This window comes from Vigna unguiculata, chromosome 5, assembly GCF_037176805.1.
Source record: "Vigna unguiculata cultivar grain cowpea cultivar isolate G323 ecotype 2 chromosome 5, ASM3717680v1, whole genome shotgun sequence".
In the NCBI taxonomy this organism is placed as follows: Eukaryota; Viridiplantae; Streptophyta; class Magnoliopsida; order Fabales; family Fabaceae; genus Vigna; species Vigna unguiculata.
In genome coordinates, this window is record NC_140796.1 from 11,673,756 (window position 1) to 11,745,844 (window position 72,089).

General features: G+C 28.7%; 5 protein-coding genes and 1 long non-coding RNA gene across 7 annotated transcripts; 2 read left to right on the forward strand and 4 right to left on the reverse strand.

The window, feature by feature from the left end:
* Positions 1–27,830: 27,830 nt before the first annotated feature.
* On the forward strand, positions 27,831–29,174 carry LOC114183828 (universal stress protein PHOS32-like). Its single transcript, XM_028070981.2, has 4 exons — positions 27,831–28,179; positions 28,294–28,403; positions 28,486–28,604; positions 28,897–29,174. Exons 1-4 carry the CDS (start codon positions 28,008–28,010, stop codon positions 28,967–28,969), a joined length of 474 nt encoding a protein of 157 aa, XP_027926782.1. The 5' UTR covers positions 27,831–28,007; the 3' UTR covers positions 28,970–29,174.
* Positions 29,175–30,242: 1,068 nt separating this feature from the next.
* Positions 30,243–33,246, forward strand: LOC146886077 (uncharacterized). Of its 2 annotated transcripts, XR_014995025.1 has the most exons (5): positions 30,243–30,621; positions 30,769–31,246; positions 31,350–31,452; positions 31,574–31,647; positions 33,109–33,246. It is a non-coding gene; the product is annotated as an uncharacterized LOC146886077 (long non-coding RNA). The 2 variants fall into 2 exon arrangements; XR_014995024.1 differs by having other exon boundaries at positions 30,243–31,246.
* LOC114186065 (putative glutathione S-transferase) lies at positions 33,231–34,194 on the reverse strand. The gene is made up of 2 exons (XM_028074068.2): positions 33,675–34,194; positions 33,231–33,587 (listed from the first exon to the last, which is right to left on the reverse strand). Exons 1-2 carry the CDS (start codon positions 33,993–33,995, stop codon positions 33,231–33,233), a joined length of 678 nt encoding a protein of 225 aa, XP_027929869.1. The 5' UTR covers positions 33,996–34,194.
* Positions 34,195–40,150: 5,956 nt separating this feature from the next.
* Positions 40,151–41,263, reverse strand: LOC114183990 (putative glutathione S-transferase). Its single transcript, XM_028071214.2, has 2 exons — positions 40,860–41,263; positions 40,151–40,706 (listed from the first exon to the last, which is right to left on the reverse strand). The coding sequence occupies exons 1-2, from the start codon at positions 41,178–41,180 to the stop codon at positions 40,350–40,352; spliced, it is 678 nt and encodes a 225-aa protein (XP_027927015.1). The 5' UTR covers positions 41,181–41,263; the 3' UTR covers positions 40,151–40,349.
* A 12,129-nt stretch (positions 41,264–53,392) lies between these two features.
* On the reverse strand, positions 53,393–54,593 carry LOC114183979 (putative glutathione S-transferase). Its single transcript, XM_085673001.1, has 2 exons — positions 54,149–54,593; positions 53,393–53,961 (listed from the first exon to the last, which is right to left on the reverse strand). Exons 1-2 carry the CDS (start codon positions 54,467–54,469, stop codon positions 53,605–53,607), a joined length of 678 nt encoding a protein of 225 aa, XP_085529127.1. The 5' UTR covers positions 54,470–54,593; the 3' UTR covers positions 53,393–53,604.
* A 10,148-nt stretch (positions 54,594–64,741) lies between these two features.
* LOC114183781 (putative glutathione S-transferase) lies at positions 64,742–65,841 on the reverse strand. Its single transcript, XM_028070914.2, has 2 exons — positions 65,451–65,841; positions 64,742–65,297 (listed from the first exon to the last, which is right to left on the reverse strand). The coding sequence occupies exons 1-2, from the start codon at positions 65,769–65,771 to the stop codon at positions 64,941–64,943; spliced, it is 678 nt and encodes a 225-aa protein (XP_027926715.1). The 5' UTR covers positions 65,772–65,841; the 3' UTR covers positions 64,742–64,940.
* Positions 65,842–72,089: the final 6,248 nt, after the last annotated feature.

The window sequence follows — 72,089 nt, forward strand, 5'->3', positions numbered from 1 at the left end:
TCTTTTTCTTTTCTCATTGTCAAAATGTGCTATAGCTATCAGACAGCATCTACCATATCCTTTTTATAACTATTCACAAAATCGTAAGAACAATTATCAACATTTTGGTTATAAATCATTCAACATAAAATGAATTATTTTTATTAAAATAAAAATACAATAAAAATCTTCATTGATTCATTGTAAGTAGCTTTCTACACGCGTACAAAATACCTTACTTCCTAGAGAGTTAATATTTGACCTTTAAACAGTAAATGGTTTTTAATTTTGACCAAAAGTTGAAAAAGATAATGACATTTTGTAGCCTTTATCCATTTAACAACTATCTTTAATATATTTCACACTGATTGTGTTGTCTTCTACACGTGGGTCGTGTTTTTACTGCTTTTAAATTACCTTGCTTATGTTATTTGTTGATGTTTAAAATAATGTGTAACTGAAGTTTTAGTAGTAGAACTTTTTTAGAAAACAAAAAATCTTAAGCAAATTTATAAACAAAGTATTGAAGATTTTAACACTAATTTTTTATATAATTATTGTTCAACGTGTGTTGTTCTCAATACTAATTTTGGACATTGGTTCTTATTTAATTATTAACTATTAATGATTTCTATCAACTTTTTCTAGGATGTCTTAGTTATATATATATATATATATATATATATATATGTATATATATATATGTATATATATATATATGTATATATATATATATATGTATATATATATGTATATATATATATATATACATATATATATATATATATATATATACATATATATATATACATATATATATATATATATATATATGTATATATATATATATATAACATAATCGTAGGGGTGTTACTTTGTGAGGAATGATTTGAGGGAAAGGGAGATAATTGATTTGGATTGATTTGATGATGAAATTTATATTGTTCTTTTGAAGGGATTTGAGGTGATAATGAAGTGAATTTGAGAGTAACTTCTCTCAAAACTTTTGAACAATTTGACTGATGTGATTAATAAAAAATTAAATTTAATAAATTAAAAGGTTAAATTAACTAATTGTCTTTGGTATTAAAAGTAATATAAAATGATATTTAGATAATTTGTAATTAATTTTTTTATATTTTTTTCATCATGAATAAATTTATTAATAATATTTATTAATTGAATAAAATAACTATTATGGTATATTTGATTTGAAAAGGTAACAAGGTCAAAGAAACCATGCATCAAAACGGAACAGGATACAAGTGAAACGAATTCGGGTCCACGACTTTTGCACCAAAAACATAATAGATTTCATTTGAAATGGAACTGGTCTCATTCACCTGGTTCACTAAACTCTTTATTCAAATGAGAGAAATGAGAGAGTTCCATTGGTTTATTCAAATAAATGGATGAAGGTATTGGGTGACCAATCTCTCAAATCAATACAAAAGAACTCAATAAATCTCTTAATCTAGTGTTCTCAATCTCCTTTAAACATGAACTATTCTCAAAAAAACATGACCTTAATCTATGAATGAAAGATTTAAAATCTATAACTGTTAATATTTTATTTTAAATTCTTAAAAAGAATTTTCATACTTAATTATTTTCAAAAAATAAAGACTCTTAAATTAGTTAAAATATAAGAGTTAAAAAAAGTATAGCTATTCGAATTCTTATACACACAAAGACCAATTTATTTTTTTTGTTTTTTGTTTTATTTACAAAATGAAACATAACAAATGAAGAATGAGTAGAAATAATGAATTGTGTTTTACATCTCTTCTTTCCTCATAAATGAAATAGAATACGGGAGAAAAAAATGAAAATAAACAATAAATTTGTATCTTTAATAAAGAGAATCAATTGAACATGTAAAGAGAGAATATCAAATATATCTTAATTTTCTTCTCCTAAACCTTTCAAAAGTTTTTTTATTCTTCATTATATTTTAATATCTATTAAAATTTGAAAATATACATTATACAATAAATAAAAAATCATTCCAATTTAATTCTAGTTTTATATATAAAATTGTAAAGAATTAAGTTGGGTAACAGGCTGACATTCTCCTCCCTTATACCCCTTCATCATTGAATATAAGTGACCATAATGATTAAAACAATTAAAGGTATGTTGCTTGACTAACTTGTTTTGATTGAATAGAAAAGTGCTAATCGCTCGAATTATGAAATTATTGCTTAAGAATAGGGATGACAATAGGTCGAGTTAAGTGCGGATAGTGTTTACTCGTCACTCGTCCTGTTAGAAAAAACATTGCCTCGTCATTCGTCTTGTTGCATGTTAGGTATTCAAGAAAAAATACTTGCGATTTTTTTTTATACATGAAGGTACCCATGAATATTTGTGAATATATATATATATATATATATATATATTCATGAAAATGTTTGACTTTTAATTTGTAGCTTTTATTTTTATTAATGATGATACCAATGAATTTCTAGAGTTTATGGCAAAAAAGAAAAAAAATCTAGAACTACAATTATGAAAACAGAGTTGGAATATTACTTGGAAGAAGAGAATTTGCTAGTTACACAAGAATTTGATATCCTATCATGGTGGAAAACAAATGGGTTAAAGTTTCCAACCCTCCAAGCAATTGCAAGGGATATTTTAGCTATTCCAATAACAAATGTAGCTTCTGAATATGCTTTTAGTACTAGTGGTCAGATATTAACTTCTCACTGTAGTCGACTTCATCATATTACTATAGAGTCTTTGATGTGTACAAGAAGCTGGATATGGAACTCAAACCATCTAGGTAAGTTACTCAAATTTATTAATATTAGTATTTTTTTTTTATGAATTCTCCTTTAATATTCTACATTTGGTGTTTGTAGGTGTTAAAAAGTTAAAAGAAAAAGATGTTTTCATGAGTGAAAATAAATATGATGAAGAAGGTACATTATATTCTAGTAATTTAACTTTTCAATTTCAATTATTATATCATATATAATTTTTCATTTTTTTCTGTGTGTAGGTGAATCAAATGCAAATGAAACCACTGATCGTTTGTAAAATTAATAAATACTTTGGTTATATAAAATTTTAGTAATGTGTAATGGTTTAGTTTTTATATAATTATTTAAATTTTATCTAGTTGTTATTTGATACTTTAATTTGAGATTTATACTACTATAATATTTTTCTTAATATTTGACACCATGAAAAGAAAAAGAGTATGTTATTTTAATATTGAATATTTTGATAATATCATGTTTTCTTTGGTGTAATTTTTAAAATTTTTTATAAACATTATTTAATTAATATTTAGAACAATAAAAAAATAGGTATGAGAATGGGTATAAGAATATACCCGTTACCTGGTGGGATAGGAATTAGTCAAAAGTTGTATACCCGCTAGGTTTAGGGATGGGTATAGGGATGAATTTTTGTTATGGTGATAAAGATGAGATTATGATACCCGTATCCATCCTGTTCCGTTGTCATCCTAATCTCCATTTCTTTATATTACTGATACATTCCTCTTCCTCAATTGATTAAGATAAGTGGAGTATATACTTCTCTACACCTGAAAACAAAAGAAAAGGGATTTGATTAATCAAAGACAATAAAAACTTACCCTAATCAAAAGTCTTACCTTTCCTCTTAAGACTCAAAGATATATTATATTGGTGAAAGAAATACAAGATCAATTATAAATCTTAGAAAGAAGATAAAGTAATTATAAATTTAAAGAGATGATTTAGAATAAAAAAATAATAAATTATTTTAAATTTATTTATGATCATTTTTCAAAGATATTTTTAGTCTCTATTTACATTAAAATCACATGTTTTAACTTAAATAGATTCCACATTATATTAAATAGTTAAATTTAAATTTATTAGTGCTTATATTCAAGAATATATAATTAAGAACCTAACATAAGCAAGCTATACATCATTAAGAAACAACTTCAATCTAAGAACTAGGTCACTGCATCATCACTGTTCTGAGGCTGATCAATTTCTACTTCTTCATTTGCTCACATCAATTAAGGTGAACATTGTAAAAGAATAAAACAAACATAGGACAGAACAACACATAAAAGGTTAAGCTAATTTGCAAAAAGAGTTTTCATAACAGAAAACAAGCTAAAATCACATACAAATCATTCATAAAGACAAACATGTCTCAAGTAAAGACCTAACAAGACTCAATTATCCAGATACATGCATTGATATTATACTCTGACAAGTTTTGCACTTGTGGTAACCTTCATTGCTCTACAGAATCATTGTCAATTGGTTTCACCTTACCACACACCAGGTTAGTCTCTTCTCGCCTTAAGCCAAGTAAAGCCCCAAGACTAGGACCATTTGTTACTCTTACCATATAACCCATCATTCCCTACACGAATCTGAAAGGTTATTAGAGTGTCATGATAACCTCCAATACTGAATCCTAATACGAATGAATACATTATAAAACACATGCCTAATGCACTCTGGATCAAAGCACACCATCCTCAAACAATTTATATACTCATAGAATTACAGTGCTGAGACCTAATTATCATCAAAATATCCTAAACACTTATAAATTCCATAAAATTTAAAATGTTGAGATATCTGCTAGTCTCACCTAAAAAAATAGTTTCTAGAGAAATTATATGCTTTTAAATAATAAAATCTTTTATAAACTTTTCTATTATACTAAAATATTTTAATATTTAAATAATCGTGTGTCAATATTTTAAAATCATCATTAATTCTTTCTAAGTCTTTATATTTTTTATAAATTTTGAAATTTAAAATATTTTTAATTAATTATGTAAAAATAATATATTTCCTTCAAATTCTAAACCTTTTATATCAGCTATAAATGTTTTGTCAAATTGGGAATGTGTAGAATTTATAAGTAGACAAACATTTATAACACCAGAAAGAAAAACACAACATAACTAATGTACATGGGAAATGAATTAATTATTCAAGCAACATAGCACCTTAGCGCTATGGTATTCTTTTACACAGACCATAAAGATATATAGTATAAATGATTTTCTAACAAGGTTTTTTTTTTTTTTTTAACAGGAAATAACCCAGATTTTGGGTTTTTACTTTGAAAATTAAAAAGTACTGCTCAATTTCTGTATGTTTCAGTTTTGAGTACTGTAGTCTCTAACCCGTAACAAGATAAATATAAGAATATGCTAATTAACTTTATTGCTATTCTTTTTCCCATTAGAAATAGTACAGAGTTAAGAAAGATAATTGACACATTTATAATGATTTATTTCTGTTGAAACTTCAACGTTTAACATTAGTCATTAGTTATAAAAAAACAAAAACTTCAACTTTCTTCTCCTATGTATTTGAAACCTTTGGCATCAAATTGGAGTGAGTAAAACGTTGTTTTCGGTCTTCCTTGACCATTGCACTATCATTTTCTCCTATTTTTCCATAATCTTCCAAAATGAACCGAACCTATATTCCTTTTATATATATATATATATATATATATATATATCTTTTTGTAAATTAAAGGATTTTATTTCTTTGCGACTCCTAAAAATATTATGATTAGTTATCTACTTTACGAGAGAGACAATTGTTAAAGGGCCCATGAATTATATATAATAAGTGGATTTTTGTTAGTTCTCTTATGAAATAGTTCACTTCTTGCTTCCAATTTAGGCAAATAATTATTGACAATGAACCGTTTGTTATTTTGGACACTAATATATGGTCTCTCTCTATGCACTTGGGACACACTAGTGACCCCAAAAGCATAAAAGGTTACTCATGTGTATGTGAATACTTGCCAAAACTTCAAGAGTAAGCATGCTATCTTTTTCAATCTAATAAAACGAAACAAAAGAAATAAAGTGGATTAAAAAGGGAATTGTTTGACACCCAACCTAAAATATCTAGTAGTTATGTAAAATTATAGCGTAGAATAGACCATGATTTTTCAATTTATAGTTCATTATTTAATGAGCTATAGTAGGAAAACCGATTAGCTCATCTTAACAAAATATATAAATCATATTTTAAAGTGTAATTGAGTTAATAAGAGAGCTTTTTAAGATAAAAATGGTTTTGTAGTCGTGTCTATCTTATAGAAGTATAAGCGGTTGTATCGGAAGTAATTGTTTAAGCCTCACATAAGTTGAAGTGTCATGAAAGAAATTACCTAACTCATGACTTTGAGTTTGTAAGAATTGTCTTTGCAATTAAAAATATTGATACACTCTTTATAACACTTATTTTAATGTGTTTAGTGATTATAAAGACTTTAAATATTTATTGATTAAAATGGTAGAGAAAGTGAATGAACTTCTTAAAAGATTGTCATTTTTAGTTGATGAAATGTTTGAGAGAAAGTAAAATTCAAACTTTTGGATTGATGGTTTGAGTTAGAGTTGCTTAATGACTTTAATAATATGAATTGATGATTTTAGTATCTTCTGATCACATTAGTCATAACATGTTTTATTCTAAATATTGTGCTGCTAGATAGGATAAAGGAGAAACAATTAATAAGTTCCAACTTGAAATGAATCTTGTACCTTTTAGGTATTAATCAAACTATTTCAAGGTATTCTAATGTTTAGAAACAATATAAATGCATAATAAGACAGTGAACTAAAGGCGATGATGTTATGAGAGAGTTATAAAAGTAGACTTAGCTTATATCATGATCAAGATCTAAGAAAGTCTTATTAGTGGTATAATATTAAAAGGGGTGTCACTAAGTGTGGTGATACTTGTTTAACTTGTCAAAAGTCTAAGACTGAGCATCAACAATATTGAGGAATGTTGAGTGAGGAGGACATCCCTACGTGCATGTGGGACAATATCTCAAAAGATTTTGTCACCCATTTGCCACATATAATGAGGAAGCATGATATGATATTAGGTATAGTAGACTACGTGACAAAGTCAACACATTTTATGACTATCGATTTTATAATTTCTTTGTCAAAGTTGACAAATCTATATAAGTGAAATCGTGAAATTACATAAGGTACCTTCAAACATAATATTTGTTGAAGATCTCTACTTCACTTTTAAGATGCTTTGGGAAGAATTAAAAACTATACTCTGACTTAGTTCAACATACCATTTGCAGACTGACGAACAATCATAAACAACGATCCAATCGTCAAAAGATTTTTTTAGAACTTATGTATTAAATCTTTTAGGGAGTTGGGATGAGAATTTTTCATTACTAGAATTCACCTACGAAAAGAATTATAAACAAGTATTGGTATGTTCTCATTGTGAAACTTTGTATGGAAGGAAATGTTGATTGACCATGGTTGGTTTTAGTGAAACTTTGTGCATGTTGGAAGAGAAAGTCACTTGTTATTGAGTTTTGAAACTTGGTAGAGTGCTTATATTTTGTATTCTTTGTTTGAGATGTGTTTTGAATTGAGGATACAATGTCACTGAATGTTATATTGAGTTTTGATTGACCTTTTTGAGTTAAATTCTTGGAAGATGATTTGTACTTAGGTATTTTGCACTTGTTAAGAATGTTTAAGCAAATAAAATATGTTGTTGGTGGGTTTTTCTAATGTTTTAAGTTATTCTATAAAGTTCTATGTACGTTTTCATTTAAATAACATATTCCTGCATAGGAAAAAATGAGACAAAGATATAGGTCTTTGTCTCTGCTATTTGCTCGCTCAAATAACAAATTGTTGTTCAAATGATGGTGTTCTCACTCAAGCAAGTTGTTTCTCCTTAAAACAAAAAAAGAAAACATTTTGTTTAAATATGAATCTAGATCTAACAATATTTTTAAATCCTAATTGATATTTTAGATTAACTATTAAGTGATGTGATGTTATAGATATGAATGATGTTATATTAATTTAAATGTTATTGGAATGATTACAAATGGTGCTTATATGATATGAAATCAGTTAAGGTCACAAAGTTGGATGATATGTGAACCTTTATTTGAATGTAAGTATCAAGTAAATGCTTTAATCAATGTGTTGAAGCTTTCTAATTTTTTTCCCACTTTGATGCTATATTAGATTAGTTGTTGAAACATATGTTGTAAAAAATATTAAACTTATTACAACGATAGTATCTACATCGAGTGCAAAATCAATGTAATTAGTCCTATATAATCCATACAAAATATAATTTTTACAATTAGTGTAAAAATGTAATACACTAGTTGGAGGGGGCGTGTACGCTAGGAGGAGGTTTGTTATGATTTTAACGTACAAAAAATTAGAAGGGGTGGAGGGGATGGGGAGAGAGGAGAGAATGAAAAAATGAAATATAGTAGCCTCAGTTCATGATTGTGTAACAACTAATATTACATTGATTAAGACTAACTACCGATGTAATATTGTTTTAATTATATTGTTTCTTCAGTAACCGATCTAATATCATGTTGTTATATCTTTATCTTGCACTAATGAATTATTTAGTCAATCTAATTAAATTAAATTTTATTGAGTTAAAATAAATTAAATCAAATTCAAATCGATTTGGATTAACTATGTTTTTACTATTTTAATTATTGTCTTTATTTTAAATTATTATTAATATTATTATTGATGAAAATACATGTTTTATGTATATATGTGTCATTTTTTGATAAAAAAAGAGTTAATAACATTATTACCATCATAATTATAAAAATAGATATAAATAATTTTTACAATTTTATTTTATATATTTATTTTAATTTAAAAAAATAATTAAGTTATAGAATTGGTCAAACAAAAAATAATTAAATTTAAAAAACAAGTTGTAGATATAATATATCAACTTTAGATAAAATTGACACCACGAGATGTAGATGTAACTTGTGATAGGAAATCTATATATTTTGTACTGAAAGGAAATCCTTATAGAATTGGCGTTGTAAAGTTTCACTGATTTCCTATCCCAATCAATCTCATTGATTTGAAACTGCTTTCTTGTCTTTATTGCAGTTTGCTATTCCATTAAGAGATTACGAAAATTCCCCTCACATCAAAACAATATTCAAGTTTTTTACTCCGGAAATCCCGTACATTGTAAATGTTTGTTTGAATATTTAGAATGGAATGAAATTAATTTTTTGGCTTGGTCAAGAAACTGTTACTGTAATAGCATCCGTGGGATAGCATAACATGGTTCACGATTCATGAATTTGGGAGGGTTCATTATTTGGGGTCAACATTTTGAGAGGGTTGAACCAGGGGCATGCATGTGGGTGGCGTTACAAAGCTGACCCACTAACATGCTGCCACGTACTCATCTACTATAGCGGGACCCATTACGTGTCGAGGAACAAATCACTCAACGTCCTCCATCACTTCACAGTTAACACCTGGCTACAGATGATCATGCCTTTTGCATGTTACTCACGTGACTTTCTCCACCTCATATTTCCCTTCCCCCACTCCCTCTCAAGGCGCGTGCTCCACACACCAGCCTCTTCCACTAACTTCTTTATGCCGGTAAATTCCATCGGATAAATCGTAACAGAATATCGGTCCTAACAAATCGAAAAAGAAGTTTAATAATTTGAGAGACAAAAAAAAAAGAAATTATTAAAAATGAAAAATGAAGGCGTGAGTGGTGGTGGTGGTGAGTGGGATCCAGGTGGAGAGTGAGTTGTTATTTTAAGAAACGAAATGACACATCTTCCCTCTCTGCATGTGTGTACATGAATCATGTCTTTGCTTTGTTTTTGCTTTGCAGTTAAATTAATAATAATAATAATAATAATATTTTCCAATTCACATTTGATTGAGTGATTGTTAAGCCTGCTGAAATTATTCCTTGTTTCCCCACTTGTGTCCCCTATTTTTTGAACACTCTCTGTTGCTTTTTCCACCTATGGCTGTGGGCTTTTCCGTCAAAAAACACAAAAAGTAGTCTTCTTCACCTTGCTTAACCAACCTTTTCATTGCAACAATATCTTCTTTTCTTTTCTTTATTCCCTCATTGCGTCAATGTCTGTAGGACCCTTGCCGTTAATCACAGATTGCGCCAACAACGCAACAACACTAATCGCTATATCAAATATATTCCGATATTTCATCTAATACTATATTTAATATTTAATTTTAAAACCTTAACAAATTATATTTTTAATCAAATTCCAAATTCTATCCATACACATACACATGAATATCCCTGTGGCCCCACCACCACTTTGTGACATGGTATCACATAGGTTGGTGCTGTTTTTCTCTACCCGCACATTGCCACAAGTCATATAAAGCTGCTGCAGGTTGCATATATAAGCAAAGTATAGTGTGTAAATCTTACTCAAACACTCTCATGCTTCACAACTTGCCTTATCATCGTTTAATCTCTTTTTTTTTTTTTAAATTTATAAATATAATTTGCTTTACTGATTGATGTAAAATAGTTTTAATTAAACTAGAAAAGGGAAGTTAAAAAAAAATGAATACATGCAGTGGATCAAAATGATGGTGGAAGAGTTCAAATCCTTTAAGCAAATACTCAAAAGTCCCATCACAATTTTTGACATAACAAAAATATGTATCCTGCCTTTAGTGCCTGCATGGATTTTGACCGATTAATCTCCAATTAGTCAAATGATAACTCTCAAATGTCCCTCAATATATATATATATATATATATATATATATATATATATATATATATATATATATATATATATATATATATATATATATATATATATATATATATATAAATATAACGGATAAGAGTGTAGTAAATGTGTTAAATAACTTAATTCTATGAAATAATCAGTCTAAGCACTTGTCTAGAGAGATTTTGATAATCTTTCAGGGTTATAAGAAAGTTAAGCCAAGTATATACTAAATCGGTGAAAATTTTGAATTGGAAAGTCAATTATTCTGCACTAATGTCACTAAACAACGATTTTTTTTAGATAGTTTTGTTCGGACATGTATATAAATTCGTTAACCTAATTGAAAGAAACAAAAAGTTGATAACAGGATGCTTGTTCTTCTCATAATTTGGAGTGTTTCGCTCTTGACAGATGACAAAATCTTAGTGTCTTCTAATATGTAATAAGATTTAAATAACTCAAACAAGTAAGCGAATTTAAATTTATATAAATGTAAATTAATATATAAATGCAATATATATGTATTTATTAATTATAAAATAAAAATTAATAAAAACTTAATATATATATATATATATATATATAATAAATCAATATGTATAATAATATATAAAGAAATATTTTTTTATGTTCATATTTTATTATTTTTATAATTATTATTTAAAAATTAATTATTTTATAAATAATTTATCTTTAATCGTTATTTTAAAAGAAAATTCTGTTTTTAATCATTATTTTAAAAATTTCTTATATATATTATTTTTTTATTTAATAACTATTTTAAAAATTAATTAATACTTTTTATTCATTTTAATTTAAATTTTTATGAAAATTAAAAAAATACAAACACACGCAACATCGTGTTTTCACTATAATAATAATAAAAATAATATATTATTTAACCTAATCATATATTATATTGTATTGATGTATGATATAAAATATATTTGTGATATAATCAAACTATTTGTGATATATATATATATATATATATATATATATATATATATATATATATATATATATATATATAATTTAATATTTGAGGTTAATAATATGAGCTTTGTTGAACCGTGTTTTTTAAAATATCTGTTGAACTGGTTATTTACACATTGTATATAATTTAATATTAACAAAATTGAGAAATATTGATCATTAATTCTCTTTTAATCAAGTAGTAAAATATAGGAAAAACATTAGCTAGTTCAATTTTTCTTTTATGGAGATTGTTTGTTATTAGAAATGGTGATGTTGCTTTTTCATAAAGAATGTATGAGTAGTGGGGGACGAAGGTGCAACTTGCAACTCGCAAATGTGAAAGTACACTGAAGAGGATAATTATCTGTAAAAATTTAAATAACAAAAAAAAAAACTATTGAACAGTAAAAATAGTACACTGCACGTGCCCTACATTGCTCGCGTCAAAACCTCGTACGCAAAATAAAAATATACGTACACAAAATTTCATTCTTAATTCGATTTATTTTAAGTGGTAACAGTGGTTTATATTTATCATAGTAATCTATCTTAATTAATCTTGTATTAACTAGCTTTCTTTGATCTACACTATTGACAAAAAAATGAAAAAAGAAAAATACAAGAAATCAGATAAATAAGAATGAAATGAGAAAATTTATTGGAATTTGGAAATTGGAAGATTGAAAATTGTAGATTATTAATACAGAGTGAAAAATGTATTAGGTAGATTATTTATTATAATTGAGTTGGAATTTAGAATTATTGTTGGTTTGATAATGCATCCCACAATAAGGTTTGTGAGAGTATAATTGTTGTGCATATGGAGAAGGTGTGGTGTGGGGGCATACATATAACTAGAAATTATTCTCTCCAATGATTAGGGCGTGAAGAGCAAGTTTTTGCCACTAATTGTAACATAACTTTAAACTAATTAATATTGGCACCATGTTCATTACCATGTGATATCATTTACTTATAGGGATTGGAATCAAATCATCGACAAATCAACTTGTGTAAGCATGCAAACAATCCCACTCCTTATCTCTTTTATGATTTTTTTTCTTATTACAAGACAAAGTAACTTAAACATATAGGAATTTCTTAATTGGTATATGAACAACTTTTTCATACGTAAGTTGTTGAGGTAGGAAAATTAGTAATAATTCATTAATTTAAATATAAGTTTAAATTCTACGTAAAAATAACATAAAAATAATAAAGTTGAACATTTTATGAATAAGAAAATTCATGAATCAATAATATATTAAAGTTTCGGTATCAATTTCATATATCAACTGCACTCAAATTTCATTAATATATAGTGTGTCTTTTAAATGAATCATTCTATGATTTATTACTTCTTTTAGCGTTGACAAATTTAACAAAAGTTAGCAATAATTAAATTGATATTTTCTCAATTTAAAAAAAATACACATATATCTCTTATATGTTTCTTGTTTCAATGTATTTGTCCATTCTAATGTACTCCTCTTCTTGTATTTTACATGTGACCTATAAAAGGCTAGGTCAATATATAGCTTTTCAGGAAGATTACAGCTAAACTTCTATAGAACTCTAATTAAAAATGCCAACATTATTCAAGAAGCCTTTGCCACTTCGCAACATATTAAATTATTTAAATATTGTCTTAGTATTATTGTCATATTACTTTTTTTTTTCTGGTTAAATATGTTCGTGGTTTTATAAATTTTAGAAAAAATTAGAATTAATTTCTCTTAAAAAATTTAGACTAATTTAATTTTATATCTTCACAAAAGTATGAATTTAATTATTTTAATTAAAATTTAATAAGTTGATTAGATGTTTCAAACATATTTCTCTGCTAATAATGTAAATAATTCAAATGTTATATAAAACGTTTTTAAAGAGTAAATAAATTTTATAAAATTGGTTTAAAATGACTAAATTCAAATGTAAGTTAAAAAATTAAATTTGGTCAAAATTAAAAAAAAAAGACTAATTCCAATTCATTAAAAATTAAGAAATCAAAACATATTTAATGTGCTTTTTTATGATTTATAAAGTGTATATGTACTTATCTTTCTTAATTATTAAAATGTTAACTCACGTAAAAACAAAGTCAAACTTATAAGATTACTCAAAAAAAAGTTTATATTTTGTTTAATAATCTCGTTACAAGCCAGGCTTTGGAATAAGCAATTTATTATCTAATATTATATGTACAATTCATATATTACACAAATAATTACGAACATTATAATCTTAACCAACCTATTTAGGCCAAATAATAGGATAAGCCTACTAACCTTTTAAAATTTAAAGATTTGATTACAATATATACTTTTAAACATAATTGCACGTTGTACCAAACTTTCATACAAACTAGGTCAAAAATAAATGATTGAGACACACTTTGTATTTTAAGAGAGGTTTAGAAAATCTAAGCTAACATATGTTCACTTTTAAACATTTGTTTTTCCTTTTCTGGTCCTATATTTTTTAATCTGTCAATCATTTTATAAAGTTCTTGTGCACAAGTAATAATTTTAACTAATTAAGGTAATAACCATGCGTACAAATCAGTGACACTTCACATTCTCAAGGAGTTTGACCAATCAAATATAATAATTATTTTTTTGTAAAATTGTGTTTTTAATGTTTAACAAACTAGTATCATCTACTAGTCCAAGACTACATATTAAAATACAACTTATTAATTAAAAAAAAAAGTGATTATGGGGTTATAAATTATCGTTTAACCGTTTTACTTAATACGAAAGTTTAAAATTGGTAATAAAAGATAATTATAATAAAGAAATTAGAAGTGAGAAAATAATTCATTTATTCTTATTCATCCGTTATTAAGTCTATCTAATTTATCCAATATAAAAATCTAAAAAATAAATTATATTAAATCCATCCCATTAATTTTATAAATAATCCATTTAAATTTATAAATAGTTCATAATTAATTCTATTAAAAACAATTAAAAGAGCATAAATAGTATTTTAGTCTTTATAATTTACTGCATTTTTCTTTTGGCATATTTGAAATTTTTTAGTCTCTATTTTTGACAAACTATAGAATTTTTGTCTAGTTTGTTTTAATAATATTAAAAACAAGATTGCCATCACCTTATTATATCTCACATTAGTTAAAAAAAACTACATTTTAATGAATGATGATATAATGGTGTAAAAGAGTTGTCTTACATCACATTATTATTTCAATTTGACAAAAATATCAGTGATGAAACTTTTAGAAAATAACAATAAAAAAATATTAAGTTGATTAACCTAACTCCAATAAAACTATTAATTGTAATAATATTATTAGTGCCTTCAAAGAATTCATTTCTCCTCCACGTTCATCAATTTTGTATTGAAGATCACTCCTGAGGCACACATCAAATTAAATTCTTTAAAAATACATTATTCCTTACGACTAGTTTATCCAAGTTCCTTAACTGAATTATAAAGACTAAAGCAAATAAAATGATATGATAAGTTTATTTTTTTTAAGGTGGTCTTATTGAATTTAATTTGATTTTAATTAAAGTATATGTTGAAAAGTCTAAGACAAGAAAAAAATACTAATTTTATAATATTATAGACTATTGGGACTAAGTTATCTTAGTTCATAGTATCGTTATCTTAATTGATATTATTTGTCTATTGAAAGATCTTGATTGATTAACTTCAAAAATCACACAATTAAGAATGTGAATCTTAAGAAGTTAGAAAAGGTGTTGGAAAATAAACTACTTGCAAAAGCATGTCTCCATGATTATTTCAATTGGTATCTCATCAAACACCAACGAAAAATAACATAAAAAATAAAAACATTTTTAAGTGTTTCAAAATATAAGGAAATTTGAATGCAAGAATAAGACTAGTCAAGTTAAAATTAACCTAATTGATCATATGTTTAACAATTAATTAACTCCTCATTCAGAACATGAAAAATTCATTCAAATTAGACAAAGATACTTGGTAGCTCCTAAAGCTAAAGAAAAACAAATTAACATTATGCTTTGAAGCAACATATGTAGCACACGAGTTAGTTAAGTCTAATGTGAAATAGTTATAAACATTGTTTTCATTGGCGGATCTTAACCTATATATTTAGAGAGTCAAAATAATATATTCAAAATTTGTATTGTTAATACAATAAAAACATGATTATAATTTTAACTATAAAAGAAAATTCACACACACACACACATACATAAAATATATAAATATATACATGAAGTAATTGAATCAAAGCTAAAATTGTCTACAAAAAAATTATCTTTAATTTTATTTTGCAATATATATATATATATATATATATATATATATTTAAGACTGAAAATAATTTATCATAATCTGATAAAAAATTGAAAGATGTAATTATAAAAAACAAAATATATGATAATCAAGTCACAATGAAAAATTTGTTATGAAAAAAACACATAATACATTACTTTTTTCTCCTGTATTATAAACAATGAATATACCAAAGACTTATATTTCTTCAAGTGAGACAAGATGCTTACCTTTTTTTTCTTAAAGAATGGAAGAGAACAAATGAGAAAGATGAGAGCGAAAATAATGAGTTTGTATATAATTTTTTTTTCATAAACAAAAGAAAGAAACACGAGTAAAGAGAGAGATGAGAGTAACAATAATGAGTTTGTGTCTAATTTCATTTTTTTCATAAACAAAAGAAAAAAAAAACACACAAGTAAGTGTGAGAAATCACTACAATATATAAAAAATTAAAAAATAATTGGACAAAAGAAATATCTTAATATTTTTTTATTCTTTATTATATTTAATTTATATTTTATTATTTATTAATATTAAATATTATATTTTATAAAATAAATAAAATTCAATTCAATTAAATTTTCATGAATTTTCAATATTTCTAATATATATAATACATAATTTAAAAAAATTTAAAATAAAAAATTAAAAAAATAATTAGGGGTGGGGGAGGGGGCGCGCCAAGCCTTCGCCTGCTCCTATTGAAATCCGCCTTGATCAATAACTCTTCATGTGACTTTTCCACATACCAATTATGCCAAGGTGATTCTTGGATCGTAGAATATTTTAAGAGAATCAGCGAATATTATATGATCTAAGAGTTTACAAAAGATGAAAGCTTCTTTATATATTCTTTTACTTGTTTAGGCTTGTTTTTTGTGAATCTCTCTTGGAATCTTATTCCGTATTCGCTTTTTTCGACTTGTTTATTTTATTTATCCTTAAAGTTTCTTTTATCTTTCTTCCTCACATTATTCTCAAATCATATTTACACCACACAAGAAATATCACATTACAATAAAAATAAGATTACATAATATTCGATGTTTACAAATGATATTGTAAATTTGTACTCATTCAATAAGACCCATTACCAATGAAATTATCTGTCAGTAATAAAACTTCTAAATCTATCAGTAAAATCTATTTTACTAACATATTTTGTTCGTCAGTAAAATTTCGTAAAAAATTACGCAATTTCTTGTAGTGGTCTATGTGTGTATCTAAACATTAATCATATACTTTTGATAGTATAAATAATTAATCTCACGTTTTATACAACATACTATAACAATCATCATATTTCAGCACACATTTGCTTGAGGGAGCTCTTGTTTATTCAAGGTCTTACAAAATATAAACAAAGAATCAACTATTATTCTTGAGTGATACCTTGAAGAAATGCAACCAAAGGGCAAACCCTCTTTAGGTGTTCCTTATCTTGGCCAACATCTTATCACGTGAGCATCCATCACCTGGGCATTTTAGCTAGTGTTAGATTGGCGACCACATGTTAGAACACCATGAATAAATTCTAGAAGGATCACCCATCTCATTAGGACACTAAAACATCCAACCAACGCTTGAGGGCCTAAGCCACAAGTCATTCAATGACATGTTACGAGACATATCCACAACCATAACACTTAAGCTTTCAAAACAAACACTTAAGCCACAAGTCATATCGCTTGAGCAAAGTGTTAGAGAGAGAACTACCTTAACGTCTTTTTCGCTCTAGCAACAAGTCAAAGCTTGAGCAAATGGCCAATTTCTTGAGTGATGTAAAACAATTAGTGCAATAATTACACACTGCTCAAGAAATCCAAAGAATAATAATATATCATTTCACAAGTTTCTCAACGATATCAATGAATCTACATTTGCTAAGTTTTGCAACAATACAAAATATATATGTTTTAAAACCACAATTGCATCAATACTAAATCATACTCCCATTTAAACATTCATATAATTGACATCTCAAAAGTTTGTATACTTCATACATTCAAACAATAAAAACTGTGTGTAGACGAAATATTTGCTCCCTTATCTAGATTGAAACTTGTTTTTTGTCTAACAATTGTTTGAAAGCCCTTTCCAACAATCCCACAATTGATGTAAGTTCCCAAAAAAACCTTATACAGACAACATCCACTCTTAGCCATCAATTTGATAAGAGAAGAATAAAGAAGCATATAACAATGATAAGATTGAATAAACTTACCAAAATAAAAATTCATCGATTCAATTCTTTCCAAATTTCACCAGTGAGGACCTTATTGTTTGAAATTTCATTGTCATAATCTTTTGTTTGGTACGAGAAAATAAGAGAGAAAAACTTTAGAATTTGAAGATTTTATAATGAATTAAGAAATTAATATCTAAGTTCTACGTATAAACTTTATTTCTTTAAACCTTAAATTCTTATTTATACTTTGAAATTTAATATAAAAATATTTTTAATTTTAAACGAAATATGCTATAATCCCACCTTTTGTAAATATAAGAAATGACGTTGGATAAAAGCTTTTATAAAAAAGACTCTCATTTCATATTTTGTTATGTATTTTGATTCAATATGTGATACAAATAGATGAAACTAATAAATGCTATTTTTGTTACACTAATACAATGCCACATCAACGAACACTATAAAAACATTGCATATTATTGATTGACACAATCTGTTGGTAATAGTAAAAATTCGTTAGTAGTTCGAGCTTATCGATAAATTACCGATGGTCAAAAGTTCATCGGTAAAGTGGTCATCGATAAATTTTACCAACAAATCATGAATTTCGTTAGTAATTATTGACAACTGTAAATTTGTTAGCAAATATTCATCTATAAATATCTGTTGGTAGTTGTCAATGGATATTGGTCGTCAATAAAATTTGTCAGTAAATGTCGCAATTTCGTCTTCTTCTTCCTCCTCTTCCTATTCCTTTTCCTTTTTTGTGTTCTTCTTCTTCGTCTTATTCTTGCTCATTTCCTCCTCCTACTCCTATCCTCGTCCTCATCCCAATCTCTCCCCATCGGTACCTTTGGCTTCTCCTCCTCTGACTCTGGCCGGAACGTCGTTGAGCTGCCATTGCACCTCCTCGTCCTGCTTTTCCTTTTCCACTTTTACATCCTCCTTTTCCTCCTTCTCTTATTTTTATTTTCTCCTTCTCACCTATCTCTCCTCAATATACAAAAATATCTCATTAGACTTAGCAGAAAATTTGTCACTCATTTTACAATTGGATTTACCATTAGAAAAGTTCATAGATAATAGGAACTATAAATTACTGATGAAATTTATTGACGAAATTGACAATCAGATATATGATATATTAGTGACAAAAAATCTATTGGTAGTACAAATTTTAATTTATTGACGCATGTCACCAACATAATTTATTGATGGATTCATTAGTAACCAAAATATTTGTTGATAATTTATATTCTAAAAAAATTTATCAAAAAATTTAGATTTAAGGATAAATTTATTTTTATCTTTAAAAATTCATCAATAATTGCAAAAGTTGTTGCAGAGAAAATAGTTACATGTATTACATTTACAGTAATATAGTAATACTACATGTGAATTTGATTTCAAAGGAAACAAAAGATATAAAAAAATATAATTATTTCAATTAAAAATTACATAAATAAAAAAGCGCAAATAGATTGTTATTGGGAAATTTGCTCTGACGGGTTTCCAAACACATTTTAGTTGATTATAGGTGTGCAAATTTGTGGAAGAGGACTTACATCCCGTACAATATATTCTTAGGCGAGAAATGAAACTTTTGAAGTTTTTCTTAAATTAAGGATTGATTTCAAAGTCAACTCAAATTATTCAAACTTGCTGTGAAATGTGTCAGATTTCATCTAAAACTTGAGCCTCTAGCTAAAATAGTTAAAAGAAAATTATAGCATGATAAAACTTAATTTATTTCAAAACAACATGTGATATGTAAACAACTTTTGTAAGAAACAAAGTCTCATTAATTTTAATTTCCATTGGTTCTTTTCAATAAATATATGTAAAATTTCTTTAGTATGTCGGGACCTTCGATATTAATAATCTCTCCTTTAGGCTGTGTTCTTATTGGTAGATGAATTTGGGGAGGGTGTGAAGATGAATTTGTGTGGATTTATGTAGATGAATATGTGTTTTTTTTTGTGAATTTAGAAGATAAAATGAATGGATTTGAAGATAAATTTTATAAAAGTTACTTAATGATTTGAGTGATGTGATAGATAAAATAAAAAATTATAATAAATAAATGTTGATAATTATTAAAATACCCTTAAAAAAAACATATTAAATAATTTTTAGATTAGTTAAAAATATAAAATTTTAAAAACTGACACTTAATAAACTTTAATAAAAATTAATACAAAAATAAATTATTATATTATTATAATTATTTTTAAAAGATTATTATTATTGTTAATTACTATATATTATTTATTATTATATATATATATATATATATATATATCTATATATTATTAATAATTTATTAGACATATATTATTAATTATTATATTATATATTATTATTAGTTATTAAAAATATATATTATTAATTTTAATAATTATTACATATATAAATATATTATTTATTATATATATATAATAAAAATAATTATGTATAATTATTAATTATATATATGTAAATTATAATTTAAGAATAATATATTTTATAAATATAAATATTTAAAATATTGTGACAAAATAATGTTTTAAAGATGATTAAAATTGTCAAATTATCGTTATAAACTTTTGCATCTTTAAAGAATGAAAATTTTGTGTAATCTTGCAAATCTGTTTCTGCGTATGTTCTTAAATCATCGAAAGAAAACACAAATTATATGAATTCATCCGCACGAATCAGCGAATTTGTAGAATCTGCACAAAAAAATACTAAGTTAGTCTGTCTGTTCATTTATATCCCGTGAAAGTTGATATATTATTTTTCAAAAGCCATACTTTTAAAGAATATGATATTTACTATATTTCAGATTATATGAACAGAGACCGAAACAGTTCTACGATTTTGTTGGTATGATCCATCAATTATATATAGAGAAAACATTTTTAACCCTAAAATACGCTTCTCACATGCATCAGAGGGAGTGAGTAGTGTGAAGCATTACCGAAATAAATAAAAAAATTGTAAGAAAGGGAAGAAGAAGAAGTACAAAAGAGTTGAATATAATAATATTTGGGCCATGTCTTAGAATAAAGTATTATAGAGAAGGAAGAAAGTGGCAACAGCATATGAAGGAACATGCTACCTTGATTAGCGGTGGAGTATGGGTGTGGTGTCTTAATCGTGTCGTTTGCCTTTATAATCAGCAGATGCATCACTGCCAGTATCACTGTCCATAGAAGACTCTCAACTCAGACTGAACAAGACAGATTCCTTCTAGGGCAAAAACAATCTTTGACTATCTGTCCCCATTTAACCTCATAATTAATTTATATTTCTTTCTTACTCACTGTTTTTATTTTTAACTAATCAAAATGTAAATACACATACACACGTGCTATTGGACTGTTTCGGTTGATATTTCCATTGGTAAACTTAATAGACACAGGTTTACCCTTTTCTAGTTTTTTACTGAAAACAATGATGTTTGATTTGAGTAGTGTTAAATTATGGCACCCAATAAAACTTTTTGTATTTATTTAACACAAATTACCATTGAAAGTTGGTGTTAGAAATAGTTTTTAATGGGGTTGAGAAAATTTGTAAAGCGCGGGAAATTTTAACTTGCAGGCTCTTCTCGTACGATATTTTAATGGGAAGAACCATGTTCACTCTTAAGCCATCACTATCAGCACCAATTAAGAAAGAGAAAAAGGTGGGGATCAATAAGATAGCTTGTTCCTTCTTTTTTATTTTCTTGTCTATAAAAAAAATCTTTGGTGCAAACCAGATGACAACCACAGTGAATAAAATAATGAAGATGAAAATTTTTGTGCTAAAGAGTCATTCTGTCAGTGTGTTTTTGCTGTCTTATCTATCCATTTTTATGAAGTGAACAGGGACACAGAATCCTCATAATTTGCCATATTTCGTGCTTAACTAAAATGAATGAAGCACCACTAATGGCGGCAAAAAAGTTTTTCGTGTAGGTGAGTGGTGGGGACTCGAATCTAAGTTTGTTACCAAACCTTGTTGGGTTCTTTATTCCGCATTTGAATATTCAATATTTCACACTTGTTAGTTCCATTGTTGTTTATAAAATGTACGGTTCACTGTGAAGACAATGAACTAAAGATAAAGGTGCCCAAAACTTTGCTTTATTTCATTAAACCTAGTTTCAGAATGGAGACATAATTTAGAAAAGGTACAAAAACAATAAGAAGAATACACAAGAGTACATAAAACCTCCTACCACACCCCCATAGTTTAGGACCCCTGTTCCCTAAACTTGAGGCAACAGGTTTAGGAGTAAAGGGTTCATCTCCTAATGATGGATTCAATTTGACTTAAACAATTGACAAGTCTTTGTACAGTATAACTTGGTTCAGGGAATTAAAGCTTAAGCGTAAATAGTTTTCTTAAGGATAATTAATGATTTGCATTCACTTAAATTGTTTTTTTATATGTAATAAAAAATACAAATTACTATAGGACTTGCTTACTTATCTAATTTATGTATTATTGTATTTTTTTTAGTTTTAATCATATTACATAAACGTTAATATAAAAAGTTATGTAAGAAAAAAAATAAAATCAGACGTAAAACAACCTATGGGATTTCTTGGTTATGGTTGACGGCTGATTTGATTATTTCGATTAGTTTAACCAAATAAATTTAAGTTCAGGAAATTTAAGTTCAATTGCAGCGTAGGAAAGATATAAATTTGTTTGACATTTGTTTTTAAAATTAGAAATTTAGATGTGAGTCTAAGTTTCACATGGTAAAAATAAGGAAGTTGAGCATCATATAAAAATGAGAATTTATAAATTTATTATCTTAATATTTTAGTTGAAGGTTGTATCAATCTTTTATGTGTGGGTTGAACTTACACATTAGAGGAACATTGTTGAGAATCCAAATGATGAAGATCCATAAACTCATTGTCTTAGAGTTCTGAGTTGGAAGTGGTGTCAATCCCTTATGTGTGAGTTGTATCTCATTGATATTATATCTCTCCAATAATCTTTCCTCAAAAGATCCATAATATAGATAATATTGTTTTTAATACGCAATAAGGTAGGTTGTGAATGAATTCTCATTCTCCTAAGATTCCAATTGAAGTTTTGTTTTAATATATTTAATAATAATTTCACTTTATTTAGGAATCGAGATTAAAAACAATTTAAATTTATATGTTTCCTACAATTTTCAAATTTTATATGTAATAATTGACCTTAACAACATTATTTCAATAGACTGAAGTTGGAACATTAACTCATATGTGACAATGAAAACAATATTCTAATATATATGAAGTATGTTTAAAGGATGTTTCGAACATTTAATTTATTTGATAGATGAAATACATCTTTTGGTAATTAAGATTTTAGATGGTTTATTATTTCATTCTCTTTTAAGTTACTTTTTAAAGATAAAATATTTTATTAAAACTTTAAAAGGAAAACTATTGCTTTCTAACTAAAATAAATATTAAAATATAATCAACGGAGGATGCTAGAAAATGAAAGTAAAACTGAAAGAAAATGACTTACAGTTTCAACTAAACACTAATTTAACTATCATAAGGAAAAAATATTATTTTAAATGAATTACAAAATTTCTTTTCAAGACACAAGTGATTTCTATTTGAAATGTTCTTACTAAAAGTAAATTACACTTTTACAGTCTATAATTTTTATATCCAGGTTTTAAAACATTTTTTCATCATATGTAAAATTAACAATAGTTTTGATTTTAATTTCTATAATTTAATTTTTTATTTTTATTCGAATAAAATTTGAAATCACACTTTTTAGTTCTTATAATTGGTTTTACTCTTGTGAAATATTCTTTTATTTCATTAAAACAAAATTAATTAACTGTTTTCATTCTTTAATATTTATTTAAAAATGAATGGATAACAATTATTTCATAAGTATCAAAATCTTTTTAAATGGGTAACATGAATAGTTTAGAATGATATATTGATTATTTAAAATCGTATATGAATAAAAAGGATACTTTGAATTTTAGAGAAACAAAATAAAGAAAAAATATTTTTTTTTTGACCAAAACAAAAAGTCACCCATTTTATATACCAAAAGCATATTTAAGTTTTATATTAAATGTATATTTATTTTTACCAAATAAATTAATCATCTAATCAAATAAGTTATATGCTAACGTAACGTATAGCAAATTAAGAAAAATACTAACTTGATGGGACTTCTTTTATCAAGAAAAATGAGTTATATAGGATCAAAGGTACTTATGTGTAGATGAACTTTGGTTTGAATGCCTTTGAACCTATACAATTCAATCTTCTTAGTGGTTCAATCTCTGTCATAAGTTTGACTTCTTTATTCACCAACTTTTCTTTAACTTTGTCAAAATCCTTCGTTTGATAAGAACACACAAAACTATGAAGTTAAAAAATGTTCATTTCGTTGTAGATTTTTTTATTGGATGAACAACATTTTACGCTAAACCTTGTAACAATCCAACGTAAATTTATATTGGTCATGGTAAGTGCCCAATTTAAATTTACGTCGGTCATTGAAAGTGTTAAATATAAATTTATGTCAAATGAAACACTCCAACCTAAATTTACTTACCCCGATATGTTAGAATCATGCAACGAAATGTTTGCGTTTGGACTAAAACCAAAAAGGGATGAATTGACTTAATTAATAACATTAATACTTTAAATTTTTTTTCAAAATTTTACATTCAATGAAAAATCTTTCCTTTAATGTAATTGTAGATAATTAGAGAGAGTAGGGAAAGAGAAGATTGACACATGATATTTTATATTGGTTTGGATAAAAAAACCCTATTTTCCGTTATTAATCTTTCTAAAGAGGTATTAACTCAAACATTAGAAACAAACTGATTACAAATAGGAATAAGAAAAAATTAGGATAGAAAGCACATCTTTTGAAGCCATAAGAGACGAAAAACACCTCCCTTGAAATCCACAAGGGATGAACATATCCTTTGAGTCCCACAAAGGATGAAGACACATCTCTTGAATTACACAAGAGTCAAAGAAACACCTTCCTTGAATCCACAAGGAATGAACACTTCCTTTAAATCACACAAAGGATGAACAACTTCTTATAGCAACAACTGCAACACTCAATCACACACGAACCCACTTGGTGGAAGTTATCACTTTACCCACACTAGGTTTTTCAAAGTCTTTCTACAAAGAGTTCTCAAGTATTTAAACTTCTCTATTTTGTGAAGAGAACTCTCACCTCATTTATAGAAGTTACTTTGTGAAAATCACTTTTTACTTAAATAATTGATTATCACCTCAGATAATCATCAATTATTTCAGTAAGTTTTGCAAATAAATAAAACTCTCTCAATGTTGTGCTGCATGAGTTATGACTTGTGACATTTGACCTACTAATTTAAGTATTTTAAATAGGATACATAAATTACAAAACTTTAACAACTAAACTCTTAAATTTTGAATGTATCTCTTGAATTGAAACATCTTTTAAATCTTTAATATTTTTCTATGAATCATTAATACAACTCTTTATTGAAATAAGACAGGATGTACATTTTTCTTTATCACGATATCGAACATAAAATAAACATTAAAAAACTTGTAATAAACAATGTAAAAACTTTTTTATTAATAAATGTCAACATCAATTAGTGTCAATATAATTTTAGAATATATAACTATTCCTCTAAATTCATTTTTAAAGTGAATTGTATACTAAATTTAATATTTTAATAAGTATATGTAATATTTATTGAAGGTCAAATATACATTCAATTATATTAACCGTTAATCAAATTTAAATAAAACCAATAAAATTAAAATTGTTGTATTAAAATGATAATTCTTTTATTGCTCTAAAAACAAAATATATTAATATTTATTTTTATTAAACCAACATGTCCAAGACCAAAAGAAAAACTTTTATAAACTAAAATATACGACACCTATCTTATTTTTGGAAAAACTTCCCACTACCACATGCAATTGTTCCTTTTTAATTCTTAAGAATCAATCCAAACTTACGTGCTATACAATCTAAAACCTTAGTACAAAGTTGAAGAACACTTGCTTCCATACTAAGTATCTTTCCTCATCTTCAACTCTACTGAAATTTGATTGGCTAAGGACCAATCTTTTGTAAGAGCAAAAGTCAACATCTTGTTGGAAACTATAATTTAAGACGTCATTTAGATTTTTTTTCCTCCTCACACAGATTATATCCTTCGTTTTTCGGTGCAGAACATTCTTATCATAATTGGGACCTTTTTCGCTCTTTTATGTTAAACAATTGCATGTTGTGTGGCACTAATCGAAGCCTTCATATGACAAATCCAATGCACCATTTTCAGAATGAGGAATCAATTCCAGCACCTAAAATGTTCAGTGATTGATGTTCAACCAACGCTGCTAACCTCTAACACACAGAATGGGCTTTGCATCTTCTTTGATAAATGGTTTATTCCTCTCCAAGATTATGACTCATTGTAGATGCAAAGTGATACCACATCATAGGTATATCGGTTAAAGATGCAAGATCTTCTCAACTGAATTTGTTTGTGATCTTTGACTCACCACAACACTTGTTCTCGCATATACCTTTCCACGTCTCAAAGTGCTTCTCATCCTAACGCACTCCTCCCCGCAAAAACTCTTCAACAAAACCCACAGTTTCGTTCATAAGTTTCTTTTCGTTACAAAAACAATAATTTAAGCTTTTGATCTTTTTGGGATTTTCATTTTTTTAGTTCAAGTTTGGCAAATTAGATTCCAAATGTTGTGATTGTGTATGATTTTAGTGAAATGACAAGTGGCGCTGTGATCATATAACATGTTCATGAAAGCTTTTATATATTTAGAGAAAAACTAACGGAGAGATACAAAAATAATAAAATTATGAATTTTGGATCAAATTCGCTTAATTGAAACTTCAATATCATAATCACAAAAATTGTTACAATAACCTATCGAGTTTGGTCTCAATGATATTGGGCCATTTAGTATTTATTCTGCCAGCCCACTTACTCTGGTGAAGGTCCATGAGGGCAATCAATACTGATGAAGAAAAAACCTAAGCCCAAACTGAGCCCAACTTTTGTATATATTGAAAAATAATTCTCGTGTAAGAATTTTAAATATTATTTATCATAATTATATATAAATAGTTAAAATTAAAAGTTAGTAATATAAAACTTTTAAGAAATGATTTCTATTTATCTTATAATTTTGATTATTAAATAAGTTCTGACAATTTATAATTTTTTTTCCTCAAAGCTATTAAGTGATAAACATCACTACCAATAAACTAATTTCATTTATATTGCGTGAATTAAAAGCATTAATTTGTTTCCGTTGACATATTTACTATATGACTAATTTGATATCATAGAATGGCCTTTAGGAATTCTCAAAGGTTAAGTTGTAGGGAAAGAGGTACGAACCTTCGTCAAGAGTATTATTTTTGTTTTCTAGTACATAATATCTTTGTTTGTATTGACTTCACAATCGAATGGTTCAACTAACTTATGATTATTTTTAAAATCTTTTATCTTTTATATTATTAAGGATCATTTAGTAGTTAAAATAAGATATAATTCTTTCATCAAAAGTAGATATTGCAACAGCATATAAACTATTGTAAAAGCATAAAAAGAGTCATTTAACATTATTTTCATATTCTTGAAAATACATTTAAGAAATAGTTATTTAATTTTCAATATTTTAATTAGTAAGCTATTTTATATTTACATGTCAATATTATCATGAATGAAAACAAGATAATTTAATATATTGTGTTTTGTATACATATATTGCGGTCATTAAAGAAAAAAGTGGATAGAATAATTTTGGCTGTGTGAACCTGCAGTTCATTTTGAAAGAGCAAGGGATCATATTCGTGGGAACAATCATTATTCTGTTTAGCGTTTTCTTCTTATTGTTATCAAATTCTTCATTCTTTATCTTCGCTCTTCAAACTCACAACAAGAAAGCAGAGGAAGAAAGGAAGCATGGTGAAGGACAGAAACATTGGTGTTGCATTGGACTTCTCAAAGAGCAGCAAGGTTGCTCTCGAATGGGCGATTGAAAACTTGGCCGATAAAGGCCACACCTTTTACATCATCCATGTCAACCACGATTCCTCTGATGATCGTAACCAGTTGTGGGTCAAATCTGGTTCTCGTGAGTGTCTTTTATCGTTCATTTTTCATTTGGGTCTTTTCTGAGTATGTCCCATCCTCTGTTTTCCTCTGTTTTCGTACGATCTGATTTGATATGGTTTGGGTGTCTTTGCAGCTCTTATTCCTCTGAGTGAGTTCAGAGAGGCAGAGGTTCTGAAGAACTATGGCGTACACAGTGATGCTGAGGTCCTTGATTTGCTTGACACTGCCACCAGACAAAAAGAGGTTTCTTATTTTTCTATTTCTTAGATTCTTAGCGTTTGCCATGAGTTTTTGAGCTTTATGAGTGAGTTTTGTGGATTCGTAGGTTAACGTTGTTGTAAAATTGTACTGGGGTGATGTGAGAGAGAAACTTTTGGATTCCATTGAAGATCTGAAGCTGGACTCTTTGGTCATGGGAAGCAGAGGTCTCAGCACAATCCAAAGGTGCCTACACTTTTTTTTTTTTTTCAATTTGTTATGTTTCATTGAAAATTACAAAATCATAAAAATAATTTTTTAATATAAAAATAAGAAACTTACAGTTTTATAGTTTTCCACAAATCTTAAACTTGTAATAAAAATACTAGAGAAAAGTGTGTTATAGTTTTCTCCATATACCACTCTTTATCTGTATGGATGTCTTGAATATTTTGTTTCTGTTGTTTTGTTAAGAATCTGTGGTTTTTATTTGTTAATTGTTATGATTTATTTGAATAAAATTGGGTGAAAAACACAGGATGATACTGGGAAGTGTAAGCAACTTTGTGATGACTCATGCTCCATGCCCAGTGACAATTGTGAAGGAGTAGTATTAATCAGATGATAGATTTGGGAGAACATTTACACCTTTGATGATGTTTTTTAATCCGTTGACTGTCACTGTACTGTACTACATGATATAATTTTACATGTATATCGTATTAGAAGTTGTCGATCATGATTACGTTTTACATATGAAGTGTTCTAATACTCTAATTTTAATATTACACTGCCTACTGGAAATTACTTTTAGAAGAGATTGATAATTTTTTGTACATAATATTATTATTTATATCCATGAACTGTTGATAATTTATAGGAATGATTAAGTAATTTAATTAATAATTTATTCATATGAGCGTTACGGACAAGTTTTAACTAGGGTTTGAAATGAAATCATGTTGGACCACTAACTTCCCAATGGACTAATCTTTAAAGAGTTTATGCGCAAGTTCTTTCTTCACCTCCAATAATTTCAACCTGCACCCCCAATGGTTAAATGACTTATTTGTACTACTTCATCTTCTTCTTTCTACACCCGTACCTCCTTGAGTTTTTATTTCAGACTTAGTGTCATAACATTTTACTACTGTGAAGAACTGCATTAGATACTCATTGTCCTGCCATGTATTTTAGATAGTATAATTTGTAATGCATTTTTATTCTCTATTTCAGAACACACAATCGTGAATACACATTTTATATTTTATAATGCGTAATCCAGAATATAAAATAAAAGAACACTTCAAAATATATAATTTTGAATACAAAGTATTTCTAGAATACATAATCAAGAATTAAAAAGTATTATACAATCCACAATTCAAGATACAAAATTTGCATTCGAGGCTATATGAATTCTAAAACGCAGATCTTGTATTTCATATCGCCATGCAAAATATTTTTATTTTTGTATTGTATTTTAGAATAATGTTTTGGAATATATATTTTTGTATTGTAATTTTAATTTTTTTTAATTTTTCTATATTATGAAATTATTAGGAAACTATAATGTTTTTATGGCGGTTCTTTCCAATATTCATGTCTTAGGAACTATATATAACTTTGATGAACACAAAGATCTTGCATCTAATTTACTATACAATTAAAAACCTAACAAACGACAACTTCTTAATATAATAATATATTTGCAATTTTATCGTTCAAATTTTTTTATCCAAAAACAGAATAAACACTAGTGTGTCATTCATTCAGATTTTTGAACAAAAATAAAATAAATCAAATTTCAAATTTAAAAAATTGATAAGCTAAATCTATTTGCGTTCATTCATTCAGTCACAATTTCTTTTCTGCCTTACTCTCTTCCTCTTATCTCGATCAACCACAAACATAACATGCTTTTCTTTGACCTATGGACGTTCTTCACTCCAATGTTACCTTCTTCTTCTTCACTCCAAACCTTTTCTTCTTCTTTAATTTGACGCACAACAATGATATGTATTTCTCCACTTTTATGTTTTTCTTTATAAAGTTCTGATTTTTCAGCAAACAAAAACAAAAACATTTTATTTGGTGTATTTCTTTATGTATTTATGTATTTCTTTATAATGTTCTTCTTCTTCTTCTTGCCAAACAAAAACAAAAACATATTATTTTGTTGAAGAAGAGAAAAGATATGAACTACTTGACAAGATGAAAGGTTGGAAAAGTTCAAAGCTACCTGACCTCGACGAGATGATAGGTTCGAAAAGTTCAAAGCTTTCATACCCATTATTATGATTTTATTGACAAAGTTCTTATTTTTCAAGGACGGTCTTTTTTCTTCCCGAGCATAAACATATTATTTCTTGGTTAAATAACTTTTGGTCTTACAACCTTTTCTTCTCAGAAGAGGTTTGTTCACTACAAACCTTTTATCTAATGTTTGAAGGTTTTCTTTGAGTTGCATGAACTTTCACACAAGCTTGAAGAGGTGTGTATTTCTCTTCTCATGTTTTAGTTTATCCATTTTTTTTTTGTTTTCTTGACAAAATTACAATTTGTAAAGAATTCTCTTCTTTATGATCGAACATATTCATATTCTTCTTTTTATGTTTTTAACTTTCGTTTTATTTACATGAATAGAGTTCAGATCCACAAGAGGTATGTATTTTTTATGATTTTTTTTTCTCTGATGAAATATTTGAGAGAACACATTCATCTCTTCTTCTTTTTTTTTTTTGTTGATTTTATCTAGGTAAAGTTTGTTTTGATTTTAACTTTCTCTCGGATGAACGAACTCTTGGAAAAGATCAAATATTTAAAAGCTCTTGAAGGTCACAAACAAGTCTCTTAAGCACAAAACTTTATGTTCAAGAATTATCATGGTATGTATTTTTCGATTCCTTTTGGTTTGTGATCAAAGTTTTGATTTTTACTAAATTACCGAACATATTCATGTTTTTTTTTTCAAATTTTTGTTTTGTTTAGATGAATGAAATGGTGGACAAGATCAAAGTTTCAAGAGCTCTTTAAGGCCACAAAGCACAAAACTTGCAACATGATTTCGTATTTTTTGTTCAAGAATCACAATGTTATGTATTTTTTTCACTTTTTTTTTGTTTTCTTACTAAAGTTTCAATTTTTAACAACTCTCGGTTGTTTTCTTCGTCTTGAACAAATATTCATGTTTTTTTAACTTTGGTTTTGTTTAGATGAATGAAATGGTGGACAAATCAAAGACAAAGATCTAAAAGCTCTTGAAAGTCAAAGGCAAGTCTCTCAAGCGGTATGCATTTTTTTGATTTTTTTGTTCTGTGATCAAAGTTTCAATTTTTACTCAACTATCAGTTGTTTTCTTCATTCTCACCACTCACCAACCAGATTCATGTTTTCTGTTTTTTTTTAAACTTTGGTTTTGTTTAGATGAAAGAAATAGTGGACAAAATAAAAAATTTAAGAGGTCTTGAAGGCCACAAACAAGTATCTCAAATACAAAACTTACAACATGATAAAATCACTTTCTTATTACTAAATAGAAAAGAAAAACAAATAAACTACGTCCTTATAACAATTTTATAAAATAAGTTATAATATGAAATCTAAACTATACAAAAGAAGTAATGATTTTTTTTAATTAACATTTATATTATGAACAAAAAATTTAAAATTCAAAATATGTGGTAACAAACTTTAAATTTAAAATTTAAAATAGCAAAAAACGGGTAAAAATATGATATCAATGTTTAAATTTAAAATTCAGCATCCAAAAAACATTAAAGCCTTTTTAATGAATTTTTAAATGTTTTTGAATAACTTTTACATAAATTTTGATATTTCACAAAAGCTTAAACAATAATTTAAAAAATAAATTTTATAACATGGACATTAGTGTATCTTTACAAAGTAAAAATTATAAATTTTTAAAAAAATTTAAATATATAAATATCATTAATGATTTGAATTTCAATATTTTTTTCTTAATTAAGATATTTGTTGCCAAATTTAAAATTTAAAATATAAATTAATAAATTTAAAATTTAAAATTTTAGATTAAAAACTATAAAAATATGTAACAAAAATTAAATTTGAAAATAAAAATCCAAGAAAACTGTGAAAAATTCACCACACACTTAACATTTGTATTTTTGCAGAGTTTATGTTTTATAATTCTTTATGTTTTATAATTCTTTTTGCATGGTCTACATTTATTAGTGTTCGATCGATAACTATTTATATTTTGTTTGTATCATATAACATTTGTATTTTTAAAAATCTATTATTTACATTTATATACATAATTTATCATTTGTAACTTTATATTATTTATTCTTTATATTTTTTTTATTGTCTAACTTGTATATTTTGATAGGATCTACTCAATAATTTATGTATCGTTCATCATCTTTATTATTAGAGAATCTATTATTTCATTTTTCTACGTTCTGTACTCAATATTTTATTTCAAATTAAATTTGATTTCTTAATTTTGATTAACTCAATCTTAATATATGATTTAAAATAATTATATACAATATATTTTGTTAAAAATATATATAAATAATTTAAATACATTTTTATCATAGAATTAATTAAAAAAATATTATTTAATTTTATAAAAAGAAATATTTATATTAAACTTAATTATACTTTTATAATTTAAAATTAATTTAATTAATATATTATAATTTTTCAAAATTTTGTGTGCTTTGCACGGGTAGAAATGTTATTAATTTATTGATTGAAATAGGAAACTATCAACACGAATAACCCGGCACATGCAGAAACTCACAGCAACAACTCAATCTCTCGCAAGTAACAGCAACAACTCAATCACAAGAACTCCACACAATTTTGCTTAGAACATCAAATCTATTTTGAAACAAAACGGCCTCCATAACGTCCTTTAAAAATGGCAATGACTGGGTCTCTTGGGGGAAGACATTCTTTAACAATTGGATGGTTCACAAATTCTTGGCTCCACCTGTAGAGATTAGGAAATTTCTGAGTTGTCAATAACTCCATCCCTCCTATTTCTTGAATCAGAGGGATCCAATATGCAACATAGACAGCACTAATATCTACCAACCCTAGCTTCTCTCCTCCAAAGAACTTCTTCTCCTTTATCTCATTCTCAAGAAACTGCAGACTCTCATATGCTTCTGCAACATTCTTCAGACGCCATTTCTCGTCAACCGTGAAAACAGATTTCCATGAACTCCTCACCACCTGATTTCGCATTTACAACATGCATTGAAAGGTGGTGTTTTTGGGATAAACGAGGAAAAAGCAAGAAAAGTTGAAAACATTGGTTACCTTGTCATCAATGAATTTGGACCAGAAACGAGCCAGGGCTCTCTGGTACGAATCAGAAGGCAAGATGGGATTGTTCTTCCACGTGTCATCGATGTACTCAACAATCACAAGGGACTCTCCTATGGACTTCCCATTGTGAACAAAAATGGGGACCTTCTTGTGAACTGGGTTGTATTTCAGAAGCTCTTCACTCTTGTTGCTCAAATTCTCTTCCACGTATTTGTATTCAACGCCCTTCAACTTTAGGGCTATCTCCACCCTGCAAACAAATGGGCTTCCAATAACTCCCAGAAGGGTCACCTCTTCCTCACTTGAACCCATTGCACCACTTCAATTCCAAACACTTACAATAGTCACTTTCAAACACTTTGTTTGGTGTCATATTCCTTAGGCTTCTATAGGCTTTTATAGAACCAGGAAATTAGTTCAATAAAATATAATATTCAATCTAGCAAGAAAAGGTGACATGATAATTGTCACCCCAGTTATAGTTCTGACAATGAAAATAACTTTCATTTACTTCTATGGATTGTTAGGGTTGTCAGACTATCTTAATTATGATAACTGGAGTCATATATAAATTTTGTAAATTCTTCTCTTAATCGGTGAAGAAAAGGTTTAACTATTTTGGTAAAAAAAAAAACTTAAATAATAATCGGTTTTAGTAATTAAAAATATACTATTATATTTTGATAACTAAATTTTGATAATTTTCTCTTACAATTTGAGGTGATAGATTTTAAATGGTTTTGGAATATAAAAAAATAGAAAAATAAAAAAATAAAAAATTACTTAAAAAATGTTACCTCTTGTAAAAGAAAATTGTCAAAATTTAATTATTAAAAAGTTATTTTTCATCGATTCCAATTTATAAAAATAACAAACTATTAATTATTAAAATAATTACTATTATGAATAAAATATTATAATTAATGACGAAACTTGGAGAAAATATCTAGGGATACCAAATTAGATTTTTTATACATTTTTTTTAATTACAAAAAATATTTTCCTTTACTTAAACCATACAATTCAAACTTTTCAATTTTTAATCTTCCTAATTTATTAAATTCACATAAATGAGTATTCTGATTTTTATTTCAATTTAAGACTATTCAACTAATTCAGTGTATGTAGTTAAAAATACAAAATATCAAGATTTTATAATGTTGGGTTATACTAATTTGAGAAAATATAATTAGGATTCATGCCAATTTCATACAAAAAATTTCTAAATTATAGTTAGGGTTCATACAAATTTGGGGAAACATAATTTGGGAGAAATATTGTTATGGGAAGAATCATAAATTTAACATACATAAATTAAAAGGAAAAGTAAGAACGGTTGTTTCCAGTGCCAAACCACAAGCGAATGACACGTAAGAATACACATTACAGCCACATCATCACGTATAAACGTCGTTTGCCAACTGATAACAGAAAGGACTGATTTAATACACATTTACAAAAATGATGATGAAATTGAGATCAATAAAAATATGAGGACCAATTTGAGATTTCTGAACCAAAACGAGGACCAACGGAGTATTTTAACCTAAATTATACTAGGATACTTATTTATGAGATCGTGTGAGTTTGCATCATTTGTTCTCTCTGTTCTCCAATTTCTTTCTCCTAATCTGTCTTTCTTTTATTTTACATATTTTATGATTTGTTGTGAAAAAACCTTATAACCAGATATAAAACCTTAACTCTTTAATCTAGTTATTAATCCATCAAATTAATTTTATTTTACTTTTTAAACAATATAATATATATATATAATATATATATATATATATAATATTATATAATATATATAATAAAATTAAAAGCTTGGGAGCCATGAATCTCTTTGGTCCAACCAAGGTCCGTCAATGATTATAATTCATCGTTAAATTGAAAGTTTATTTATAACTAGCGTAACACAGGCGCTATCGCGCCTGTGTGTATATACTTTTTAAATATGCGTGATATTATATTAGTATGTGATAATATTATAATGTTATTAAGTTAAAAATAAAGAAGAAATATATCAGAACAAATAAAAATAAAGTGAAATATATCAGAACAGATAAAAGAATAACCATTGATAAATAAAGAAGAAGAGAAGAAGCATAGACATCCGATTTTATAAAAAATTTGTAAAAGTAACGATCAATTTTTAAAAATTTAATAAATTATTATATTTAAAGGATAAAATCGGTATTTTGAAAAGTGGACACAAAAAGGGGAATCCCCTTTATATATTGTTATAGATAAAAAATTTGTAAAAGTAAAGATCAATTTTAAAAAATTTAAAAAATTATTATATTTAAAGGGTAAAATCGATATTTTAAAAAGTGGACACAAAAAAGGGAATTCCCTTTATATATTGTTATAGATATTTTATAAAATAAATCAAATTCTAAGTTGATATACAAGATGAACATAAATATACACACATATATAAACATACACATGTGAAACACACATGCATGTACGTGCACATGCATATAGATACACACGCGGGCACAACGATACTTGTTAAATAATATGTTCTTTTACTTATTAGTTGGACATTAAAAAATTTCTTTTATATATATATATATATATATATATATATATATATATATATAATCTTGATAATAATATTTTTTTTTACTTACAAGATGGACATTTGAAATCTTCCTGCTCTAATAATTTGAGAAGAAAATAGTGAAATATGTTTATAATGTTTTTGTAAATGTTTCCTATATTTCGGTATGACTTGTTTCTAGATACATTATTTTTTGAATAATTTATTTGATTTCTATATTAACTTTCATAAACTATTTAATTTTTTTCTCTTCTATTTATGCTATGATGGAAGTAACAATATTTAAATAATATCTTTGTGTATATTCATATGAATTCAACGAATATAAATTATCATAACTGATGTGAAAACAAATATATATATATATATATATATATATATATATATATATATATATATATATATATATATATATATATATATATTACTTATTTTCAACCAACCCTTATTAAATATGACAAGACCCTGCCTACTCAATTAGGTAATTGGAACCACTGAAAAATTAAATTTCTTCAACCGTAGGAAGCAACTGAACGTGATACTTTACTACTAATCCTACCACTAGGACAAATATATATATATATATATATATATATATATATATATATATATATATATATATATATATATATATTTATATTTGTTCTAATGTGAAGTATAAGTATTATTACTTAAACTACGGTTCCATAAAATCATAAGATGGCAATATAGGTTACGGTATATCGTAATTTATTATTTACTAGTAATTTGAAAAAACTTATTATCATTATATCATTTTTCACTTTAATCACCCTCATGGATCAATAGTGTAAAAACCACTATCTAAAGTAAGTATCATTATGTTATAATGATGTTGATTTCTAACGGATTTATGATATATTAATGGCGAGTTATGTCATAAAATCACTATTTTGGTAAATAATATTTAATTCATATACATTTTGATATTTCGTTTACACACTCACTAAATTATGTACAATTTACTATTATACATTTTCTTATGTAATTATGTGTTTATCTTAATATTCTTGATTCTATTTTTTTTTTAGGAATGAGAGTGTGATTTCAACGTTCTAAATAACTAAATCAAACAAAATATTGTAAGCTATTAGAGATAGGATTGTGTATTTGGTACTCTGGTTCTTAGTATAAGTTTTGATGCATGATTAGGTTAAGAAATTGGATAAGATGAGTTAGGTTTAAATGGACACTGCAAGAAGAATTTGCATGTTTTGATTGTAAAGAACAAGAAAAGTAGTATTCATCACATATGAGAATACTGAATAATATTGGAAAAAGAGAAATTTGAGTGACGTTGTTTGAGAAATCTATTTTAATCATTTTGCATATAAGATATGTTGTTTGGTTGGTGTGCCTATTTGTTACACCTCTTTCTTTGTTTCTGTTTTTCAAGTTCTATTTTCATTTTATTTTCTTCTTTGTTTTATGTTTATGATTTTCTATTTTCAATTCTTAAACATTTACTTTTGTGCACCAATCTCAATCACACATTTATTTGGATTTCAACAAGAATCTCATGAAAGTTAATATTATTATTTTTGTTTATTTGTTGGATTTTTGACCAAAAGGGAGATGAAATGTAATGACAATAGATGAGGTTAATAATACAAATGATTGAACTCATAATGGTAGATGTGATAGTCGAGGGAATTGCAATAAAATAATAGAAACACGAAATCATACTGTAGAAAATAAATTATCAAAGAAAGTAAAGGAATTTGTAACATAAATTAATGAAAGAGGTGACCCAAATTGTAACAACCAACCTTGGGTTAGTCATTTTTTCTATTTGAGGCGTTTCAGAATGTATGAAGTGTTCAACAATTTGTCACCCTTGTGAAATACAATATAAACCTATTTATACTTTCTGATTCTGATCCTCTTCTGGGCAGTTACAAGATTTGAATTTGAATTTGAATAAATTATAATTACCCTAGAACTACCTTTAGTAGTTTCAAAGCTTGAGCAGATAACATCCACCAAATCTCCAAATGGTTATTGTTTTGTTCTGCTTGATTTGCTTCTTGATCTCGCCGATATCGATTTGCATTTGCTTTGGTTGATGTTTTGGCAAAGATTAAGTGACTAACTTCTAAAGAGTTACATCTTCCTAAGACATAATCCTCTTTGGTTTACGATCAGTGAGGTATAGAAGCCACAAAACAAATTCTTGCCATAAGGTGATTTTGTCCTTCACCAACACCAACCTTGTGAAGATTTTGTACACTATGACCCTTTATTTCTCACCCTTCTTAAAACTTAGCTTTCGATTGATCAAGCGACCTAAGGTTCATCCTTCAATCAATTGTGTGTAATAATTTACTTTATTAACCTTAGTCTTTATAATAACTTTCAATACCTTGAATAATTTTTTCACACTTCTCGATACCCTCAAAATAATTGTACATTCTAAAATATAAATTTTATATTTTGAATTTTGTAATTCAGATGCATTCTTAATTTGTATTTCATAATATATCTTTTAAAATAGAAATTATATATCTCGGATTACACATTCAAAAACACAATCGGTAATACATATTTGTATTTCAGAATATATAATCTAAAATAAAAATTTATATGTAAATTATATATTTTAGAACGTGTCCGAATTACATAATGAAAATTCTAAACTAAAGGATAAATATGAAAATTTTGAATTTATGTGTGTATGTTGAAATTATGGAGGTGCATGATGAAACTATGGAATGACTAGTTTAGGTAGTAAATGGTTCCACAGATAATAATTGGCATAAAGGTATTGATTCTCGCACCCTCCATTCAGTATTGAAATGTCCAAATTGCTCTTTTGGGTTTTCAATTTTACCCTACATTTCTCTCCTTCAGTTTTCTTCCTTCTCCTCCGCTAATTTCTTGTGTAGCGGTCCCTCACCATTGCGGTTCTCCACCTCTGTCTCCGTTTCTTCATTTTTCTTTCATATCTTCTTTCTCTTCCATCTCTCCTTACATTTCTGCCACTGCATTGGCACCACCAGAGACAACCTTAATTGAAATACATATAACAAGTCACTGAAATGAGATCAAACTATTATGTAATTTACTAAAATCATGGTTGAATTGAAAGTTAATTCCACTAAAAAAATATTAACAAAACTATATCAATAAAAAATATTTAATATCTTATTTATATACATCAAAATCACCATTATACTTCTTAAAATATACAACAATTTGAATTATATAATAGTTGGTTTTGTATGAAAATTGATGTAAAATATCAGTATAATATATAATTATAATTTAACAAGTTTTCATGAATTAACAAGATACACCACATGTATTACTAATAAGCTATACTGACATTTGCTAACATAATGTTTCAGTAACACAAGATAAGAAGTTACTAAATTATATTTTTGTAACATTTCTAACAATAAATGTTCCTAATTTAATAGTTTATGTGGGAATTGTTTTTCTTCGTTTTTTGACATTAAGTACGTTCTCAAAAATGAATTACTTTGAATATATGCATTCATTATGAAACAGCAGGTGAATACGGAGGCTAGTTTTGAAACCAAGAGACCACTCCATAACTTCATAAAGAACTCTTTATCAGGAGCACAAGTTGAAGTGACATATCCATGATAATCTATGAAACTTGAGTTGGAGTGGTAGAACTCTGGAATTCACTGCTTCATATTTGAGGAGCTTCTGCAAGGAAATACTCACTTTCTGGTGCATAATAATCTTTAATTTGACAAAAGGACAAATAATGCACAGGCTAAATTTAAATTAATCTTGTTGGTCCTTATTTCGAGTGAATGTTAACTGGCTTGTCAACATCAGACATTGAATCCGTGTTTTTCAAAACCAAACATGCAATTCGTTCCAATATTCATGTCTCAGGAACAATAGCTTCAAGAAACACAAGATGCTGCATAATTTATTGATTGAAATAGTAAACAATCCCTGGTTATTTGTTTGACATGAGGAAATCCTAGATTTCAAATTCAATCATAATTTTGAAACCAAATCCTAACTAACAGTAATAGATCAATCACAAGTAGTCCACACAATTTTCCTTAGCAATTCTAAATCTCTCACAACATCATGATCTATTTTGAAGCCAAAAGGGCTTCATAACGTCCTTTAAAAAAGGCAAAAACCGGGTCTCTGGGGGGAAGACTTTCTTTGACAATTGGATGGTTCACAAATTCTTGGGTCCACCTATAGAGATTAGGAAATTTCTCAGTTGTCAATAACTCTAACCCTGCTATTTCTTGAACCAAAGGGATCCAATATGCAACATAGACAGCAGCAATATCCACCAACCCAAGCTCCTCTCCTCCAAAGAACTTCTTCTCCTTTATCTCATTCTCAAGAAACTGCAGACCCTCATATGTTTCTGCAACATTCTTCTCACGCTCTTTCTCATCAACCGTGAAAACAGATTTCCATGAAACACCCACAATCTGATTTCATAAATCACACTCTTTATTAGTCACCGTTGTGTAAATCAGGATAATGTAAGGCAGTTTAAATTAACTTTATGAACTCAGAGTAACTCAAATTCACAATCCCACAAATTAACATGTCATGAAAGAAAAGTGGAAAAGATGGGTTACCTTGTCATCAATGAATTTAGACCAGAAACGAGCCAAGGCTCTCTTGTAAGGATCAGAAGGCAAGATGGGATTGTTGTTCCATGTCTCATCGATGTACTCAACAATCACAAGAGACTCGGCAAGGGATTTGTCACCGTGAACAAACACTGGAACCTTCTTGTGAACTGGGTTATATTTCAGAAGCTGTTCACTCTTGATGCTCAAATTTTCTTCCACGTATTTGTATTCAACGCCCTTCAAATGAAGGGCTATCTCCACCCTGGAAACAAATGGGCTTCCAGTAGCTCCCAGAAGGGTCACCTCTTCCTGACTTGATCCCATTGCACCACTTCAATTCCAAACACTTACGATAATCACTTTCAAACACTTAGCTTGGTATCATATTCCTTAGGCTTCTATGGGCTTTTATAGAACCAGGAGATTAGTTCAACACAATATAATATTCGAGCTAAGCTAGCAAGAAAGAGGGAAAGAGTTGCTAACCAATTAAGTAATAGAAACTAATGCTTGATTAATATAATCTATTATATTTGGTTTTCTATAGAATAGTTTATTTATTTCGTACATTATCTTCAATAGAATAAGCAATTATTATTTTTTTCTTTACTTGTTTATAAGTTGGACATTTGAATTCTTGCTCTTCCAACTTCACAGAGACTATTAGTGAAGTATATTTAAAAATATTCTACAAGTGTTTTCATATGTTAATATTTCGATATAATATTGAGAATTAAAGTGAGTCTAAATCCTACATTAAGTAAAAATGAAAAAGTTGAGTACCATATGAAGATCAAGACCCATAAACTTATCGTTTTAAAGTTTTAGGTTAAAAGTGGTGTTAACCCCTTATATATGGGTTGTGCTCAACTTATGCTCATTAGTGTTGTATTTTTCCGGTGATCATCTCTCGAAAAATCCAACAACATATATACCTTAAAATATATATATATATATATATATATATATATATATATATATATATATATATATATATATATATATATATATATATATATATATATATATATATATATATATATATATATATACCGAAAAAATAATTGATGATAAATGTGTCTAGGGATAAATCAATAAATAAATGTGGTGCATGAGAATAATCGAGAAGCCAAATAAAAGAAAATTTGATCCCTGGTCAATGGTATAGAAGTTATGTAAGCGATTGCATCATCAGCAACACCTAAATAACAAATAAAATACAAATCGAAATTCGTAGGAACTGGTTTACGGAATTTGGATTCTTACTGATCTTCATTAAATTTAAAAGTGGGAATTATTAAATTTTCAGTAAATGAAAAAAATAAATTATGGATACCCGTAGTTGAAACTATCGACACAGAACACTTATGTTTCAGTCACAATGCATTATTATAGTTTGATTCGTCGTAGAGTTCGTCACAAGCGTGTGGCGGAAGTTTTCATAGTTAAGTTCGAATTGTGCAAGTACTCTTCTTTCTATGTCTGTAACTTCCTTCAACATTTTCACTTAATTAATTTCCTCAACATTCTGACTTTGGATGTTTTATTCATCTTTAAAAATTAAGTTCCATTCGAGGTGATCTAAAGTCTATAGATATATGAATTTGACCTGTCTTGTTACTTATTGATATTCTATTAAATATATTTTGTATAGAAAAGATATTTGGAGTCAGTTATTATTTTTGTAATTATTTTTGCCTATAAATTAAAGGTTAGTTCCCAAGATTAGATGGAACTATTTTTTTAGCCTCAGTGCTCTTTCTTTCATGATAGACGATAGATAAGGAGAGTTCTTTAAAAAAATTTCTCTAGTAAGCTCAATTTTTTGTTGAAACAATTGGCAACCATCGTGGAGCTGACAATGACAACTCCCATTATCTTCGAGTGGGAAGCTTGTACACCCAATAAGTCATATATCGCTTAGGAGTTGAGGTCAAACACAATTTAAATACTCCTTCTTCTTTTCATCCTATGAAGTTTCTTTTAAGGACAAAACTGTGATAGAGGTCCACTCTCCAAAGCGAACAATATCTCGGGAACGCGGTAATTGGTCCTAATGATGCTGCCAGATGGACTTAGGTCGGGTCGGAACAAAAATCACTAAAAAAAAATAATCACTTTAGGTATCAACACAAAATTGTGACTTAAACCATAAAAACTGTGTCTAAAGTGTAGACAACAATTCTTTAAATGTGGTCTAGGTGAGCATAGTTGTTGTAGGTAATAAGTCATTATTTTCAATACGACAACAATTTTAAAATTGTTGCTTAAAATCCTCATAACAAGCAACTATTTTGATGTATGTATTTTTCAAAATTTCATATCTTCAGCACTAAGATCTCGGCATTTTTAGTCTAAAAACAAAGGGAGGGAACAAATTCAAATTGTCGCATTTTTGGAACTGATTGCATTTTCAGCCAAAAAACGAGGGAGAGAATATTTATAATCTAAAAACTTTAATTTTTAGTGTATTTTAGACTACATTTTTATAGATGAACTTATCTTAGTTTTTATGTAATGTCTAAAAAAGTGTTGCGTTTATTATATTTAGACCATATTTTTATATCCTTGATCTCATTTAGTGTTATCTAAAGTCATTTTTAATGTAGTGAATATATCAAAGTTTGAACATAGATACATTTCAATTTAACATTAAAATTTGAAGATTAAAAATATATTTAACTCTTTATTGGAATTCTTAAATTTTGAGAGCTACAACTGAAAAACATGTAAAATAATATTGTTCATGGAGAGAGCCTTTTGGCTGGTGTTGGATCAAAGGAACTGATACAGGCTACGCAACTATTCCATATATTACAAAAGATTTACAAACTTTATGAATAAGGAACAACAACAAAGGAAATTTTAATATAACGCATATGTGGTTTTTGATATAGTAACTTCACCATTATATTGCATTCAAATTGGAGGTGTGAGTTTATGTAAAAATAATAAATCTTATTACAAACATTAACATAAAAATGGGCTATAATGTCACCCATTTAATGTCTATTACAAGTTCATCCTTCTCGGTTCATGTTCCATTTTCTCCTCCCATTTTTCTAAACTAGTTTTCTTTCTCCTACACTTCATGTTCCATAATATTTATTATTTCCTTTGTTGGTTGTGTGCACATTCTATCTTGTGTTCAAGAAACTTAAATTGTTGATATTGGCAGGCAATGTTGTTCCTCAACTTCACTGCTGAAGGTGTTGAATCTTTCAAAGAAAACTAACGTCGAGGCTTATCCAGGACTCACATTAAGGGACATCAGTATTCCCTACGACCGACGTTAAGGGACGTCGAATTTTATATCCGACGTTAATTTTAACGTCATCCAATATGACGTTGGAGTTTGTACAAATGTTAAAAGCCGAAAATAATAAATGTTAAAAGCCATTTTTGTGTTAGTGAAAAATTTTAGAAATTGAACCTTAACAAAAAAAAATAGCTACATCTAAAAGAAGTTGAAATAATAATTTATTTAATGTATTTTCATAACATTACAATGGTATAAAAATTATATGATTCATAATCTATTATATATATATATATATATATATATATATATATATATATATATATATATATATATATATGACAATGTATGTTTGTCTCTGGTATAACAAATTTACTGTCACATTGCATCAAATTTAAAGATATATACATATTTAACAATGACAAATCATTTAATTTAATAAATTTTTAAGAAACTTAACCTTAGTAAAAATAATAATTATAAGAATAATATGTATTTCCGTGGTAGAGCGTAAAATAAGTTTGTATCATATATTTTCATGATATCCCACTTCATGACAATGATACACAACTAGGGATGTCAAAAATATCTGTACCCGCAGGTATCCGCGTAGAAAATGAATATTAAAAATGGATACCCGCTACCTACAGATATGGGTATTTTTGATACCCGCATGTTAACGGGGCGGATACGGATATCATAGTATCCTACCCGTAGATACCCGTACCCGCTAAACTTTAATTCATAAAAATATCTTTATATATATATATATATATATATATATATATATATATATATATATATATATATTAGTAAAAAACATTCTGACCTAATTCTTTTCTCAAGAATCAGGAAGTTTCATTGTGTTGAACGTCATTTAATATTTATTTCTATGATTATTTGGACTAAGTTTGTTTGAACTTTATTTAAAATTTATGATAGTGATGTATTTTATTTTATTTTATTTGAATTTATGATTAAATATTTATTTTTTAAATAATTTTGTAAATACCCGCGGGTACCCGTGGATACCCGCGAATATGAAAAAAATAGACGGATACCCGCATAACGGATACCCGACGGATATGAATACAGGTACAGGGCAGATATTTATCTAGCGGGTAGGGTACGGGGGAGCTACTACCCGTACCCTACCCGCCCCGTTGACATCCCTATACACAACCATAACTAGTAATTGATTAATTATGGATATTTATTCACAATCAACCAATATTTTTAAAATATATTTGCATATTTTCTTTTATTCTCCAAGATCTATAAAGTCTTCATGTTAGTTTATATATATATATATATATATATATATATATATATATATATATATATATATATATATATATATATATATATATATATAAACAAATTACACCTTTTTACTTATGGCTAAACCATTAACAAGTCCTTTTGCCTTAACATTATTTGTACATTTATACATTCTATTTTTTTTTTTAAATTTCATTTGTATCTAATACTTTTATGATTAAGAGGCAAATTAGTTCACTACAAAAGGAAAACCATCACAAAAACTTTATCGGTAAAATGTTTGTCGATAAATTTGATCGACAAATAGAAAAAACTCCATTAATAATTATCTGATGGTAAATATTACGGTTTTGTTCCTCTTTTTCCTTTTCCTTCTCCTACCTATTGTCGTTGTTGCCATCCGTGCCTCTCTTACCGCTTCATCCTCCCTCTCACCCTCTTACTCCTCTAGGTCTACCGCTATCGTTGTGGCCTTTGCTGCTATCACTATCGCCTTCATCGTCATGATTATCGTTGTTGTTGTTGCTTCCACCATTGTCGCCACCTCCGCTCTTACTCCTCCTCCTTCTCCTTTTATTCTCACCTATTTGTAATTCATTTATAACAAATATTTCCTCAAATTTAACTGAAAAAATGACAGATAAAATGCTTAACAAAGTGCATTGACAAAACCTACTAACCGAGGTAGTGAATCTATCCAAAATCTAGGTAGTGAATTAATTCGAGCTCTACTAACCAAGGTGGAGTTACTCACTACAAACCGTGGTAGAAAAATTGATCCAAATTCGCTAAAACGACCGAACAATGTTGAAGATAATTTGACCTAAAAAGGACACAGTTGAATAACGTGAGTACATCACCCTTCCAACCAAGGTACGGAAATACAATTGGAGGTTGTTTGAATAAACAACAACCACAAATGAATGGTCAAAAGTGTGTTAAAAAGCAAGCTACCACATTACTTGAAAATAAGAAAAGTTAAAGACCACGACCAAGGATAATTTAAAAATGTACAAAGACACTCAAACTCGATTGTACCGAAACTTACAAACTTGTTTTTGTTGGAAGTCTCACATCGACTAGAGATAAGGCCAATTAACAATATATAAGTAGGGTGCAAACTTCACCTTACAAGCCGGTTTTGTGGGGTTGAGTTAGGCTTAAAACCCACTTCTAACATGGTATTAGAGCTAGGTTAGATCCTATCCTAGCGAGCTTTCTTGGACATTATGTTCCACCCGATATCGGGCTGCTAACGGACCACCCACTAATTTCTTGTCCCACGCACGAGATAAATATACCTCGGCGTGAGGAGGTGTGTTGGAAGTCTCACATCAACTAAAAATAAAACCAATTAACAATATATAAGTGGGGTGCAAACCTCACCTTACAAGCCAGTTTTGTGGGGTTAAGTTAGGCTTAAAACCCACTTCTAACAGTTTTCTCACCTTATAGAGCTTTGAGCTTGGGGGCTTATGTACTTCCCTTCCATTTGAATTGGAAAATAATACTAAATAAACATAACTAAAAATATTATGATAATATATATTACAAATGTCATACCATAATAAATGTAATTATGAGCATCCCATTAAATCTAATAATGCCGCAATGGGAATAAATAAAACCAATAGTGAGTATTCCACAAACTAATTTATTTGATATTTAGTTGTCACCTTGACATTTTTTTGTCCACCTTTGTCTATAAATATAATGTAATCTCACACGGAATACTCACTCAATTTGTCTTATACATACTCACTTTATATATTCATATATTTTGTGCTTACTGACTTGAGTGTCGAAGAATCTTCTACAGATGACTCTTCCTTTTATTCAATCCATGATCAATCTTTCTACGTCATCTCGAAAGATAGTGACGGGGGGCCAATTTTTCATAATTTATGCAATTAAAAATATTTAAAATTTTTAAATTATGTATAGTATTTAATTTTTTTTGAATTATGTGTAGTATATCAAAATCAAAGAAAATTAAATTAATTTTTTTTATTTGACTTATAAATCATAATATTTAATATTAATTGATAATAAAATTTGAAATAAAATATAATAAAGAATAAAACAAATTATTTAGATATTTTTTATTTGTCTCATGAGTTTCCACATATTGTTATCATCTTTTACTTTTACTTGTTTTTTTTGTATTTTTAAAGAGAAAAAATAATCGTTGTCTCTACTCTTATTTCTTATATGATCTCTTCTTTTCTTGAAAAAATATACTTTTTTGTCTTATTTAATAATAAAATATTAGTTTAATAGTTAAAATTATTTTTTATCTAACGAGCTTTTTCTATATTCATTTTTAAGAATATAGAAGAAAAAAATATTGTACTATGTATTTTTTTCATAACTGATTTTTACTTGTAGCTTAATTATCATGAATTTTTACTTTAGTATTTACGTCTCAATTTTTTATTGAATTATGACAAATTATTCTTTAGTCTTAGTCTTTAAAAAAAATATATTGGAAAAGAATAAAAGAACAAATTATATTTTAAAAATGATAAAAAAGGAAATTGTGTGAAGATGAAAACAAAACAAATTCAACTTTTCACATATATTCTGAACCATGATACTTCACTTAATTATCCAATTATAAATTTTATTTCTTAAAGTTCAAAGAATTACAAGTGAGCCATTACTATAATAGAAAAATTATTTTTTTTAGTGAAAATTATCAAAACAAGATTATTGAATAAAGATGGAACGTGAATTTTTTTGTTGACAATTTGTTTATTTACATTAAAAAATAAATAATTGGAAATTTTAGTTAAGGTCCAATTATTGATGAGTTCAAGAATATAAAAAAATAAATAACAATAATTATTATTTCTTTATATAGTTATGGTTATACTAAATTATGTATTCATTATCTTTACCTTAGTGACAATAATTAAATATATAAATTTTGATTGTATTATTTTGGCTCCCCCTAAAAAGTTAATCAAGATCTGCTACTATCGAAGGACCAGTTCTCTTTTTCAGTAAGAACCATAGTAATTAGAAGAAATAATTTTAATAATAAACAATAACAAAATTAAATATTAGAGAGAAGAAATTATAAAAGATCTGGGTTGAAAAGCATGTTGTGTATCAAGGATTTTGCATTAATAAATCAATCTAATAAATAATGTACTTGAAACTGAATCAAATCAACTCGACGATGAATCTTTTGTCAATTGGGCTAGCAAACTATTGTTTTTAATCCAAATTGGAGTGTGTTGATGTTTTTTATTCCACTATCAGCACAAATTGGATGAATAACTCACTTATATTGTGGATTAATGTCATAATTATATTGTGGTCATTGAATTCTCTTTTAATGTGTATTTTAATAAGGAATTCATGCATTTCTCTCCAAAAATCATATTTTTTGAATTTTTTGTATTTAGAGATGAAATGATGGATAGAGAGAAAAAAGGTAAAAATATAGAAGAAATAGATGAAGACAAAAATTTGAAGGAATGTAAATTGTAGTAAAGTAAATTTACCAAGGATAAAATTTGAAGGAATTTAATTGCTTTCTTACTTGGATTTCGACAAGAATTTCCTAGATAACAAAAGTCAATATTTTTTTTTTGTTTATTTTGGATTTTTGGCAAAAACGGAGATGAAATGTAATGACAATAGATGAGGTTAATAATACGAATGATTAAACTCAGAATGGTAGATGTGATGGTCGACGGAATTGCAATAAAATAGCAGGAACATAAAGTATATTGCAGAAAATAAATTATCAAGGAAAGCAAAGGAATTTGTAACATAAATCAATGAAAGTGGTGACCTAAATTGTAAAACTAACACTATGCTAGTCATTTTTCCTGTTTGAGGCGTTTCAGAATGTATGAATTATTTCACAATTTGTCACCCTTGTAAAACATAACATAAACCTATTTATATTTTCTGACCCTCTTCTGGACAATTACAAGATTTGAATTCAAATTTGAATAAATTACAAGTTACTACCCTAGAACTACCTTTAGGAGTTTTAAAGTCCACATGGCTTGAGCAGTTAAGATCCACCAAGTCTCCAATATGGTTGTTGTTTTATTCTCCTTGATTTTCTTCTTGATCTCGTTAATATCAATTTGCATTTCCCTTTGATTGGCGTTTTGGCAAAGGACGAGTGACTTTCTAAAGAGTTACATGTACGTTCTTATGGCATCTATTTCATAAATAAGTACTTGGTAAAATTTTCCTTCATTCACCTCATCTCCGTAGGATATAATCCTCTTTGGTTTACGACTAGTTAGGTCCAAAATGCATAAAACAAATTCTTGATAATGCCGTAAGGTGATTTTATCCTTCACCAACACCAACCTTGTGAAGGTTTTGTATACTAAGACTCTTTGCTTCTTAGCCTTCATAAAACTTGGCTTTCAATCGATCAAGCGACATAAGATTTGTCTTTCAGTCGATTGTGTGTACTAATTTATCTTATTAACCTTAGTCTTTATAATGACTCTCAATATCTTGAATAATTTCTTCATACTCCTCGATGTCCTCAAAATAATCGTAAGTTCTGAAATATAAATTTTATATTTTAGATGCATTCTTTAATTTCTATTTCATAATATATGTTTTGAAATACAAATTTTATATTTTGGATTATATATTATGGAACACTATCTGATGCATTCTTTAATTTCTATTTCATAATATATGTTTTGAAATACAAATTTTATATTTTGGATTATATATTATGGAACACTATCTGTAATACATATTTTTATTTCAGAATTTATAATCTAAAATACAAATTTAAATATAAATTATATATTTTAGTAACACTAATTCGCTAGACTGACAATAAATGTTCCGAATTTAATAGTTTATGTGGGCATAATTTTTTTCTTCGTTTTGACAATATTTCGTTAAGTACGTTCTCAAAATAAATTATTTTGAATGATTAAAAGTATGTGCATTCATTATGAAATAGCCAGTTAGATAAGTTATGTAGTTGAATAGGGAAGCTAGTTTTGAAACCAAGAGACGACTACAACATAATTTCATAAAGAAGTCTTTGTTGGGTTTTTAATAAATTTAAATGTGTTAACCATTATGGATAACTAACCGTTGTGAGTGGTTAATGCACTAGTCGTTGGAGTCTAGGTAGTTAATGAGTTAGCCGTTTATAACTGTTTATAGCCGTTGATAGTACAATGGTAAGGAAATGTGGGTCTATAAATATATTATGTATTGTATGAATAAACAACAAAAGGTGAATAAAGTTTTTTCACAAGATTATAGAGTTGTTGTCTAACAAAGTGGTATCAAGAGCCAGTTAGCTTGAGTGTCTGAGTGAAAAAAAGAGAGAGCTAGAGAGCTTGAGTGTTTGAAAAAAGAGTGCTAGAGACCTAAGTCTTTGAGAAAAAAGAGAGTGAAATGGTCAGTCTTACAAACAGTGTTTCCTTGCCCAAGTTGACAAAGCCTGTCAACTATGACAATTGGAGTCTCAAAATGAAGGCCCTTCTTGGATCCCAAGAAAATTGGGCGGTGGTTGAAGATGGTTTCGATGAACCAACCAACACTACAGGTTGGTCAAATGCCCACTTGAAAGTGTTGAAAGACGCACGTGTGAAGGACAAGGCAGCTTTGTACATCCTGTACCAAACTGTGGACGAGTCTAGCTTCAAGAAGATTGCAAGTGCCAAATCTTCAAAAGAAGTGTGGGATATTTTGGAGAAGGCGTATAAGGGAGATGACCGAGTGACGCAGGTGCGGCTTCAAACACTTAGAGGCAAGTTAGATAGCATGAGGATGAAAGAGACCGAAGGAGTAGCCGAGTATATTACTCGAGTCGAAACCGTGGTGAACCAACTTGCTAGAAACAGAGAGACGTTACCCGCTAGCCGAGTTGTGGAGAAGATCTTGAGGTTATTGACAAACGACTTCGAGAATGTGGTATATGCATTGGGGAGTCCAAGGACCTATCAAAGCTCACAGTTGAAGTGCTTCCAGGATCTCTTGAAGCACACGAACAACGAAAAAAGAAGAAGTGGGAGCCACTTGATCAATTACTCCAAACGAAGATGTCAATTAAAGATGAGAAAGCTCAGAACACTCAAGGTAGAGGATGATATCGAGGAGGTATAAGAAGCAGTCTTGGTGGTAGAAACCGAGGACAAGAAGAGAAAGAACAATCCGGTCAACGAAATTGGCACGGAAGAGGACGAGGTCCATGGAGAGGAGGTCAATCAAGCAACTCAAATGTTGAGTGCTTCAAGTGTGGCAAGTATGGTCATTATGCAAAGGAGTGCTACTTGGGCAAGTGTTTCAGTTGTGGTAAGTTTAGACATTTTGCCAAAGATTGTAGATCTGAAAGTAGAAAGGAAGAGACGATCAACCTCACAAAAGATGTTGAAGAAGAAGCGATATTGTTGATGATGTCGCGTAGCTTGGGAGCCAAGCATAAGCAAGTGGTGAACTCGGTAAGAAGACCAAGTAGCATGGAGAATTCAACAAGAAGGCTGAATATAGTCAATAACTCGATAAGACAATCAAGTAGTGTGGATAGCTTAGTAAGATAACCGAGTTGATTGCATAGCATGGTGAGACATGCAGATAACCCACACAGGGTGGTGGAGCATGTAGATACCCTGGACACCATGGTGGAGCATGAGGCCAACTCGGTTAACTTGGTGGAATGCCTACATAGCTCGGATAAGTTGGTGGAGCAAGTGGATTACTCAGATAGCTCAGTGGAGCACATGAAAAGCTTGAGTAACTTAAAATTTGAAGAAGAAGAGCTTCTAATCCAAAGGTTAGAGATTGCAAAAGGAGACTTGCAACAGAGTATTGAAAAGGAGGTTAGAGACAATTTAATTCTACAAGAGAAGGAAACAGGCTTTGCAAAAGCGGCGCTTGGAATTTGAAGAAGATGTTTCAAGTTTGCAAGAACAGTTACAAGTTGAGAAGGATATGAGAGTTGCACTAGAGGTGCAAGATGAGAAGTGGCGACTTGAAATGGATGAGGAGATTGAGCACAACAATACACGAGTGTGGTCTGATCTTTAAAAAGGAAGTCGGCCTATTGATAAGAACTCAGTTAACAGCAAGTCGGCCACAAAGACAAAGAATTCAATGAGTAACAAGTTAGCCAAAGAGAAGAGCAAGTTTGCCAGTAAGAATGCCAAAACTGAGAGAGCAAAGAACAAGTTAGCCACAGGAAAAGCGAAGTACAGGTCGACCATAGATAAAATGAAAGGGAAGTCAATCATGAAGGAAGCGAAGAACTTAACTATTCATGAAAGGGACAAACACAATGTGAGAAAAGTTATTGCATGTTGGAAGCTGTGATGAAGAATAAAGGAACGGAGATTGAGAATAAAAGAAGTATTTAAATTTACGGGGGAATTTTGTTGGGTTTTTAATAAACTTAAATGTGTTAACCATTATGGGTAACTAGCCGTTGTAAGAGACTAGCCGTTGTGAGTGGTTAATGCACTAGCCGTTGAAGTCTAGGTAGTTAATGAGTTAGCCGTTTATAACAGTTTATAGCCGTTGAGAGTACAATGGTAAGGAAATGTAGGTCTATAAATATATTATGTATTGTATGAATAAACAACAAAAGGTGAATAAATTTTTTTCACAAGATTATAGAATTGTTGTCTAACAAAGTGCTAACATTCTTTATCAGGAGCACAAGTTGAAGTGACATGGTTCATTTGTTCGTGGCAACATAACCACAAGACTTTCTAGTCATAAATAAGTTGCTGAGTAGAGAATGGCCATGCATGAAATCTTTGGTAGAACTATGGAGTTAACTACTTCATATTTGAAGAGCTTCTTCTGCAACGAAACTCACTTTCTGGTGCATATCTTTAATTTGACAAAATAATGAAGGCTAACTTAATCTTGTTGGTCCTTATTTCGAGTGAATGCTAACTGGCTTGTCAACATCAGACATTGAATCCGTGTTTTTCAAAACCAAACATGCAATTCGTTCCAATATTCATGTCTTAGGAACAACAGCTTCGAGGAACACAAAGATGCTGCAAAATTTATTGATTGAAATAGTAAAATATCAACACCAACAATCCCTGGTTATTTGTTTGACATGAGGAAATCGTATATTTCAACTTCAACCATAATTTTGAAATCAAATCCTAACTAATAGTAACTGATCAATCACAAGTAGTCCACACAATTTTCCTTAGAAATTCTAAATCTCTCACAACATCAAATCTATTTTGAAGCCAAAAGGCCTTCATAGCGTCCTTTAAAAAAGGCAAAAACTGGGTCTCTGGGGGGAAGAGATTCTTTGACAATTGGATGGTTCACAAATTCTTGGGTCCACCTGTAGAGATTAGGAAATTTCTCAGTTGTCAATAACTCTAACCCTGCTATTTCTTGAACCAAAGGGATCCAATATGCAACATAGACAGCAGTAATATCCACCAACCCAAGCTCCTCTCCTCCAAAGAACTTCTTCTCCTTTATCTCATTCTCAAGAAACTGCAGACCCTCATATGTTTCTGCAACATTCTTCTCACGCTCTTTCTCATCAACCGTGAAAACAGATTTCCATGAAACACCCACAATCTGATTTCATAAATCACACTATTTATTAGTCACCGTTGTATAAATCATAATAATTTAAAGCAGTTTAAATTAACTTTATGAACTCAGAGTAACTCAAATTCACAATCCCGCAAATTAACAAGTCATGAAAGGTGGTGTTTTTGGGATAAACGAGGAAGAAGAAAGAAAAGTGGAAAAGATGGATTACCTTGTCATCAATGAATTTAGACCAGAAACGAGCCAAGGCTCTCTGGTAAGGATCAGAAGGCAAGATGGGATTGTTGTTCCATGTCTCATCGATGTACTCAACAATCACAAGAGACTCTGCAAGGGGTTTGTCACCATGAACAAACACCGGAACCTTCTTGTGAACTGGGTTGTATTTCAGAAGCTGTTCACTCTTGATGCCCAAATTTTCTTCCACGTATTTGTATTCAACGCCCTTCAAATGTAGGGCTATCTTCACCCTGCAAACAAATGAGCTTCCAATAACTCCGAGAAGGGTCACCTCTTCCTGACTTGAACCCATTGCAGCACTTCAATTCAAAAGACTTGCAATAATCACTTTCAAACACTTAGCTTGATGTCATATTCCTTAGGCTTCTACGGGCTTTTATAGAACCAGGAAATTAGTTCAATACATTGGAGCTAAGCTAGCAAGAAAGTGGGAAAGAGTTGCTAACCAATTAAGTAATAGAAAAATAATGCTTGATTAATATAACCTATTTTATTTTTTTTTTATAGAATAGTTTATTATTTCGTACATTATCTTTAATAGGATAAACAATTTTTTTTTTCTTTACTTGTTTATAAGTTGGACATTTGAAGTCTTTCTCTTCCAACTTGATAGAGACTATTAGTGAAGTATATTTATAAATATTATACAAGTGCTTTCCTATGCTAATATTTCGATATAATTTGTTATATATATATATATATATATATATATATATATATATATATATATATATATATATTTGTTTTCTATATTAACTTTCATAGACCATTTACTTGTTTTTTTTTTCTGTTTATCTTACGATGTAGCAACAATATTGTAGAATTATTTTTGTATATATTCATATAAATTTTTCGAAATTAAAAGAAAAAGAGTAGTTTTTCAGTAACCCGAGAAAATAAGTGATCATAAAGTAACGTGTAGAGAGGTAAATAAATAAATAAATATGGTGCATGAGAATAATCGAGAAACCAAAGAAAAGAAAATTTGATCCCTGGTCAATGGTATAGAAGTGATGTGAGCGATTGCATCATCAGCAACACCTCAATAACAAATAAAGTACAAATCGAAATTCGTAGGAACTGGTTCACGGAATTTGGATTCTTACTGATTTTTATAAAATTTAAAAGTGGGAATTATTAAATTTTCAGTAAATGACAATAATAAATTATGGAGACCCGTAGTTGAAACTATCACACAGGTCCTTTAATATGTTTCAGTCACAATGCATTATTATTATTATGGTTTGATTCGTCGTGGACTTCGTCACAAGCGTGTGGTGGAAGTTGTCATAGTTAAGTTCGAATTGTGCAAGTACTCCTCTTTCTATGTCTACCTTCCTTCAACATTCCTGCTTAATTAATTTCTAGCTTTTTATTTTATTTTCATTTTCTTTTGTGAAATTTATTAGAAAAGAAATTTAAACAAATAACCGAAAAAGTCATGCTAGTAGTATTAAATGAAAAATCTTAATAACAAGCAGTGTTTATGTTAAGGGATCTAGCTTCTGTTAGTTTATGTTACTGTTAGTTTAGTTTTATGTTATTTGTTGCATAGGACTTACAACTCTTTATATAGGGTTCTCCTCCTCTCTCTTGTACATCACCTTTCACAGAATATTACGGTTCTCATTTCTTCTTCTCTCTCATAAGTGTTACATGGTATCTAAAGCTCGTTGATTTTCATGGCTTTCGAAACTACATCCACTCAAACATCCCGCCCTTCCCAATCACCCATGAATGCTTCCACCCCTTTGTTCCTCATCTCTTCACAACTCCAGTCTCCCTCAAGCTCACTAAAAATAATTTTTTGATATGGAAGCATCAAATTCTCGCCACCATTCAAGGTTTAGAATTCTTGCACTTTCTTGAAGGTGATAACATTCCATCTCAGTTTTCCATAGACACCGACACTGCCACCCAAACCCTTAACCCCACTTTCTACATCACCAACGTCAAGACCATCTTCTTGTAGCATGGCTACTAGCTTTTATGTCTCCCACAATGCTCAACCAAATGGTGGGCCTCACCACAACTGTCCAAATTTGGAAGAAACTGAATACATGCTACACAAGTCATTCCAGAGCCAGAGTCAAGAAGCTCAAATTGCAACTCAAAACACCCAAGCGTGAACGTGATGTTCCTACATACCTTCTTGATATAAAGAAATCAGTAAACGCCCTTTCAGCTAATGGCTCATCAATTATAGATGAAGTCATAATTTTAATCTATGTTGATGATATTTTGATCACAAGAAACAATGCCACACACATCAAATCTTTGATTTCAACTCTTCACAGTCAGTTTGCTTTGAAAGACCTTGGTTTGCTCAATTTTTTCCTTGGCATTGAAGCACACTGGTCACCCATAGGGGCTCTTCATCTATCTCAAACAAAGTATACTCAGCAGATTCTAGATAAAGCAAAAATGCTTGACGCCAAACCACAACCGTCACCAATGATTTCTTCTTTAAAACTTATTGTTGATGCTTCAACAGCCTTCTCCGATCCCACTCTGTATAGACAAATCGTCGGAGCTCTTCAATATCTTACGTTCACTAGACCTGACATCACCTTCTCTGTTAATAAGGTGTGCCAGTTTATGCATAATCCACAACTACATCATTGGCAAGCTGTGAAAAGAATTCTTCGATATATAGCAGGCACTCAGTCCCATGGCATTCGTTTTTCTCCATCCTCTTCAAAATCCTTACAGGCTTTCACTGACGCTGATTGGGGTTCCGACCCCGACAACCATAAGTCAACATCAGGTTACTGTGTTTACACTAGTGCAGATTTGACATTTTACTTCGCCTTATAGGCCTCGGTTATAGCGAAACTGAAGCCTATAAGGAGGCGGTGACATTTTTACAATTTCGTCCAACTATATTGCCTCAGGTGTGGGCAAAACCGGTGCAGTAAGAGGTTTTAAGCCTTGGTTGCAAAAGAATCGAAGCCTATAAGGCAACCCAGTAACCAAAATTTCAAAAATGCCATCATCGTCAGCACTTTTGGCATCGGGTGTTTTTGGAGCGATGTAATATGAAAAGGTTTTAGGCCTCAGTTAAAAAGGAACCGAGGCCTATAAGTCAGCCCGGTAACCCTAATTTCCAAAATGTCACCATTGCCGTCACATTTGGCTTCGAGCCTTTATTGACCGAGGCCATAAAGGGACTTTAGGCCTCAGTTATTAATTGAACCGAGGCCATATGCCCTATTTAGGTTTCCAAATTTGCAACTTCGCATTGTTCACCTTCGTCCCTGTGCAAACACTTTGCGCGTGGTGGAGGCATTCTCGTCTTCGTTTTCTCGTGTGGTGGTGTTTGGTTCATCATAGGCAGAGGAGGCGTGTTCGCGGCTCGCGGCAAAGCCGTGATTTGGTGGTCACTTTCTTCCTTTGTCTGCGGTGGTGATGGTGGCACAGTGGTGGGGTTGCCCGCTACAGTGGCTTGAAGTTCTGCTTCGAACGGCGGTGGAGGTGTTGGATCTCTGGATCTCGTAGTTCTACTAGTTCATAGTGGTTTGTCGTTGTTGCATCCAGACCGTGTAATGGTAGCACATCATGGGTCTGAGCGTCGCGGTGGGTTGCTCGTTCAGTGCTGGTGAAGGTCTAGCCGCGACAGCGTTTACCGACGATCTCGGTGGCGAGGACGAGCGTAACAGTGCTAATGGTGGTGCGAGCGAAGTACCCTATGGCTTCGGGTCATCAGAGAACCGAGGCAGAAAAGTACTCCCTATGGCTTCGGTTGACACCCGAGGCCAAAAGCCACCCTTTTCTGCTTCACCCCCAATATGCCTCTGTTCTGGAACCGGGGTAGAATATAAAAAACAATCGGGGCCAAAAGCCCTTACTACACTAGTGTTATTTCGGCAACAACATTCTTGGTCATCCAAGAAGCAAAAAGTGGTCTCCTGAAGCTCGACCGAAGCAGAATATCGAAGCCTTGCATCCACAATGATCGATATCTCATGGATACAATCCCTATTACGTGAACTTCATGTTGTTGTTCCCACTCCGATCATCCAATAATGCACTCACGAACAAAGCACTTCGAATTGGATCTTCATTTCATACGTGATAAAGTGAAACACACACAAGTCTTTGTTCGTCATATACGAGCGCAGTTCTAAATTGCAGACGCTTTCACTAAACCCATTTTTGGATCTACTTTTCATGACTTTCGTCAGAAACTCGCGGTGGTTGTTGTCTATCCACCATGAGTTTTCAGGAGATATTAAGGGATCTAACTTCTGTTAGTTTCTGTTACTATTAATTTAGTTTTCTGTTATCTGTTGCATAGGACTTACAACCTTTTATATAAGATTCTCCTCCTCTCTCTTATACATAATCACCTTTCACAGAATATTATAGTTCTCATTTTTTCTTCTCTCTCATAAGTCTTACGGTTTCTAGTAAACAATAACAAAATAAGAAATTATAAAAGGTTGGGTTGAAAAGCATCAGGATGAATTTTAGCATATTTAAGTCATGGCCCTCAAATATTTTCTTTATATATATATATATATATATATATATATATATATATATATCATTATTTAAAATAAAGTTCTAAAATGCAAGTTATAAATTTTTAAATTAAAAACACAAGTAAGTGCAATTAAAACTAATAAAGAATAATTTAGAAACAAGTGAATTTGTATAAACAAATTACACTTTTTTACCTATGCCTAATTCATTACCACCAAGTCCTTTTGCCTTAACATTATGTGTAGATTCACACGTTCTATTTTTTCTTTTCCTAAAATCACATTTGTAGCCTATACTTTTATCATTAAGAGGCAAATTGATTCATTACAAAAAGAAAACCACCATAAAAAATTTATCGGTAAAATGTTTACCAATAAATTTGATCGACAAATAGAAAAAACTTCATTAATAATTATTCAATGGTAAATATCATGATTTTGTTGTTCTTCTTCCTTCTCCTTCTCTTACTTGTTGTCGTTGTTGCCATCATCGCCTTTATTGTCACTTCCTTCTCCCTTTCACCGATTGCGGATCTTAGTTGATATTTGTGGAGGAACCAAAATACACTCAAAATTTATATATATTTAATTATGGATTGTCCTTCTTTCATCAAATTCTTGAACTCATTAATAATTGAATCAGTATTACAATTTTCAATTATTTTTTTCTTCAATGTAAATAATCATATCGTGAGTAAGAAATTGATCTTTCATTTTATTTCGCAATCTTGTTTTGATAATTTTCATTATAGAAAATTATCTTTATGTTATGGTTGTAGAAACAAGAAGAGTTAAAATAAGACTAGACGAATTAAAAAATCAATCAAGTAGATGTAGTTAACTTTCCTGTTTTTGTCAAAGATTGATTTTTTCTATTTTCTTCCTCACGATAGCTTCCATTTTATCACTTCTAATTAATCAATATATTCTTTTATTTCTTCATCGAAATACCTATGTTTAAAAAAAAGTAAAAGATAATTTATTATTATCTAATAAAAAATTATGATACGTAATGAATAAAAAAAATGATAATCAAGTCACAATTAAAAATCAGTTATGAAAAAACCTTGCTGCATTACTTTTTCTTCTATATTTATAAAAATGAATATAAGATAAAAAAATAATATTACATATTGAAATAATATTTCGCTATCAATTAAGAAAAAAAATATTATTTTTTCTTTAATAATAGAAGAAATCATACAAAAAATGAGACCACAAAATAATGAATTTGTGTTCAACTTTCTTTTTTTCTTCCTAAACAAAAGAAAACAAAACAAGTGAAAGTATAAAGTAGTTACAATATGTGAGAAACTCATAAAACAGTGAGAGAGAAAATAAAAATATCTTAATAAATTTGTTTAGTTTTTATTAAATTAAATTTTATACTTTATTATTTATTAGCATTAACTGTTATATTTTATAAAATAAATAAAAATATACCTAATTTGATTTTCATCAATTCTCAATATGTACTCTCATTATTTAAAAAATTTCAAAAAATCAAATATGCTACCTATAACTTAAAAAAATTAAGGGTTAAATATGTTTTTGGTTCCTTAACTTGCAGTGAATTTTGGAATTACTCCATTTTGAAATTTTGGACCAATTTAATCATTTATCTTTCAAAATATGTGGATTTAGTCCTTTCAATAAAATTTTGTTAGATTTATTTTATGTTTCATATGCATTTCAGGATTGTATTTGAGTTGTTTATACTGTTTGATACATTTTTGCTTTAATGTTAAGTCAAATACTATTATAAAACGCGCTTGAAATGTCAAATAAACTTAACAGAATTTGATTAAAAGAACTAAATTCACATATTTCGAAAGAAGAAGGACAAAATTGGTCCAAAGTTTCGAAATGAACTAATTCCAAAATTCACTGAAAGTTAAGGAACCAAAAACATATTTAACCCAAAAATTAAAAACCAAATCAATTTTCATAATACATATAAATAAAAAAATTTCAAAAAAATTAGGGGGACCATGGCTCCCCTTGTCCCTTCAATGGCCCGCCATTGCCTCTCACCCTCTTACTCCTCTAGCTCCACCTCTATCGTTGTGGCCTTTGTTGTTATCGCTATCGCCTTTGTCATCATGTTCATCGTTGCCGCTGTCACTCCCACCAAAGTCGCCACCTCTGCTCTTACTCTTCCTCCTTGTCCTCTTATTCTCACTTGTTTTTAATTCATTTATAACAAATATTTCCTCAAATTTAATTGAAAAATGACATATAAAATGCTCAACATAATGTCTTGCCAAAACCTACCAATCAAGGTAATGAATCTATCCAAAATCTAGGTAGTGAATTAATTTGAGCTATACCAACGAAGGTGGAGTTACGCACTACCAACTGAGGTAGATTGATCCAAATTCACTAAAACGACCAAATAATGTTGAAGATAACCTTTCGATGTCATCTCGAAGGACCAATGCTCTTTTTTTGGTAAAAAACATGGTAATTAGAAGAAACAATTTTAATAATAAACAATAACAAAATAAAATATTAGAGAGAAGAAATTATAAAAGATATGGGTTGAAAAGCATGTTGTGTATCAAGGATTCTGCATTAATACAATGTAATAATTAATGTACTTGAAACTGAATTAAATCAACTTGACGTAGATTCTTTTGTCAATTAGGCTAGCAAACTACTGTTTTTCAATTCGAATTGGAGTGTGTTGATGTTTTTAATTCCACTATTAACATAAATTGGATGAATAACTCAATTATATTGTGAACTAATGTCACAATTATAGTGTGGTCACTGAATTTTATTTTATGGTGTATTTCAATCATGAATTTCTCTCCAAAAATATGTTTTTTTTTGTATTTTTTTGTATTTAGAGATGAAATGGTTGATAGAGATAAAAAAATGTAAAAATATGGAAGAAATAGATGAAGACAAAAATTTGAAGGAATGTAAATTGTAGTAAGGTAAATTTACCAAGGATAAAATTTGAAGGAATTCGATTGTTTTCTTACTTGGATTTCGACAAGAATTTCATGGATAACAAAAGTTAATAGTTTTTTTTTTGTTTATTTTGGATTATTGGCGAAAATGGAGATGAAATGTAATGACAATGGATGAGGTTAATAATACAAATGATTGAACTCGGAATGGTAAATGTGATGGTCGAGAATTGTAATAAAATAGCAGGAACACTAAAGTATATTGTAGAAAATAAATTATCAAGGAAAACGGTGACCCAAATTGTAACAACCAACACCGGGCTAGTCATTTTTCGTGTTTGAGGTGTTTCAAAATGTATAAATTGTTCTATAATTTGTCACCCTTGTAAAATACAACATAAACTTGTTTATATTTTCTGACCCTCTTCTGGACTGTTACAAGATTTAAATTCAAATTTGAATAAATTAGAAGTAACTACCCTAGAACTACCTTTAATGTTGTGTTTGGATAGAGTATTTTAATGAAACAATTCATTTTTTTGAAGAATTTAGATTTCTTTGTAATGAAATGTTTTGTTTGGATAGAACAATTAAAAAGCATTTCAAATGCAAACATTCTTTTGAAGGATTTCAATTAGCTAAATTAGTAGAACTTCAAATACCCTCAAAATAGTTGGCATTTGAAATTCTTCTCAGTCAACCTCACATTCTAAACTCTCTGGAAGAGTTGTCAATTTGACCCAGTCCACAGGCGGGCTCGACGAGTCGGACTGACAACTCGACGAGCTAGACGGGTCGGATGGGCTTGACGACCCATACGGACCAGACTGGCCTAACGACACAAACGGGTCAGGCGTGTCATCCCGTTTTCAAATTTTATCATGAACTCAAAACATAATTAAGCCTAAAATAAATATTGTTGAAATTAAATTTTATATCATAAAAAATTTAATTGTTTTTTTCCAAATAAGAAATTGAAATGTGAGGTATTTTAATTTCTTTATCCAAACAAGTTATTTAGAAAATGAAGGGAATTTAATTACAAGCAATTCAAATACAAAGCATTTCAATTTCTGAACATTGTTGAAATGCTTCATCCAAATACAAGGTAAGAGTTTTGAAGTCCATATGGCCTGAGCAATTAACATCCACCAAGTCTCCAAAATGGTCGTTGTTTTGTTCTCCTTGATTTGCTTCTTAATCTCGTTCATATCGATTTGCATTTCCTTTTGTTGACGTTTTGGCAAAGGACGAGTGACTAGCTTCTAAAAAGTTACATCTACCTAAGATATAATCCTCTTTGGTTTACGACCATTGAGGTCTGGAAGCCACGAAACAAATTCTTGATAATGCCGTAAGGTGATTTTGTCCTTCACCAACACTAGCCCTATAAAGATTTTGTACACTATGACCCTTTGTTTCTCATCCTTCATAAAACTTGGCTTTCGATTAATCAAGCGGCATAAGATTCGTCCTTTAGTCACTTGTGTGTAATAATTTACCATATTAATCCTAGTCTTCGTAGTGACTCTCGATAACTTTGAATAATTTTTTCACATTTCCAGATGTCCTTAAAATAATTGTACATTCTGAAACATAAATTTTATACTTCGAATTTTTGCATTCTTTAATTTGTATTTCAGAATATATATTTTAAAATACAAATTATATATCTCGGATTACACGTTCAAAAACACAATCGGTAATACATATTTGTATTTCAGAATATATAATCTAAAATAAAAATTTATATGTAAATTATATATTTTAGAACGTGTCCGAATTACATAATGAAAATTCTAAACTAAAGGATAAATATGAAAATTTTGAATTTATGTGTGTATGTTGAAATTATGGAGGTGCATGATGAAACTATGGAATGACTAGTTTAGGTAGTAAATGGTTCCACAGATAATAATTGGCATAAAGGTATTGATTCTCGCACCCTCCATTCAGTATTGAAATGTCCAAATTGCTCTTTTGGGTTTTCAATTTTACCCTACATTTCTCTCCTTCAGTTTTCTTCCTTCTCCTCCGCTAATTTCTTGTGTAGCGGTCCCTCACCATTGCGGTTCTCCACCTCTGTCTCCGTTTCTTCATTTTTCTTTCATATCTTCTTTCTCTTCCATCTCTCCTTACATTTCTGCCACTGCATTGGCACCACCAGAGACAACCTTAATCACTCGTTACTCCTAAACGTCACTAAAGTAACAATTTTTTGTTTAACTTCCGGAATAACAAATTCAACATATACTTCCATATTGTACAAAATAGCCTTCTACAAACACAAATCCGGAATATAGTTCAAACTGAAATTTGAAATAAAAAATGGAGGGGCAAAACTGAAATTTCAAATCATGTGCCGGTGCAGGGAGAAATTGGAATGGTGCCGAAAGCAACTGCCTTATCCACAATTGATAACTATTTTGAAAGGTTTTTCTTCATGAATTTCTATAAATTAGAAGATGAAGGGTTTTTAATGGTGAAGAACGACGCTTTTTTTCATTACAAGACCAGTGTATAAAGGAAAAGAAATATATACAAATTTAATTATGTAATATAAGATAAGAAGTTACTAAATTATATTTCTTAGCATTTTTAAGAATAAATGCTCCTAGTTTAATAGTTTATGTGGCCATAATTTTTTTCTTCGTTTTGACATATTTCGTTAAGTACGTTCTAAAAATAAATTACTTTGAATGATTAAAAGTATGTGCATTTATTATGAAATAGCCAGGAAGATAAGTTATGCAGGTGAATAGGGAGGCTAGTTTTGAAATCACAAGAGATCACTCCAACATAACTTCATAAAGAAGTCTTTATAAGGAGCACAAGTTGAAGTGACATGATTCATTTGTTCGTGCCAACATAACCACAATTCTTTCTAGTCATAAATAAAGTGTTTAGTAGAGAATAGCCATGCATGAAATCTTTGGTAGAACTATGGAGTTAACTACTTCATATTTGAAGAGCTTCTTCTGCAACGAAACTCACTTTCTGGTGCATATCTTTAATTTTACAAAATAATGAAGGCTAACTTAATCTTGTTGGTCCTTATTTCCATTGAATGTTAACTGGCTAGTCAATATCAGACATTGAATCTGTGTTTTTCAAAACCAAACATGCAATTCGTTCCAATATTCATGTCTCAGGAACAATAGCTTCAAGAAACACAAGATGCTGCATAATTTATTGATTGAAATAGTAAACAATCCCTGGTTATTTGTTTGACATGAAGAAATCCTAGATTTCAACTTCAACCATAACTTTGAAATCAAATCCTAACTAACAGTAATAGATCAATCACAAGTAGTCCACATTATTTTCCTTAGAAATTCTAAATCTCTCACAACATCATGATCTATTTTGAAGCCAAAAGGGCTTCATAACGTCCTTTAAAAAAGGCAAAAACCGGGTCTCTGGGGGGAAGACTTTCTTTGACAATTGGATGGTTCACAAATTCTTGGGTCCACCTGTAGAGATTAGGAAATTTCTCAGTTGTCAATAACTCTAACCCTGCTATTTCTTGAACCAAAGGGATCCAATATGCAACATAGACAGCAGCAATATCCACCAACCCAAGCTCCTCTCCTCCAAAGAACTTCTTCTCCTTTATCTCATTCTCAAGAAACTGCAGACCCTCATATGTTTCTGCAACATTCTTCTCACGCTCTTTCTCATCAACCGTGAAAACAGATTTCCATGAAACACCCACAATCTGATTTCATAAATCACACTATTTATTAGTCACCGTTGCATAAATCACAATAATTTAAGGCACTTTAAATTAACTTAATGAACTCAGAGTAACTCAAATTCACAATCCCACAAATTAACATGTCATGAAAGAAAAGTGGAAAAGATGGGTTACCTTGTCATCAATGAATTTAGACCAGAAACGAGCCAAGGCTCTCTGGTAAGGATCGGAAGGCAAGATGGGATTGTTCTTCCATGTCTCATCGATGTATTCAACAATCACAAGAGACTCTGCAAGGGGTTTGTCACCATGAACAAACACTGGAACCTTCTTGTGAACTGGGTTGTATTTCAGAAGTTGTTCACTCTTGATGCCCAAATTTTCTTCCACGTATTTGTATTCAACGCCCTTCAACTTTAGGGCTATCTTCACCCTGCAAACAAATGGGCTTCCAACGAATCCCAGAAGGGTCACCTCTTCCTGACTTGAACCCATTGCAGCACTTCAATTCCAAACACTTGCAATAATCACTTTCAAACACTTAGCTTGGTATCATATTCCTTAGGCTTCTATGGGCTTTTATAGAACCAGGAAATTAGTTCAATACTATAAAATATTCGAGCTAAGCTAGCAAGAAAGTGGGAAAGAGTTGCTAACCAATTAAGTAATAGAAAAATAATGCTTGATTAATATAATCTATTTTATTTATTTTTTTATAGAATAGTTTATTTATTTCGTACATTAGCTATAATAGGATAAACAATAGTTTTTTCTTTACTTATTGATAAGTTGGAAATTTGAAGTCTTCCTCTTCCGACTTGAGAGAATATTAGTGAAATATACTTATAAATATTCTATAAATGTTTCCCATACCATAATATTTCGACATAATTTGTTTTCTAGATACATTTTTGTTGCATAATTTATTTGTTTTCTATATTAACTTTCATAGACCATTTACTTTGTTCTTTGCTGTTTATGTTGAGATAGTAGCAACAATATTGTAAAATTATTTTTCTATATACTCATGAATTTAACGGAATTAAAAAAAAAAAAAGTGATTTTTCACTAAACCAAGAATATAATATAGTTGATCATAAAGTAATGTGTAGACAGGTAAATAAATAAATAAATATGGCGCATGACAATAATCGAGAAACCAAAAGAAAAGAAAGCTGGATCCATGGTCAATGGTATGGAAGTGATGTAAGCGATTGCATCACCAGCACCATCAAACAAACAAGTACAAATCGAAATTCGTAGGACCTGGTTCACGTGTAACAACACCCACCATGTTACATGTTAATTGTATCCCGTTTTATCGTTTTCCACGTTATAAATTAGTAGGCTTTGAAGTTTAAAACATTTAATCTTGGTTAACAAATGGATAATTTCAGTTAAATTTGAAGTTTAATTAACATATAATTAGATGAAATACTTTAATTAAACAGTATATACACGGACAACGTAAAATCCATTAGCTCTTCAAAAATTGAAAAAAATGGCAATTGTTAAATTTCAGTAAATGAAAATAACAAATCATGGACACAACACAAGTACTTGAAACTACTGACACAGGTATTCTAACTCCTATGTTTCGTCACAATGCATTACTAATGTTTTTTTCTCATAGCATTCGTCACAAGCGTGTGGCGGAAACAGTTGTCATAGTTAAGTTCGAATTGTGCAACTACTTATCCTTCTATGTCTACAGTAGCGGATATGTGTCTATGAAATTATCTTTTGTTTTATTTTGAAGTCTTATTTCTAAAAATTATCACAGGAAAAAAATTCAGCTTAAGTAAAATGTATATTTTATTATTGACAAAAATTGATATAATTCAAATATGATTAATGAATTCTTTAAATTTAAATAATTAAAACATCAATGATAAAGCAGTTAAATTGAACTTTTAAACTATTTTTCTCAAATGGGCAAGTAAATAAAAAAATCATTATAAATATTAACTTAAACACATGCGCGATAGTGTATACATTTTTTAAATATGCGTGATATTATATTAGTAGGTGAAAATATTATAATGTTATTAAGTTAGTATATAAAATAAAATTATATTTATTAAAAATAAAGTGAAATATATCAGAAGAGATGAGAAAATAACTGTTGATAAATAGAAAAAAAAAAGTAGAAATAGACCGTTTTGTAAAAAGCTTCTAAAATAATGATCAATTTTTAAAAATTAAATAGATAATTATATTTTAAAGGTGAAAATTAAAATTTTGAGCTGTAAACATAAAAGAGGAAATATTTTTTATATATTGTTATAAATTTTTATATTTCTTCATATTTTTAAATTTAATAGTTATTTGAGTTTTATTTCTAAACAATATTTTTTTTAATACTCATATTTTAAAACAATAAAAATATATTATTATATATTAATAAGTAATGTATATTAAAATAATAAAAATATATTACAATATATTAAAAATATTTTTTATATATTATATATATAAGAAAAATAAAAGTATAAATAAATATTAGGAAAATATTTGGAGACCATGGCCCCTCTGACCGCAACTAAGGTCTCGTCATTGTATGTCTACTTCGTTGAACATTCCTGCTTAATTAATTTCTAACTTTTTATTTTCTTTGAAAAAGAAATTAAAAACTGTAAAATTCATGATAGTAGTAATTAGAAGAAACAATTTTAATAATAAACAAAAACAAAATAAATTATTAGAGAGAAATATTATAAAAGGTCTGGGTTGAAAAGCATGTATTCCATATATTAGAAAAGATTTCCATTATGAATAGCATTCTCATTTTAAAGAAAGAGAATAAAAATCTGAACAAGCAAAAACGAACAGAGGAACTTTTAATATAATATTGCATATGTCGGAGAGAGACGGCTCAACTAAAACAAAATTAAAAAATAAAATGTTTTGATTTAAAATTTATTTTTTAAGCTTTTCTTATATAAAATTATTTATTAAATTATGATAATCAATGTGGTTCAACTTTTTATTTTTAATAAATAATAACGTTAATTTGTTTAATCATCTTTAATATATTATTAATCTTTAATAAGTTTTTTGTTTTTAGTTTTCATAAACTCCTTTCTTTCATTGACTTGGATCATATATATTTCTATCAAGATTATAATCATTATTTATGGTATGTTGGGTGAAGTTTGTGTTGTTTATTTTAATAAATTTAAAGGTGATGGTGAGGGGATTTAGAATTAAACTTTGTGAAAATATGTGAGTGATTTGATGGATATGATAGATTAAAAATTAAGTTTAAGGGAAAAAAAATAATATTACCAAATTGTCCTTGATTTTAAAAGTAATTCCAAATCATAATTAAATAAGTTAAATTTATTTTAGAAAAAAATATTAAAATGAATAAATTAAAATAACATATTTTAATAAAAAATATTTATAAAAAAATTTAAAATTTAAAATTAATAATTTCTTTTTAAACCTGTTTATAAAAAGTTTTAAATTTTTTATATTAATTATTTTTGTAAACATAATTTCAAAAGACATATTTTTACATTATTATCATAATTAAATCAGTAAATAAATTGAGGGTATAAATGTAATCTTTCTGATATCCACTTCAAATCATCGCATAGGAGAGAGGATTAAAAAATAGAGGAATCCATCTCTTCCTTCTTCTCTCCCTCCCTCAAATCTCCTGAAGTGAACAACTACTTAGTGTCTTAATTTCCTCTTCGTTACCATGAGTTTCAGAATCAAAATTATGTTTATCTTTCTCTATTGTTGCTTTCACATATACGTTATTATCTTGTTCATTCAAAGAACACTCACTTGTATTTTATAATTCATTTTTCTTATCCACTTTTATAAATTCGTTAAAAAATCTCAATTGGGTCCTTAACTTCTAAGTCATCCCAATTGGGTCCTATTTTTTCAAAATTTGTTTCAATTTGGTCTTTTTCGTTAAGGCATCAATGACGACGTTAATTGTGTGTCATGTGTTAGCTCGTGATTTTTCTGATTTTTTTTTTTAATTTTTGTAATGTTTAAATTTTGTTTAACTTTTCTTTTTAAAAACAGTTAACAAGTGTCAAACTAGGGTTTTGCCACCTCTCAAATTGTGTTTTTTTTTTCTAATTTATTAAATAAAATTAAAAAAAAAAAAACTTCCACGTGTCAAATTAAGGTTCTGTCATGTGCCAATTGTTTATGTAAAAAATCTCGATTTGGTCCCTATATTTGTTATTTTATCTCAATTTAGTCCTAATTTTTTTGTAAACTGGAGTAATTTCATTCCTTCCAAATTGAGGCCAAATTTAATTTCTATATAAATATTATAATTATATTTTTATTATAATAGATATTTTTAACCCAATTAAGTTTATTTAAATTTAAATTTTTCATTGAACTTTATTTAATTTTTTTAATAATTTCTAAACAACTTTATAAATTCAAATGTAAATTTTTAAAATAGTTTTATATAAGTTACAAAATTCAAATGTAAAATTTAAATGTATGTAATTATTATAAAATTTTTAGACAATTTTACATTTGAGTTTATGAAGTTGTCTAAAAATCATTAAAACAAAATTTTAAATAAAGTTCAATGCAAATTTTAAATTTAAATAAAATTAATTTAGTTAAAAATATCTATTATAATAAAAATTTAATTATAATATTAATATAAAAGTTAAACTTGGTATAAATTTGGAAGGAATGAAATTACTCCAGTTTAAAAATAAATTGAGACTAAATTGAGACAAAATAACAAATATAATGACCAAATTGAGATTTTTTACATAAACAATTGACATGTGACGGAACCTTAATTTGACACATGACACACAGTTAACGTCGTCAATGATGTCCTAACGAAAATGACCAAATTGAAAAAAAAATTCAAAAAGTAGGACCCAATTGGGACGAGCTAGAAGTTAAGGACTCAATTGAGATTTTTTAACAAAAATGGGGACCTTCTGTATGATTAAACCTAAATTTATTGATAGCTCCTTTATGTGGTGCAGTTAAAGCATCAATTCTCCTTTTCTTTTGGATTTTTGAATAGGTTGTCCAAATTTCCTAATTGACATATCTATATATATTTATACGAAATAAAAAAATATAATATATAAAACACTACTCAAGATAAGTATATAAAACGAATGAGTTAAAATAATATAACTTGGATTCTAGTTGTCGAGAAAGTAAACTCTTAGACTTGTTGTATATTGAAGTCTGAAGTCTCTTTCTCCTTCTCAATTCTAACATTTTTCACAAACCTCCAAAGTTTATTTAAGATTAATCATTAATACAAATAATTAAAAAAAAATATTGTTCTTCTCAATTCGGTAGTAATTCTTCTCAATTCGGTAGTAATTCTTACAAAAAATGGGACTAAATTGAGACAAATTAAAATAAAGGGACCAAATTAAGACTAAGAAAATGACACCTGGCATAATACTGACACATGTCACTGTCATTGCCACATCACTCTGTCACTGCCACGTGGCACGATGACAGCTTGACACGTGGCAATTTTTTTATTTTTTTTTTAAATTCAAAAAATAATAATAAAAAAATTCAAAAATCGAGGAACTGACACGTGGCACTCCCTCTAACGGCGTCAACCTTGACTTAACGGAAAGGGCAAACGTGAGACGTTTCAACAAAAAATGGGATCATTTTGAGACTTTTCAAAATTTGGGTACCATTTTGAGATTTTGACTCTAAAATGGGGACCAAAGGCATAATTAAACCTAAAACTTAACTTTGAATTTTGCTCAAATTAATCTATTATCCAATAGATTACTAAACACTAATCTAATTAATAGTTTTGTAGAAAAATCCTGCTACTCATCAAGAAATATACAAAAAAAACTCCTGAAATTCGTAAATCGAAAAGTACTGAAAAACGAAATTGAGAAATAGAAACGTGTTTGTAATTCTCATACAAATCCAAATCAGAATAAAAGCAAAAACACAAATAGAAAAGAGAAACATATTAACAAAAAATAAAGATGAAAAAATTGGTACACACTAATAATATGATATTCAAGGGATTTAATCTTGCAAAACCTTAAAAAAAGACTCTTGGAAGAAAAGAAGTAAAGAGAGACAGAAGTCACAAATTGAGATTTAGACCTTGTGTGAAATGTATACACATAGATTGAGATACCAAAAACATATTTAACCCTTTTCAACTTCTATCATCTTAGATTTAGACCTTCTGTGAAATGTATACATTAAGATGGGAAGAAACGAACCCATTTTCAATGAAGTTATACTATAAGTTGATGAGTCTTTCGAAGGAGGATCACCTGGATGATACAACACTAATGAGACATGAGTCAACCAACACATAAGGAATTGACATCACCTTCCAAAACCTAAAGGTTATGGGTTTATGGATCTTCATCCTTATATGATGCTCAACTTTTCCAGTTTTACTTAATGTAGGACTTAGACTCACACTTGGATATCCCAACAATCTCACCCTCAAGTGTGAGTCTCTTCACATTGACATTTTCTCCTCGAGCTTAACCATGAGAACCCCTTTCTTTTATTGTCATTCAACTCAATGAGACACGCTTGTTTGTTGTAACGTCCCTACTGGAAATTACTTAATTTAAATAAATAAATAAAGAATTGAAATTCAATCGCCATGATTATATTATTCCCAAACACGGGAAAATTTAAAACATAATCCAGTACACCAAATTTAAAATAAAACTAGAGTAATCAAGTGATACAAGTTCCAAATTATCCATTACAAGAGGATAAAAACATAAAGAAATAAATCTCAAATGAAAGATTCCCTGATATCCCTCTCTCCACATCTACGTATCA

What these genes read in the sequence shown, in the direction of transcription:
- LOC114183828 (XM_028070981.2), top strand. Translation starts at nt 28,008, where the DNA reads ATGGTGAAGGACAGAAACATTGGTGTTGCATTGGACTTCTCAAAGAGC. An exon ending in GTGGGTCAAATCTGGTTCTC is followed by an intron (nt 28,180 to 28,293) that starts GTGAGTGTCTTT and finishes GTGTCTTTGCAG; the next exon opens with CTCTTATTCCTCTGAGTGAG. An exon ending in CTGCCACCAGACAAAAAGAG is followed by an intron (nt 28,404 to 28,485) that starts GTTTCTTATTTT and finishes GTGGATTCGTAG; the next exon opens with GTTAACGTTGTTGTAAAATT.
- LOC114186065 (XM_028074068.2), bottom strand. Translation starts at nt 33,995, where the DNA reads ATGGGTTCAAGTGAGGAAGAGGTGACCCTTCTGGGAGTTATTGGAAGC. An exon ending in CCAAATTCATTGATGACAAG is followed by an intron (nt 33,588 to 33,674) that starts GTAACCAATGTT and finishes ATGCGAAATCAG; the next exon opens with GTGGTGAGGAGTTCATGGAA.
- LOC114183990 (XM_028071214.2), bottom strand. Translation starts at nt 41,180, where the DNA reads ATGGGATCAAGTCAGGAAGAGGTGACCCTTCTGGGAGCTACTGGAAGC. An exon ending in CTAAATTCATTGATGACAAG is followed by an intron (nt 40,707 to 40,859) that starts GTAACCCATCTT and finishes TTATGAAATCAG; the next exon opens with ATTGTGGGTGTTTCATGGAA.
- LOC114183979 (XM_085673001.1), bottom strand. Translation starts at nt 54,469, where the DNA reads ATGGGTTCAAGTCAGGAAGAGGTGACCCTTCTCGGAGTTATTGGAAGC. An exon ending in CTAAATTCATTGATGACAAG is followed by an intron (nt 53,962 to 54,148) that starts GTAATCCATCTT and finishes TTATGAAATCAG; the next exon opens with ATTGTGGGTGTTTCATGGAA.
- LOC114183781 (XM_028070914.2), bottom strand. Translation starts at nt 65,771, where the DNA reads ATGGGTTCAAGTCAGGAAGAGGTGACCCTTCTGGGATTCGTTGGAAGC. An exon ending in CTAAATTCATTGATGACAAG is followed by an intron (nt 65,298 to 65,450) that starts GTAACCCATCTT and finishes TTATGAAATCAG; the next exon opens with ATTGTGGGTGTTTCATGGAA.